At 41.5% G+C, this 72,089-nt stretch overlaps 8 non-coding genes across 8 annotated transcripts; all 8 read right to left on the bottom strand.

Moving 5' to 3' along the window:
- Positions 1–11,628: 11,628 nt before the first annotated feature.
- On the bottom strand, positions 11,629–11,712 carry LOC123163435 (small nucleolar RNA Z102/R77). The gene has a single exon (XR_006481890.1). It is a non-coding gene; the product is annotated as a small nucleolar RNA Z102/R77 (small nucleolar RNA).
- Positions 11,713–11,818: 106 nt separating this feature from the next.
- LOC123163439 (small nucleolar RNA Z102/R77) lies at positions 11,819–11,904 on the bottom strand. Its single transcript, XR_006481894.1, has one exon. It is a non-coding gene; the product is annotated as a small nucleolar RNA Z102/R77 (small nucleolar RNA).
- A 2,002-nt stretch (positions 11,905–13,906) lies between these two features.
- Positions 13,907–13,993, bottom strand: LOC123163438 (small nucleolar RNA Z102/R77). The gene has a single exon (XR_006481893.1). It is a non-coding gene; the product is annotated as a small nucleolar RNA Z102/R77 (small nucleolar RNA).
- Positions 13,994–14,111: 118 nt separating this feature from the next.
- Positions 14,112–14,200, bottom strand: LOC123163436 (small nucleolar RNA Z102/R77). The gene has a single exon (XR_006481891.1). It is a non-coding gene; the product is annotated as a small nucleolar RNA Z102/R77 (small nucleolar RNA).
- A 49,187-nt stretch (positions 14,201–63,387) lies between these two features.
- Positions 63,388–63,471, bottom strand: LOC123163434 (small nucleolar RNA Z102/R77). Its single transcript, XR_006481889.1, has one exon. It is a non-coding gene; the product is annotated as a small nucleolar RNA Z102/R77 (small nucleolar RNA).
- Positions 63,472–63,577: 106 nt separating this feature from the next.
- On the bottom strand, positions 63,578–63,663 carry LOC123163441 (small nucleolar RNA Z102/R77). Its single transcript, XR_006481895.1, has one exon. It is a non-coding gene; the product is annotated as a small nucleolar RNA Z102/R77 (small nucleolar RNA).
- A 1,990-nt stretch (positions 63,664–65,653) lies between these two features.
- LOC123163437 (small nucleolar RNA Z102/R77) lies at positions 65,654–65,738 on the bottom strand. Its single transcript, XR_006481892.1, has one exon. It is a non-coding gene; the product is annotated as a small nucleolar RNA Z102/R77 (small nucleolar RNA).
- A 118-nt stretch (positions 65,739–65,856) lies between these two features.
- Positions 65,857–65,942, bottom strand: LOC123163433 (small nucleolar RNA Z102/R77). Its single transcript, XR_006481887.1, has one exon. It is a non-coding gene; the product is annotated as a small nucleolar RNA Z102/R77 (small nucleolar RNA).
- Between the last annotated feature and the right edge of the window lie 6,147 nt (positions 65,943–72,089).

Here is a 72,089-nt window from a genome sequence, read left to right as displayed (position 1 = left end):
GACATGGCTAGCCAAGATGGATTTAATCCCGATATTCACTTTATCAAAAGGCTCTAATGGGTTGTTTCTGAATCTTGCAAGCTGGGAATCAGTGATATGTGTAGGCATCTTTGTTGTACTTATTATTTGAATCTTACTTATTGGTTCTTAATCTTGCAAGTTGGGAATCAATGAGATGTGTAGGCATCTTTGTTGTACTTATTATTTGGATCTTATTTGTTGGTTCTGAATCTTGCAAGCTGGGAATCAATGAGATGTGTAGGCATCTTTGTTGTACTTATTATCTGGATCTTATTTGTTGGTTCTGAATCTTGCAAGCTGGAAAACATGGCATGATGATGCAGAGGACAACAACCATAACAAACAGTTCAAACTTGGCTAGTATTATCTTTGTGAAAGTGCGACAAATGTGCTGATCGTGTGCTTCCTGAGAATAATAATTCTAATTGTTGTGCATGTTGATCCTGTGGCAGTGATAGAACAAGCGAATGCATTGCTTGTTTTAAGTATAAATTTCTATTAAAGCTAATTAAATTTAAGTAAAGTGACCACTAACTCCTGTTTTTATAGTACCAATACAGACCCGCTCGTAAACCGCCGTGTGGCCGGAGTAGGTTTCTTAATGGAGGTGTTTCGATGCGCCGAGGGTGCATCTTCTGCCGGGCGTGCAGCGGACGAGGGAGGGGTAGTAACTGTTGTCGCTTGTACACACTCAGCTTACTGTTGAATCCAGTTCCCCAAGAGCTGAAAAACGAACTGCTGTCACCGCCTACACACTCGTTCACTCGAAGAGACTCCAATGGCGATCCGAGGGGTGAGCCTGCTGGATATGGACTTCAGCAAGGAGTTCCCCTTTGAGTTCGCCGTTCAGTCCTATAGCTGCACCAAGTTGAATGTGATGTACACCAACGATACGGACTCGGTGAAGCTCTGCCTCGCCTCAGTCCTATGGCTGCACCAGGTTCTGGAGCATTCGCTCGTGTCATCGGCAGCGCCGACTGCACCTTCGCTATGGTGGAGAGAAGGAAGAACGCTACGATTCGGCCATCTGGTGCAACAAGCTTGTTGACATCCAGAAGCAATACAAGATCATCAGCAACGGGCAGGAGAAGGACTCCGTGGTGACCTCGCTGAGACCATCATCGACCCCTGATACGCCAACATGAAAGAAGACGACCTGAACACGTGGGAGGTACCTGTGAATCTAGCCTACATAACCTACGCGGCCAAGGACGCATACGCATGCTATGACATGTACAGGCAGATCTTGGACATGAGGGCGTGTCTGCTTCCCGTAACCGACGAGTACACGGACATCCGCAGCGTCATGATCAAGCGTGCCAGGAAGGTATAGATGTTGTAATTTATCTGTTTATAAGCACCTTTATCATCTGAGTGTTTCGTGCATTAGCCTATTTGTCGTAATTATCTGTTTTCTCCGAAATATTTCTTTTAAGAACCCATTAACCTGATTGCTTTTTTTAGTGACTATTTGCTTATGTATGTAAAGTAGTTCACTTGTCCGTAAAAGAAAAACTAGTTCACTTGGCTGCCGTGCTTTGAATCTCCTTCCTCCCAACATATTCCCCTCCTCAGGTGGACCCAGCAGGTCCCTGAATTTTCTCCTACTTTCTTTTTCTCCTAGTACATCCCCCTAGAACCAACTCAACTATCCCACGTCTAGCCCAAATAATAATAATAATCCACGTACTATTAACTCATCAAATTAAAATGATATTTTATTTCGTAAGTTGAAAGTTCTTACAAAATAATAATAGTTGTTTATATATAACTTGGCAAGTTAACTCCTAGTGATTGCGTACATAAGCTTGCAAAGATTTTACTGACGTGCAATCATGTGTTTATGTTTTTATAACATTTCTCCATCTATCCCAACATTATATTTTCACCCAGCCCAGCAAGTCTGCGGATTTCGAGAAAAATGCAAATGGGATTTAAACAGGTTGCATAGATGCTACATCATTGTTTCACCCAGCCCACCAAATGGACTAAAAAACAAATGGACTGGCTGACATGTGGGCCAATAGGTCGAAGCCTAAGAAGGCGTTGGATTTACATCCAACGGCCGACATTCTTCTTCAATCTCTCGTCTTCTTCCCCCAGCGCTGCCGGAACCGCTTACTCCAGCCTTCGGCGTCCAGCGGCGTTGTTTTGCGCTCCTCAGCGAATAGCTACCCCGCCGACGGCCAGGCCATCCCTCCACTCCGCACCTCCTATTATTCTCTGCCGAGTGTAGGCCCACCCCGCACCAGAACCAGTCAAGTTTCCCACTCCTCTCCGTCTGCGACTCTAGTGCCGCGTCTTCCCCATCTCCGGGTCGTTCCAGTCTAGGGCCTCGCTGTCGTCCATCGCCTCGGTGCGCTCGGTGCGGCGTGGTCAACATACGAGAGTCATCGGAAGAGGACTGTACGTGGAGAGCTTGATGGCTGGGACCCACGAGGTCCATGGTCGCACACAAGGAAAGTTCCTCTTTATTACGCACTGTACGTGCACTGTACGTGGGAAGGGCTTCTGTATTTCGCGAAAAAACGTTCCTCCCGCTGACAGGTCGGACCCACCAGCTATATCTGCGCATGCAACGAAGTGCCTCCTTATTACGCACCAAAAAATGAATACCCCCTGCTAGCTGGGACCCACCATAGTGGCTAGCTAACTTGTGGGCCTACTAAGTTGACGAGGACGGAGGGCTTTGTTAACTTAGTCAATATGAACGTTTCTAACTCCAGTGACCGTACGATGTCCATCCAACGACCATAGTGCTTCTTCAACATCTGGTCTTCTTGCTCCAGCCGCCCAAAGCAGCGCCGGTCGTGTCGCGGGCTCCTGCCTCTCGTGGCTGGCTGTGATGCCGCAGAGGTCTCACCGCCCCCTACTACTCCCACCGCTGGCCCAGGGTATTCCTCTACTCACCCACACCCCCTGTTATTCTGCGGCGACGGCAGCCTCACGCCGCAGCCGAACCAGTGAACCCTCGTACTCCTCTCCGCGTGGGCATCCACTACCGCGTCTTCCCCGGCTCCGCGTCTTCCACCGCCTTGGTGCTCTTGGCGCGGCGTGGTCAATGTGGTCAACGACCGACTTCCATCGGAAGAGTACTGTACATGGAGAGGCTGACAGCTGGGTCCACGGCCACAGTCCAGTTTTTTGTGATTTGCCAAGTAAGTCGCTTTGTCAGGCCTGTTGGGCTGTAAATCTTTCAATACGAGGAGAGCTTCATTCGGCTGGCCGAGAAAATGGTCTATCAGTAATGAGAAATGGGTTGTACATTTTTAAAACACATCAAACCGGCAATTAGTTTCAAATATCTTTTTTTCATTTCGAGATTTTAAATTACATTAATTTTTATGCGTGAAGAATTTGTTGGATTTTATATTGATATACATTTATTTTTAAAATCAGTTTGAATGTGAGTCGAAATTTCGAGATTAAAAACAGTTCGGACCGCACCGAAATATGCAAAATTTCGTATAATTTTTTAACCGTGGCCACAATATGGGCTGTAATGCTAACAAAAAGAATATGGGCTCCAAAACAACCTTAAGAATTAGCAAATGGGCTGTAAATTATTAGAAATAATGGCACATGGGCTGTATGATGTTTTTCATAGATTTGAGGCTTTCATAAAAAATAGGGTTGACGCACAAGCAGTGACTATTGGATGTCCATCGAATGGCCGTCGTGCTTCTTCAATCTCTTCTCTTGCTGCTCCAGCCGCTCAAACAAGCGCCGGTGGGACTGCCTGCTCCCTCCTCGCCGCGGCCGGCTGTGCTGCCGCACAGGCCTCACCGCCCCACGGTACTCCCATCGCTAGCCTAGCCATCCCTCTACTCACCCACACCTGCTGTTATTCTCCGGCGATGGTAGACGAACCAATAAACCCTCGTACGGTGGTACTCCCCTCCGCGTGGGAAACAACTGCCGAGTCTTCCCTGCCTCCGTGTCGTTACCTTCCTAGGCCTCGCCGTCGTCCACCGCCCTGGTGCTCTCGGCGCGGCCTGGTCAACGTGGTCAACAACCGACATGCATCTGAAGTGGACTGTACGTGGAGAGGCCGACAGCTGTGTCCACGACCGCATGCAAGGAAATGCCTCCTTATTACGCACAAAATAATTATTCCTCCACCTGACATCAGGGACCCACCGAAAGGGCCTCTGTATTTCGCGAAAAAACGTTACCGCTGCTGACAGCTCGGACCCACCAGCTATATCTTCGCACGCAAGGAAGTGCCTCCTTATTACGCACAAAAAATGAATACTCCCCCTGTTAGCTGGGACCCTGTATAGTGGCAGGCTGACTTGTGGGCCTACTAAGTTGACGGGGACGGAGGGCTTTGTCAACTTAGTCAATATGCACGATTCTAGCTCCAGTGACCGTACGATGTCCATCCAACAGCCATAGTGCTTCTTCAACCTCTGGTCTTCTTGCTCCAGCCGCGCAAACCAGCGCCGGTCATGCCTCGTGCTTCTGCCTCCCATGGCCGGCTGCGATGCGGCGGAGGCCTCACCGCCGCCTACTACTCCCACAGCTGGCCAGGCCATCCCTCTACTTATCCACACCACCTGTTATTCTGCGGAGACGGCAGCCTCACACCGCAGCGAACCAGTGAACCCTCGTACTCCTCTACGCGTGGGCATCCACTGCCGCGTCTTCCCCGGCTCCGCGTCGTCCCCTTCCTAGGCCTTGCTGTCGTCCACCGCCCTGGTGCTCTCGGCGCGGCGTGGTGAACATGGTCAAGGAACGGCTTCCATTGGACGTGGACTGTACGTGGAGAGGCTGACAGCTGGGTCCACGGCCGCAGCAAGGAAGTGGCTCCTTATTACGTGCAAAATAATTATTCCTCCACCTGATAGCAGTGACCCACCGGACGGGCCACCGTATTTCACGAAAAAAATGTTTCCCCCTGACTGCTGGGACCCACCAGCTATATCTTCGCACGCAAGGAGGTGCCTGACAGTAGGGACCCACCTGGTCGAAGCGTACGTAGCATTGTCATTCTGGTCGCAAACGTGTACGTACAGATATACTGGTCGATGTAGAGGCGTGCACGTGTCATAGTAGAGGCACGCACGTAGCATGTACACGTATGTACAACGGCCAGTGCGCAAGAAAGAAAATATGGCCACGTATGTGTACATACGGGCGGGGTCTCGAACGCCTACTCGCGCATACGTACGGTCAGGGCTCGTGTACATGGATGGGTCGGAACGGAGAAACAATGTCGTCATTGTGTTGATGGGGAGCCAACCGGCTGGGTCGGAACGGAATGCGTCGTCGTGTTCATCGGGAGGGCTTGGATGGAACATGCGATGGAAACGAGGCCTGGCATACCGCAGAACAGAGGAAACAACCTTGTGTTCGACCGGCCACGTTCAAAACGGGATCCTGTTCATCGGAAGGGGTGTGGCGTACCACAAAACAGAGGAAACAGACCTCCTACGGTCGAAACGGGGGTCCTGTTGATCGGGAGGGGTGTGGAGTACCGCAAAACGGAGGAAACAGACCTCCTACGGTCGAAATGGGGGTCCTGTTGATCGGGAGGGGTGTGGCGTACCGCAAAACTGACGAAACGGACTTGTGTTGGAGCGCTACGGTCGAAACGGGGGTCCTGTTCATTGGGAGGGGTGTGGCGTACCGCAAAAAGGGACTCCACGAGATACTGTTCATCTCCACCGTCGACCTCCTCGAGCCTCCACGGGCTACCGTCGACCTCCTCCAGCCTCCACGGGCTCCTCTTCATCCAGCCTCCACCGCGCGGTACTCCACTGGCTACTGTTCAACCACCCCTCCACGGGCACCCCTCCACCGTCTACTGTTCATCCAGCCCTCCAGACCACGGGGTCCTGTTCATCCACCCCTCCAGGGGCACCCCTCCACCGTCTACTGTTCATCCAGCCCTCCACACCACGGGGTCCTGTTCAACCACCCCTCCACGGGCACCCCTCCACCGTCTACTGTTCATCCAGCCCTCCACCACACCACGGGGTCCTGTTCATCCAGAGGCAACGCCACCGCTCACTGTTCATCCAACCCACCCCCTCCCCCCGCAACGCTCACTGTTCATCCAATTGATTGGCTTCAGTTAGCAGTAGTAGCAAAGGAATCACTCGATCAGGTTCAGTTAATAGCCATCGATCGATCGCTCGGGTTTAGTAACGCGTAGCCTGCAGTGCAATTGCTCGGGTTCAGTTAGAGCCCAACGCATCGCTCGGGTTCAGTTAGAGCCAACACCTCGCACACATGCGCGTACGTGTACGAGAGAAACGCGCATCGCTCGGCCCCCGACCTATCACCGTAACCGGGAACTCCTCTAAATTTTCCTCCCCCTCGCTTCTACCATGGTTTTTTCCGTCATGGACGGCCCAAAGAATGTCATGCAGCTGCGGCTCCGGCCCGCCCAGGACGAAAATCCCATTTTCTATCATGATTTTTGTCATAGAAGTAGGAGCCCACCACATCTATGATGATACCGGGTTTTGTCACAAGTAGCGTCATAGAAGTGTCATATGTATGACAGAAAAAAATTTCGTTCGGCCCAAAATGTCACGGATTTGTCTTTTTTTTGTAGTGCAGGCACCTCTGAAGCCAGGGACGGCAATGGCAAGCCACGACGCGACAAGCACAAGCGTCGAAACAATAACAAAGACATGGCGGTCAACGCCGGATTCAGTGGCTCCAAATCCGGTCAACGGAAGAAGCCATTCAAAGGAAACAAAGCTGGTCCATCTAGATTGGACAGAATACTCAATCGACCTTGCTAGATTCATGGCACCCCCGATAGACCTGCCAATCACACCAACAGAAATTGTTGGGTATTTAAATAGGCCGGCAAGATCAACGCCGAACACAAGGGGAAAAGGCCGCCGAACAAGGACGACGATGAAGAGCCTCGCCCAACGAACACACGGGGACAAATGATTCCCCCCCGAGGTCAAAACGGTGAATATGATCTATGTCACCCACATCCCCAAGCGGGAGCGCAAGCACACACTAAGGGACGTGTACGCCGTAGAGCCGGACGCCCTAAAATTCAACCCATGGTCGGCTTGTTCGATCACCTTCGATCAAAAGGACCACCCGACCAGTATCCGTCATGGAGGCTCGACAGCTTTGGTCCTCGACCCAATCATCGACGGATTCCCCTCACGCCAGTCCTCATGGATGGTGCCAGTAGTCTTAACCTGCTTTACTAGGACACTCTCCGCAAAATGGGTATTGATCTGTCAAGAATCAAGCCTACTAAAACTACCTTTAAAGGAGTAATACGTGGTATAGAAGCCCGTTGCTCCGGCTCAATAACATTGGAGGTCGTCTTCGGCTCGCCAGACAACTTCCACAGTGAAGACTTGATCTTCGATGTCGTCCCCTTCCGAAGTGGCTATCACACAGTACTCGGACGGACCGCTTTCGCTCGATTCAACGCGGTCCCACACTACGCGTTTTTAAAGCTGAAGATGCCCAGCCCACGTGGTATCATAACAGTCAATGGAAACAATGATCGCTCCCTCCGTACTGAGGAGCACACCCCGGCCCTCGCGGCCGAAGTACAGAGCGGCTGTATCAAGCCGCACACCTCATCGGCCATCAAACCGCCGGACATGGTTAAACAAGTCCGGTCAGTTCCGCATGATGACAGCTCGGTTATTCCAGAGCTCGACTAGCAATTTTGCCCCCGTCAATTGCCGCACATACCCGTGGGGTTCGTACCACGCATGCATAATTATGCACTCAGAATACCTTGGGCATCAATGGAGGCACAATACGGACATGTCTATAGTACGGTTTGACCCTACATGACCCTCCACCTTTTTTCTTCAATTATTTTTTCTTCTACCACAGGTGCAGTCAAACCTATATATCCTAGGGACTTACAAGGACTCTTTTTTGAGCCCAGTCTCGTACGGATAGCCGAAGACCATTCCTCTTAAGGAACCTCTCTCTACAAGGCGAACCGGCGCAGACGTGTGGCAGGATGTCCAAAGGATTCCTCAGACCAAGCTTTAGTCAAGGACCTGTATCAAGCTTTCCTACTTATTCTCAGACCCCAGCATGTAAAATGGCTTTGGTGCTTATGGTGCCATATGTAAGATCACGTTTTGAGGTATCAATCAGATTCTAGTGAAGACAACTTTTTCGGTCTCGACCTTATTCATAAAATTGTATTCCATCTCCCAAGTTGTCTCACTCACACACCTCGGCACTCATTGCCAGGGGGCTCTATGTGGCCACATGTGTGTCGCCAAGCAAAAGCCCGAATAGCTTTATAGCACACTTCGGCATCCCGAACTTGGCATTATATGCATCGGCTCCGAAACATGCCTCTGGTCAATAGTTGGGTTGCCCGGCTCCTGTGTTTGCTACCTTACATTCCGTCTATTCGGCTAGGGTAGTAAAGGGAGAACTACTGCGATTGTGTTTCCGGTTTATCCGGTCAAGCATCTCAGTAGAGAAAGCCGAAAAATGACTGTCATGATGCGGCGAGAGCTAGCCAGCCACTCGGCGACTTACTAAATATTTAACGATTTTTTCGGTATTACACGAAGGACCATTTTTCCGGTCACATACGTAACGCACCCACATCCGGATAGCCACGTATAGACCAGGGACTACCTTATAGCCCATCGTCAAACTCCTATGGCTAAGTGAGAGTGTTAAAGCCATATAGTCCGATTGCCTGGTTCACCACACTGACACCTCCTATGGCTAAGTGAGAGTGTTAAAGCCATATAGTCCGATTGCCTGGTTCACCACACTGACACCTCCTTTATGGCTAAGTGAGAGTGTTAAAGCCATATAGCCGAAAAATGACTGTCATGATGTGGCTGGCCGCTGGGCATCCCGATCTGCGTGAGGAGGCAGCAGCCGCTGCATCGTACTGAAGGAGGAGGAGGAGCGATAGCAATTAAAGCGATGCGTTGGTTACGGGGTATGATCGATGGAGGGCATAGGACTACATTCTTACCACGCACGATTGATTGATTGGTGCCTTTTCAAGCGTCTTTCTCGTACTCCCTCCGTAAACTAATATAAGAGCGTTTAGAATACTAAAGTAGTTTTTTAAACACTCTTATATTAGTTTACAGAAGGAGTAATAAATAAACTGAGTGATTACGAGGAACTAACTGATTTCTTTGTTAGGTACGTATCTTCAGTCTGACTATAGTTTCAGGACTACATTAAAATCTGTATTTATATTGACAGGAGTAGATTATAAAAGCTACAGATTTTTCGAGGCAGGCGAGATGCCGTATACTGTATGTCGATCGGTACATATGATCCATGCATGGACTTGATCCCCTGATACTGATGCTTGTATTGTACCAGATGAACACACTTGTTTCATTTGATTAGGATCGTGCCGACTCAAAGTTTCCTTCTTTCTTTCATAGATTGTGGCATGGCATGCATGCAGGTAATTAAAACAAGCACATTTTGATTTGACTGGAACAAATTCATTCCAGCAAATTTTGTTTCTTTGATAGATGGTGGCATGCTTATCATCAACTAATTAAAACAACAAAGCAAACTTTGATACATATCTGACTAGAATAACTCATTCCAATAGATATTCCAGTATTTCACCACACTAGATTTTCCAGTATTTCACTATATTCTAGTGAAACAAGTTTCCACCAGACTAGATTTCTAGTATTTCACTAGATTCTAGCGAAACAACTTTTCAGCAGACTAGATTTTGAACAAGTTAACAGCATGACATGAAGCATCCTTCAGCTTGTTCAACAGACATACATGGTAAATCCAATGAGGGACTGCAAATTCCACAACTCCAAACAACCAATTCAATCGGCGACATCAATACCAGTTTTCTTTCTTTACATAGACAAATGGCATATTTTCATTGATTGATGCTTGGTCTGCTAAAAGACCAAAGGGTCCCAACTACAGTACACAAATCACCACATTAACAAGGGAACTAACTACTTTTATAGAGCAAGGATCCACTACTGCAAATAGATCTGCATCTTCCGAAGAAAATCAATCTGAAACCCCGAAAGCATCCATCCATCCTCTATGCTTTCACGAATGGAAGGACATTAACAGGGACCGCCCCCCTTCAGCGGCTGAGCTCCACAAGGCAACTTGTCCAAAAACATCAACTATCTACAGCAAATGGAATGGCCCTACAGCGTACATCTATCATTTCCTCCCAACAAGTAGAACATCATTGGGCATCTTTCATTTCCTCCCAACAAGTAGGACACCCACAAGGCAGCAAAAACAAGTTTAAACTACTCATTGTCGCTTGTACAAATTGAGCATCTACTTGTAGGACGCATGTGTCAGTATCTCTCCCTTTTATGATTTTGTACATGCATGAACATGCCGTACAAGCGCAAAAACCTTCATGGGCATAGCAACAGGAGCATGGGCTGCTCCAACAACATCAGTCACACCATGCTGAAACCCGGACCACCTGCTGCATGACAAGATCATGAACAAGTCAGGCATAGTATCCATGTAGTCTGCAAACAACAGATATAGTATCCATTTAGTTTGAACAAAGTGAAGTTCATAGCTTATCAAGTGATTAGATGAATATACTCATATATCACCGCCACAAACCAAGAAAGGTATATATACTAAGGTGCTTCTGCTAGTTATCACCGGAGGATTTGTAGCACAAAAACTACTGATTCATGGCAGCAAGGAGCTAACAGACTATGGTTATCCATCAATGCAAACAATTAAGAAAATACTATAGATTATCAGCATAGTTCAGTTCCTAGCGAAGATTACAAAGTTTCTTCCATCAATACTACCGGCAACCCAGCAAATAGAAATATATGAAATGTGGCACATGAGCTTTACGGGTCTTGCGGTAGAAAGGGTATTTTTTTATCGGATGACTACGCATACAATGGCATTACAAACATGATATTAGGGAAGGATCGTCGCATTAGCACAATCACCTAACTTCAACGGCAAAATCATCACATTTACAAGATTGTGGTAGCCAGAAGACCACCACCACATGTCGCATGACCACATAAACCCTACCCTAAATCATTGGCTCAATGTCCCGGCCACACCTTGATGGTTGGGCCATCCTCAAGGCGTATTGGGAGAGAAGGCAGACGAGGGACTTACCAGAACCTCAAGTAGTGGTAGCCAAGGAGGCACTTGTTGGAGCCGACCCTGAGGTAATGGGTGACAGCCCCTAAATCTCGTCGGCATAAGAAATAAGGCGGCGCACCACCGCTGCCGGAGAACATGACGACAACCAACAGGTCCCATGACGAGAACTTCCATGTGCATGCAACGCCATCACCAACCTGCTCATAAACATCAAGATTAGTTGCTGCAAACCTCCCATACAATCAGTATGTCATGTCAAACTTCCATGAATTCAATCAATGCCAAACTGCTGCATAAGAGAAAGCAGGTGAGAGCCCTGGAAATAATTTGTTTTAGTCAAGGCCCATTACTTGGTACATTCCGTTATGTGTCTACTTTCAAAGATCTAACATTGCTGGTTTTTTTATATTGCATTAGAATGATTTTACACCATCTTCCAAAATAGAATCCATAACATTCGGAAACTAGAAAAAAGCTTATCAAAGTCAGTTACTTCTCATAGAGAACTAGGGAGGATGATCAGATTTGATTTAGTATTTATGCTATCATGTTGGCCAATCAAACCAATAGAGAAATCAATCATTCGTCATCTCATCATACCGAACCAGAAACTAACCATTCATTGAACAAAATAAAACAAAGCCAGGGAACTACTGACATGAAGTGGCAAGCAAAAACAGATCGGCTTTTTGGGGAAACAATAGGATGATCAGATTCTGTTCAGTATTAGGGTCACCATATCAGCTAATCAAACCAATGGGAAAAGTAATCTCATACATAATCTCATCTCTCGCACATTAAAATCCAAAATGCAAAACGATATCACCGGCGGGGATGCATCAGATCTGCATGTATGCTTCAAACTGCTGTAAAAAAACTGATCCATATATGCAAAACATTGACGTGTAGAATGCTGATTAAATGCCACTCATAAGCTACAAATTTATATATATCATCAGGAACTCAGATTATAGCTTGCTGAATACTCACAGATACAGATAGATAGCTTCACCAGTTTCATCGCAATTTATAGATACCAAAAAGAAAGAACATACTCCCTCCGTACGGAATTACTTGTCGTAGAAATGGAGGTATCTAGATAGATGTTAGTTCTAGATACATCTATTTTAACCATTTCTGCGTCAAGTAATTTGGGACGGAGGGAGTATGTAGCTATAGTGGAAAAGCAAGAAGACATGGTCAGCAGTCTTACCATTATTGTCGGGGGCTCGCAATACAAAGAGCGGCTGTGGTTTCAGATAACCGCACAAGTTGCAGTAGCCACACCGCTTGAGCGCCGTCAAAGGCATCACACCATCGTCATCATGCCTCCATTTCCCAGTTTGTCACGTCGCCATGATACTAGAGGTCGCCACCACCGATGGTACCATCCCTGCACACATTTTCCAAAACCACGAAATACTAATCCACGACAAAACACAAGATGGTGCCGAAGAATAAGAGAGAGATGCACAATGAGATGGCCACAAGAATGTAACCCTTTTAACTTAGGGCAGCCTCATCGAGAGGTTGCCATCAAAAAAATAAATGGCTAACTATAATATATGTTCATGACACTCCTAGTCGACTACGTGAGTGGTGTCTTATACACCACGGTTGGTGATACTGAACGAGTGGACAACCCAGACAAACTGAAAGCATGCTTCGACTTGCGCAGTAGCAGACCCTCTCTTATAGCAGCCTCATCGATCTGGATCACCTTCAAATGACCAAAGTGTATTTGTTACACAAGCCAAATGGACGTAGCAATGATAGGGTGACAAGACAGCTAAACCTTATATACAAACCTGAAAACCACAAGCTTCGGGATCCTCCATAATGGCAAAGAGCAATCTAGTAGCATGTCTCAAACCAGTGGACCAAGAACGACTAGAAGTTAAAAAAAACCTCCATTTAAAGGCTATCAAAAATGATCTAACAAGCTAGGGAGCCGTATCAACCTTGGCTGGTCGTTCCTGACAAAAGACCAGTCAGCAGCCCCTTCATTGGGAGAGGGGCCATGCTCTCAGCCATCTTGGACCAGAGGACTATCATGGGGTTGGGGTGGCTGATCCATAAGATTGCACCCATCTATTGGCAGTAAATGCAAAACTAGATAATTGCTTGCCAAAGCACTCAACCATTCCGTTTCTCTGAAATATACATAGAAATTAATCAAAAAAATCTAGACGCTTAGTTTCAAGAGAACAACATACCACATGTCGCATGATCACGTGACCCCCACCCTAAATCATTGGCTCAATGGCCCGGCCAGACCATCCTCAAGGCGCATGGAGAGAGAAGGGAGACCAGGGACTTACCAGATCCAACGACAACCCTGAGGTAACGGGCTACAACCCCTCCATCTCGTCGGCACAATGAACAAGGCGGCGCTCCACCGTTGCCAGAGGCCACGACGACAACAACCAAGTCCCGTGACAAGAACTTTCGTGTGCAAGCAACGCGAGGACCAACCTGCTCATAAACATCAAGATTAGTTGCTGCAAACATCCCATACATTCAGTATGTCGTGTCAAACTTCTATGAATTCAACCCATGCCAAACTGTTGCATAAGAGGAAGCAGATGAGAGCCCTCCCAATAATTTATTTTAGTCGAGGCCCATTAATTGGCACATTCTGTTATGTGTCCGCTTTCAAGGTTCTAGCATTGTCGGTTTATTTTTATATTGCATTAGAATGATTTTAGAAAATCCTCCGGAATAGAATTCATAACATTCAGAAACTAGAAAAAAGCATCAAACTCAGTTACTTCTCGTAAAGAACCAGGGATTATGATCAGATTCGATTTAGTATTTAGGCTATCATGTTGGCCAATCAAATGAATAGAGAAATTAATCATTAATCATCTCGTCATACGGAACTAGAAAATAACCATTCATTGAACAAATGAAAATAACTCTACCAAAAACAAAGCCGGGGAAATACTAACATGAAGTGGCAAGCAAAAACAGATCGACTTTTTATCGAAACAAGTGGATGATCAGATTCATTTCAGTATTAGGGCCACCATACCAGCCAATCAAACCAATAGGGAAAAGAATACTATTCATAATCTTATCACCCGCACATTAAAATCCAAAACACAAAAAACATTAGCGGCGGGGATCTATCATATCTGCATTTGTGCTTCAAATTGCTGATATGCAAAATTAAAGCAGTTTGAATGGTTCTAGAACAAGTACCATCCATAAAATATTGCATCCATTGTAATGAGTGATTGCTTCGATCTATTTAGAACTTCATAGTTTCGACAGGTCATCTAAATTGCTTCTACAGTCACAACAACCAGAATTGCTCACAAATGTAGGCTTGACAACAGCAAACAGCGACGTAGGGGACAAGCTGACAACGTCATGGAATTTGGTATTTGCATCGATTAAATTTGGACTTTGCTTCCAAAGAATTTGGTATTTGCATCCTAAGAAACGAGAATTTCCTTCCGAAGAATTAGGAACCTCCATCTAAAAAAATGAAGATTTGCTTCCATACAACAAAAAATTGATGCACATGGTCAGGATTTGCTCCAACAATATACATTGTGTTCCTAAATCATTATGATACTATAGTTTCATATCACTAGTAGAAAAAGGACTTAATGTGAAGCACATTAGTCCCGGTTTGTAACAAAACCGGCACTAATGTGATCATTAGTGCCGGTCCAAACGGCTAGGGGGGCGGAGATCATTAGTACCGGTTTATGGAGACCCTTTAGTACCGGTTCGTGCCACGAACTGGTACTAAAGTGGCTATTGCAGGCTGTGGTCAGGCTGGGGGGCCACCCGCACCTTTAGTACCGGTTCGTGCCACAAACCGGTACTAGAGGTTCCTAGTTCACATCGATTTTTTAGTCCCACCTCGCTCCGCTAATAGAGTTTTTACCACCTTAAATATGTTACTTCTCAAACTATCACAACCACTTGGTCTTCATTGAGCTCTATGTGTAGAGTCTGTGTCCGCAATATGAGTCTTCTCCGGTTCCTACCGGAGAGGACTCATATTGACAATTCAGATTGTACACAAAAAGATCATTGATGATCAATGTATTTTTGATGTATTTCTCTATAGCAGTAGCGCATTTTGGCTGAAAGGCGGTACTGACCAATGTATTTTATTTATATTTTTACATGTTTACACAAGAGCCGGTTCGAACTGGACAATATCTTAGGAAGTCTATCAGAGTTTCGGACAAAAACTCATCTGTTACACCGGCTATTCAATATTTTAATAACTTAGTACAAGTCCGGACTTTTTTGCGTTCAGATGCACAATTCAAATCCACGTCATCAACTTTCAACCCTTTCTGACATAATTTGCTATTTTCGATGCATTTACTGATTTGTTTTTAGAGCTAAATCACCGTGAAAGTGAAAAGCAGTACAAAATGAACTCTGAAAAGGTTGTAACTTGGCAAGGTATCATCATTTGACCCGCATAGCATGTGCAAAAAAGTAGAGAGGGTTACGGTAAAAACTGGATGCACGTCGTGTACAAGCTGGACAATCTTTTAGGAAGTATCAGTGTTTCCGACGAGAAATCATCTGTTACACCGAATATTCATTATTTTAATAACTTAGTACAACTCTAGAGTTTTTTTGTGTTCAGATGCACAATTCAAATCCACGGCATCAACTTTCAACCCTTTCTAACATAATTTGCTATTTTCGATGCATTTACTGATTTGTTTTCAGAGCTAAATCACCGTGAAAGTGAAAAGCAGTACAAAATGAATCCTGAAAATGTTGAAACTTGGCAAGGTATCATCATTTCACCCACATAGCATGTGCAAAAAAGTAGAGAGGGTTACGGCAAAAACTAGATTCACTTCGTGTACAATCTGGACAATTTCGTAGGAAGTATCACGGTTTCGGACGAAAACTCATCTGTTACACCGGCTATTCAATATTTTAATAACTTAGTACAACTCTGGACTTTTTTTTGCGATCAGATGCACAATTCAAATCCACGTCATCAACTTTCAACCCTTTCTGACATAATTTGATATTTTCGATGCATTTACTGATTTGTTTTCAGAGCTAAATCACCGTGAAAGTGAAAAGAAGTACAAAATGAACTCTGAAAAGGTTGAAAGTTGGCAAGGTATCATCATTTCACCCGCATAGCATGTGCAAAAAAGTAGAGAGGGTTACTGCAAAAACTGGATGCACGTCGTGTACAAACTGGACAATCTCTTAGGAAGTATCAGGGTTTCGGACGAAAACTCATCTGTTGCACCGGCTATTCAACATTTTAATAACTTTGTACAACTCCGGACTTTTTCTGCGTTCAGATGCACAATTCAAATCCACTTCATCAACTTTCAACCCTTTCTGACATAATTTGCTATTTTGGATGCATTTACTAATTTGTTTTCAGAGCTAAATCATCGTGAAAGTGAAAAGCAGTACAAAATGAACTCGGAAAATGCTGAAACTTGGCAAGGTATCATCATTTCACCCGCATAGCATGTGCAAAAAAGTAGAGAGGGTTACGGCAAAAACTGAATCCACGTCGTGTACAAACTGGATAATCTCTTAGGAAGTATCAGGGTTTCGGACGAAAACACATCTATTACACCGGCTATCCAATATTTTAATAACTTAGTACAACTCCGGACTTTTTTTGCGTTCAGATGCACAATTCAAATCCATGTCATCAACTTTCAAACCTTTCTGACATAATTTGCTACTTTCGATGCATTTACTGATTCGTTTTCAGAGCTAAATCACCATGAAAGTAAAAAGCAGTACAAAATGAACTCTGAAAATGTTGAAACTTGGCAAGTATCATCATTTCACCCGCATAGCATGTGCAAAAAAGTAGATAGGGCTACTGCAAAAACTGGATGCACTTCGTGTACAAACAGGACAATCTCTTAGGAAGTATCAGGGTTTCGGACAAAAACTCATCTGTTAGACCGGCTATTCAATATTTTAATAACTTCGTACAACTCCGGACTTTTTTTGCGTTTAAATGCACAATTCAAATCCACGTCATCAACTTTTAACCCTTCCTAACATAATTTGCTATTTTTTATGCATTTACTGATTTGCTTTCAGAGCTAAATCACCGTGAAAGTGAAAAGCAGTACAAAATAAACTCTGAAAAGGTTGAAACTTGGCAAGGTATCATCATTTCACCCGCATAACATGTGCAAAAAAGTAGAGAGGGTTACGGTAAAAACTGGATGCACTTTGTGTATAAACTGGACAATCTCTTCGGAAGTATTAGGGCTTCGGACAAAAACTCATCTGTTACACGGGCTATTCAATATTTTAATAACTTAGTACAACTCTGGACTTTTTTGCGTTCAGATGCACAATTTAAATCTACGTCATCAACTTTCAACCCTTTCTGATATAATTTGCTATTTTCGATGCATTTACTAATTTGTTTTCAGAGCTAAATCAACGTGAAAGTGAAAAGCAGTACAAAATGAACTCTGAAAAGGTTGAAACTTGGCAAGGTATCATCATTTCACCCGCATAGCATGCATTGGTTTTCCTTGAAGAGGAAAGGGTGATGTAGCAATAGTAGCATAAGTATTTCCCTCAGTTTTTGAGAACCAAGGTATCAATCCAGTAGGAGGCTCCTCACAAGTCCCACACACCTACACAAACAAACAAAGAACTCGCAACCAACACAATAAAGGGGTTGTCAATCCGTTCATGGCCACTTCCGAAAGTGAGACCTGATAGAGATAATATGATAAGATAAATATTTTTGGTATTTTATAATATAGATTGGAAAATTAAAGATGCAAATAAAAGTAGATTGAAAGCTTATATGATAAAAGATAGACCCGGGGGCCATAGGTTTCACTAGTGGCTTCTCTCGAGATAGCATAAGTATTACGATGGGTGAAAAAATTACTGTCGAGCAATTGATAGAAAAGCGAATAATTATGAGATTATCTAGGCATGATTATGTATATAGGCATCACGTCCGTGACAAGTAGACCGACTCCTTCCTGCATCTACTACTATTACTCCACACATCGACTACTATCCAGCATGCATCTAGAGTGTTAAGTTCATAAGAACAGAGTAACACATTAAGAAAGATGACATGATGTAGAGGGATAAAATCATGCAATATGATATAAACCCCATGGTTTTATCCTCGATGGCAACAACACAATACGTGCCTTGCTGCCCCTGCTGTCACTTGGAAAGGACACCGCAAGATTGAACCCAAAGCTAAGCACTTCTCCCATTGCAAGAAAGATCAATCTAGTAGGCCAAACCAAACTGATACTTCGAACAGACTTGCAAAGATAACTCAATCATACATAAAAGAATTCAGAGGAGATTCAAATATTTCTCATAGATAAACTTGATCATAAACCCACAATTCATCGGATCTCGACAAACACACCACAAAAACAGTTACATCGAATAGATCTCCAAGAAGATCAAGGAGAACATGGTATTGAGATCCAAAGAGAGAGAAGAAGCCATCTAGCTAATAACTATGGACCCGAAGGTCTGTGGTAAACCACTCACAACTCATCGAAAGGGCTATGGTGTTGATGTAGAAGCCCTCCATGGTCGATTCCCCCTCCGGTGGAGCGCCGGTGAAGGCTCCAAGAAGGGATCTCACGGATACAGAAGGTTACGGTGGTGGAAATAGCTTTTCATGGTCGCCCCTCATGTTTTCGGGGTACATAGGTATATATAGGAGGAAGGAGTACGTCGGTTGGCACCTAAGGGCCCCACGAGATAGGGGGCGCGCCCTCCACCCTCGTGGCCGCCTCGAGGACTTCTTGACTTGCACTCCAAGTCCTCTGGATCACGTTCGTTCCAAAAATCACGCTCCCGAAGGTTTCATTCGGTTTGGACTCCGTTTCATTATCCTTTTCTTCGAAACACTGAAATAGCAAAAACACAGCAATACGGGCTGGGCCTCCGGTTAGTAGGTTAGCCCCAAAAATGATATAAAAGTGTAAAGTAAAGCCCAAAAACATCAAAAATGGGTAATATAATAGCATGGAACAATCAAAAATTATAGATACGTTGGAGACGTATCAAGCATCCCCAAGCTTAATTCCTGCTCGTCCTCGAGTAGGTAAATGAAAAAAACAGAATTTTTGATGTGGAATGCTACCTAGCATAATTCTCAATGTAATTTTCTTTATTGTGACATGAATGTTCAGATCCAAATGATTCAAAATAAAAGTTCATATTGACATAAGAAATAGTAATACTTCAAGCATACTAATCAAAGCAATCATGTCTTCTCAAAACAACATGGCTAAAGAAAGTTATCCCTACAAAATCATATAGTCTGGCTGTTGCTCTATCTTGTTCACAAAAAAGTATTTAATCATGCACAACCCCGATGACAAGCCAAGAAATTGTTTCATACTTTAGTAATCTCAAACTTCTTCAATTGTCACGCAATACATGAGCGTGAGCCATGGACATAACACTATATGTGGAATAGAATGGTGCTTCTGGAGAAGAAAAAAAAGGAGAAGATAGTCTCACATCAACTAGGCATATCAACAGGCTATGGAGATGCCCATTAATAGATATCAATGTGAGTGAGTAGGCATTGACATGCAACGGATGCACTAGATCTATAAATGTATGAAAGCTCAACAAAAGAAACTAAGTGTGTGTGCATCCAACTCGCTTGCTCACGAAGACCTAGGGCATTTTGAGGTAGCCCATCATTGGAATATACAAGCCAAGTTCTATAATTAAAAATTCCCACTAGTATATGAAAGTGACAACATAGGAGACTCTCTATCATGAATATCATGGTGCTACTTTGAAGCACAAGTGTGGTAAAAATGATAGCAGCATTGTCCCTTCTCTCTTTTTCTCTCATTTTTTTCTTTTTTTCTTTTTTTAGTTTCCTTTTTTTTCTTTGGCCTTTCTCCCCCCCTTTTTTTTTCCTTTTTGGCCTTTCTCTTTTTTTATAAAGTCTAAAGTCTCATCCCGACTTGTGCGGGAATCATAGTCTCCATCATCCTTTCCTTACTGGGACAATGCTCTAATAATGAAGATCATCACACTTTTATTTACTTATAACTCAAGAATTACAACTCAAAACAAGATATGACTCTATATGAATGCCTCTGGCGGTGTACCGGGATATGCAATGAATCAAGAGCGACATGTATGAAAATTATGAAGGTGGCTTTGCCACAAATACGATGTCAACTACATGATCATGCAAAGAGAAATATGACAATGATGATGCGTGTCATATAAACGGAACGGTGGAAAGTTGCATGGCAATATATCTTGGAATGGATATGGAAATGCCATAATAGGTAGGTATGGTGGCTGTTTTGAGGAAGGTATATGGTTTGTGGCACCGGCGAAAGTTGCACGGCAAAAGAGAGGCTAGCAATGGTGGAAGGGTGAGAGTGCGTATAATCCATGGACTCAACATTAGTCAAAAGAACTCGTATACTTATTGCAAAAATCTACAAGTCATCAAAAACAAAGTATTACACACATGCTCCTAGGGGGATAGATTGGTAGGAAAATACCATCGCTCGTCCCCGACCTCCAATCATAAGGAAGACAATCAATAAATAAAATTGTGCTCCAACTTCATCACAAAGCGGTTCACCATACGTGCATGCTACGCAAATCACAAACTTCAACACAAGCATTCTTTAAATTCATAATCACCCAACTAGCATGACTTTAATATTACCACCTCTAATATCTCAAAACAATTATCAAGTATCAAATTGATCATAGCATCCAATTCACTTTCTATGATAGTTTTTATTATATCCAACTTGGATGCCTACCATTTTAGGACCAATTTTATAACCATAGCAAATACCATGCTGTTCTAAGAGACTCTCAAAATAATATAAGTGAAGCATGAGAGATCAACAATTTCTTCAAAATTAAGCCACCACCGTGCTCTAAAAGATATAAGTGAAGCACTAGAGCAAAAACTATCTAGCTCAAAAGATATAAGTGAAGCACATAGAGAATTCTAATAAATTCCAATCAAGTAGTCTTCTCCCAAAAGGTGTGTACAGCAAGGATGATTGTGGTAAACTAAAAAGCAAAGACTAATATCATACAAGACGCTCCAAGCAAAACACATATCATGTGGCGAATAAAAAAATAGCTCCAAGTAAAGTTACCAATGAACGAAGACGAAAGAGGGGATGCCTTCCCGGGGCATCCCCAAGCTTAGGCTTTTGACTATTCTTGAATATCTTGGGGTGCCATGGGCATCCCCAAGCTTAGGCTCTTGCCACTCCTTATTCCATAGTCCATCAAATCTTTACCCAAACCTTGATAACTTCACAACACAAAACTCAACATGAAATCTCATAAGCTTCGTTAGTGAAAGAAAGAAAAACCACCACATGAGGTACTGTAATGAACTCATTATTTATTTATATTGGTGTTAAACCTACTGTATTCCAAGTTCTCTATGGTTCATACCCTTACATAATCTGTCAAAAACAGAACAGTCTGTAGAAATATGCAACTTTCGAATACTTCTTGAACTCTAAAAATCCTACCAAAATAGGACGTCCTGGAAAATTTACCTATTGATCTACAGAAAAAGAATCAATGCAAAATCACGTTTCTGTGCTTTATTGAATTTTTTATCATGAGCGCAAAGTTTCTGTTTTCCAGCATAATCAAATTAACTATCATCATAGGTTATCCTATAGGTTTTTCTTGGCACAAACACTAAATAAAACATGAAAACACATCTAAACAGAAGGTAGATGCAAAATTTATTACTAAACAGGAACAAAAACAAAAAACACAAATCAAATTGGGTTGCCTCCCAACTAGCGCTATCGTTTAACGCCCCTAGCTAGGCATAAAAGCGAGGATAGATCTAAGTAGTGCCATAATAATAAGATAGATCACGAAAACTCATCTCATATTCTCTAAGTTCAGCAGCAAGTTTTCTTTGAGGCAAGCAAAAGTAATCAAAAGGGCTAAATTGAATGGGACAAAAGTCCCCAAGATCAATCTCAGGAGGTATGGGTTCCTCCTTTGGCCCTTTATATTGCACAACTAATTCATCATTATAAGCATTCTTTTGGCAGAACTTCGTGAGCCTATACTCAAGGGAGTATCCTAGATCATTGTTCCGAAGAGCAAAATCATTATTAAGTTCTGAAATTCTATCAACTAGGACATTGGTAGGAACATTTTTTCTAAGGTTTTCGTTCAAAGCAACATAGTCCAAAGATTGAAAACGCCTAATTTCCTCTTGATCAAAGAGGATCGCTTCTATGGGAGGACGGCCGGCGTCCACCCTATAGTGCGCAAAGATTTCTTTGGCCTCTTTTATTATAAATCTAAACTCATGTCCCAAAAAGATAGTAGCGGCGCGCTTAACAGAAGAATGCTCAATATTAGAAAATTCCAGAAAAATCCTTTGTATGCAAGGATGCATATGCATAAATTGTCTTTCAAGCTCAACTACAAGCATGGATATAGCATCCGCAAGACTACTAGTTCTATGAAGAATAGAACCACCCATAAAAGGTAAAGAACCGACACAAGTAAAGAAGTCTTGAATAACCCCTTTTCCAATAATATTACCACTACCGATTCAAAAAAATTTAGTATGCAAGATAGGGGGTTCTTCAGCAAGAGCATCAGAATTTTCCATGTTATCATTATTGTCCATATCGATGATAATCTCCCCAATTTCAGACATAACGACAAACGAAAGAGAGAGAGAAGGAGATTGAGAAAGAGAGGGCGAATAAAATGGCAAGGGTGAAGTGGGGGAGAGGAAAACAAGAGGCAAATGGAAAATAATGTAAATGCGAGGGAGATGAGTTTTTGATGGGTACTTGATATGTCTTGACTTGAGCGAAAACCTCCCCGGCAACCGCGCCAGAAATCCTTCTTGCTACGTCTTGAGCTTGCGTTGGTTTTCCTTGAAGAGGAAAGGGTGATGCAGCAATAGTAGCGTAAGTATTTCCCTCAGTTTTTGAGAACCAATGTATCAATCCAGTAGGATGCTCCTCACAAGTCCCATGCACCTACACAAACAAACAAAGAACTCGCAACCAACACAATAAAGGGGTTGTCAATCTGTTCACGGCCACTTGCGAAAGTGAGATCACTACAAGAAATATGTCAACTTGTGACCTTGAATATTGGTCACTGAAAGGTCATTGTTTTTCATTTGTGACCTTTTTGTGACCAAAAACAGAAGGTCAAAAGCTGGCGGTCGTAAACTGAAATTAACGACCTTCTCTGTGAGAAGGTCGTAGACGTTTGTGACCAAAATAGAAGGTCGTTGAACCCATGACCTTTTGTTTTGGTCACTGGTTGTCTGCCCAGGCCACGCCGGATCCGACGTGGCAAAACTACTACCAATTTAAAAGGTCACTAACAAGAATTAGCCCGGTCCGATTGAGTGTTTTATATCGGCCTAGACCAACAATTCAAGTTTTTTTCCCAGTCAATTCTTGTGGGCTACATGGGCCAAGCCCAATATTTCAGCGTCTTTATTTTTGGGCCTTGGCCTTCTTACAATCATTTATTTTCTATTTACAATCATTATATTTTAGCGATTGTCCCACTAGTCATAATGCCATACATCGGTCCCACATGTCAGAAATTTCAAAAATGCTCATATTTTATTCATAAGTGGTTCCCACTGGTCAAGTTTCCATTTCACATCTTTTCAACATACATAATCACTATTTGAAACATACACTAGTCTTTTACAATTTGTTACAATATTACAAAGGTGCATCTTAAAGTGTTCTCACTGGTCATATTGATCATGCTCAACAAACTACAGAACCAAAAAACTCTTTGATAAGTAGGGATTCACTCCTTCGCACTTGGCTTCACAGCTTCACAGTTCAAAAAAATTAAGCCTAGAGCTCCTGTAAAAGAGTGAACATAAAGTGCCTTAGAGTGTACTGCTGCTGAGACCAGAACCAAATAACTTCAATGGCAACACTAAATGTAAGCGGTAGAAAAGATCTAAAAAGGTAAACAAAATATGCATTATGCTACACTTAAGAAGATGTGATAAATGTTTAGCAAAATTGTTCATGAGAGTAACCTTAATCGTTCAAAATGAGAGTTTAAAATGCAAGGAAATTAAGTTACAAAAGACAATCAGGTATTCTATTTACACAGCATTGTCAACAATAAATACAATTCTCTACGAGCGATAAAATTAGTGTTCTTTACATCCTTAATCCTTGCAGGTTGAAAAAAGACAAGGTAGCATCAAATCAGGTTATAGTTCATGGGAATCAATGCACACACCATTAACAAACAAAATGGTTAAAATGGTTAAAACACCAATCAAGTAGGCCTCATCCTCTTTCTCATTACAGATTTGGTGTTTATTGGCTTAGTAGCTGGGGCAGAAACAGAAGCATTCGAGGAGGAAAGCTACATACATGTGCACTTGCGACGGCACATATTCTGGGTCGTCCACCACACCAGCCAACATCACATACCCATCGCCATCAGCAAGGTTGCTCCTACAGCAGCAACAGATAACCATTTATAAATCAAACGGACCAGCTATGCGTACAAGGTTATCTAAGCATGTAAGTACAATCCAGCAATAAAGTGGATGGAAAAGCATGGCTGTTGTTCTTGCTACTTTAGCCAACTGAGCTAATTAATCTCATCAAGCTAATATAGTTCTTTCAAAAAAGAAAAAAACAACTTAAAATTTTGAGTACGGCAGCAACATCCACTAGTTACTTGAGTTCCAATTCAAGATGGCCAGAGGCCACTTGGCACCATGGAACCTGCACAATTTCTACCATATATATGAATGAGTTGGAAAGAAAACTAGAGTTGAGCTACCCAGCCTTATAGATATATATGTACATACATACATCAACAAATTTGATTACACAAGAGAAATGAAAATCGACGGCCACGGCTCAGCGAGGAGAGGAGCTCAACATTTAAGTTTCGCAAAACAGGAATTCATTAATTTGAGAGTGGGTTTTAGTAGCTCAAGCTTAGTTACGTTAAGCACTTAGTACTAAACAGCAGCAACACTTAAACCGTAACCTGTCCAGAAAGGAAACAAAACAAGAGACTAGTATTGATAGCAAGTCCACGAAGGCCATCCAATGGTTTCAACCACATCCTAGTAAATATGTAGCATTCTTTAGCACCTAATTATCAGCAAGAAATCAATGGCCAGATGAGCACCACCACAACAAATCGGCAATAACACTTGGTCATCCACGCGATGCCCGAGCAAGGAACCAGCTTGCACACGCAAGATGATGATTGCATACATACAAATCATGTGCTGGCAGAAAAAATCCAAGCAGGAGCTCATCTTCTCTCTCTGTTTGATAACTAACAACCTAAATAAAATAAAATAAAAACATGACTTGTTCATATAGATCCCTCTAAAATTCCTTGGGACAAGTGCATCACATATTCGTCAACTTTGCAAATGAAGTAGTGAGCAGAGGAAGAGGGGGAGGGAGGTGGAGGAGCTACCTGCCGTGGTCGCAATGGAAGCAGGGGAGCAGACCCCTCCTTCCCCCCTCCCCCCACGAGCAGGACAGGGCTGCCAGCTGGGCACGCCCCTACTCTACCTCCTCGAGCAGGAGACCCCCTTCCCTTACTGCTTCTTGGCGCGCCGCATCACTAGTCACATCCTCATGCAAGAAGTACACAATAAATAGACAAACGGTCAGTGCGGTACATTTTCAGAGCAACAGAAGCTTAAAATTAAAAGAAATACACACATCAAATGAAGTCACTAAGATACTTAAGTCCACCACATGGTGTAGAATTATGTGGTATATAATTGCAACACATGAACCAAAAGAGGAATAACATCATCGCCAAGAGTTTCTTATGATAAGCATAGCTCCCTACAAAAAAAGAACTAAGGGCATAGTGACTAAAGCATGCAGACCACAATATTCAAAGCAGAAGCAAGCGGGCAGTATAAGCTACCTACTGGCAAAGTATAAAACATGAATCATATAGTATAAATGAATAAAGAAAACAAGAATTGACAATGAGAACTGCATACTAATGCACCAGATGATCAACATTAAGCGTAGTATATTCACATAAGTTTGCTTATTTGGTAAATTATTGTATACACATAGCTTCAGTCGAAACTGTAGAAAGATTAAGCACTTTCAACTTCCAGATCTAGACCCATAGTCTGCATGTTGCAATGTGACATTCGTAGAAGCATACGATTACAGAACAGAAGCAAATTTAGTTACCCAGGTACACACGACACAACCCCACTACATCTGAACGCCTGCTGCTAATCAATTAGCCAAGACAAGAATTAAAGCAATAGACAAGCCGACAAACCCCTTTGAACACCTGAAACCCCGCGAGATGCGCCTTGCACTATCCATAATTCAAAGTACACCTGGCTATAGGAACGGGCCAGCATAAATCCCCTTTCCCCTCCCAAAATAACCACGAACAAGCAGATCAGAGCAAGCAGATCAACCCGGAACAGAATTCCACAATCACACGGCACAACTCAAGACAACAACACCGGCAGTAAACCATAAATGCTTCTTTAGACATGAAAACGGAGAAATGTTGTGTAAGGCTATGCATCAGTTACAAATTCCACATTGTATGAAAACAAGGAGAGGAATATCTAGCCTAACTGATCCCGACGAATCTAACATCACCATCTCCAGTCCTCAACCAGCACAAATTCCAAAATGTTTGTTCCTTCTCTTGATATGAATAGAAATGAAAAGAACAACAAGATGAATTACACACTAATTCAGAACGAGATTGATTGTGTAAGTAGTACTGCTGATGCAAGCTCAACATAGTTGCATTCTCGCATACCCTTGTAAACACACTACAAGGTGATTTATGTGCATTCAATCAACCAAGCTAAAAAAACCATGGAGCTTGGAAGTGATGTAGATGTAAAAAAATGTGTCCTGGCATTCATGTACTATGATATGTTGTTTACGATTAAAATCATTTATGTATGCAACGAAAGCAACAATAAAGGTTGAGTTTTAACAGGTCCTTGGCATTTCAACCTGGTGTCCTGATAACACATATGACAAGCTTAGAGTCACAGACACATTGCTTGCTACAAAGTCTCAATTAACCTACTGATTGTGCAGAAACTAAACAACCTATTAATGATCTTGCTATATACTCCTACTACCTCAATTTACTAGTACTACCTTATCCCGTAAATACACCAATCATGGCCAGATCAAGGAACCCAAGAGAAACCCCAGGCTGCAGCCAAATACAGCCAAAAGCACCCTCCCACCGACCAACTTGTGGCAAACTCGCGAGTTGCAGCACAACCTCAATCAGCATTAAGCAGTAGCACCATCAAAAATCCTAAAAACATCATGGGTGTTACTCCTCAAGAGGAGAAGCTGGCAGCAGCCTCCGCAAAAAATGATCTAGGGCGCCAGATCTCAACTGGCTCATGGAAATCAAACCGCCTAATGAATAAGCCGCCAGATCCCGCGCGGATCGACAAACGAAGGAGGGGAAGGGAACAGGAGGGCTCACCGCTGTCACCGATGAGGAGGAGCTTGATGAGGTAGTCGTAGTCGGCCCGAGCCCTGGCCGGCGACGCTGCCATCGCGCCCTAACTCCTGGCCCTGGCCGGCGACGCAGCCATCGCGCCCTAACTCCCGGCCCTGTCAAAAAACCATGGCGAAATTAAAATCAGATCAACACGGCGAATGGGAGGCGAGGAGAACGGCGTGACGGACCGAGCGAGGCGGGGACAGTGTCGCGCGCGCGCGTGCTCTGATGCGGCGGTGGCGGCGGCGTTCGCCCGATCAATCTCCATTCCGTCCGTGTCTCTCTCCCCGCATGAGAAGCGGTGGACGAATCGCGAATCGGAGGAGATGGGTTCTCTTGCCAGAGTAGGGTTGCAGGGAGAGTGAGGGAGGCGGTGGAGGTGGGTGGCGGGGCGGTTCTGAGGGGTGGGTGGCGGCGACGAGGGGGCCGAGGGGGATCTGCATCGGGGGAGAGGGGGTAGGGAGAGAAAGAAAGAAAGAAAGGAGGGGGCGGTGGATGGAAAATGGGGGAGAACAGGGCTAGGGTTTCGCCTCATGTGGGGTTGGTGGGGGAGGCGAGGGGTGAGGGCTGCCGTTGGAACCGGGAGGATCAAACGGTGTTTCGTTCATGATCCATGTGTCTGGTCCACGGACCAATTAAAACACAATACAACATTATGACCAATTATATTGCTCGTGATAGATTTAAAAATAAGATGTTAAAATCATGTAAGCTATTTCATGATCACAAAAATTCAAAAAATAAAAAACCTTCTCATTGTGTCACCAATTGTGAACTAGCTTTGAGGAAAATAACAAACATGGAATGGCAAACAATGTTGCCTAAGAAACTTTTGATTTTCTTTGCATGAAAAAAAATCATTTTTCATTTTTCAAGTGCCCAAAATGATTTTTTTTGTGAAGAACCTACCAAATAATTGTTGCAAAATGGACCAAATCAATTTTCTAAAATACTACCAAATGGTTGGGTGTCAAAACTTGTATCCACCTCTCGTGAAAAAGACAATTTTTTGCCGATTCAGCTGGAAGCGGGTCAAATTTGAACTGCGGCTGCCTCATAGTTTGCTATTTATTTTTCCAAAAAACCATTTTAGGTACAAAAGTATCTATTTAATCATAGAAACCTCAAAAGTTTTCCAAGATTCAACCACTAGCTAGGAACGGTCAAGCCCGCCGTTTTGACCGCATTTTGAAACGGGCATAAAAATTCAAAAAAATCATAAAATTGGAAAACCTTCGCATTGTGTCATTATATGCGACCAGGTTTACAGGAAAAATAATAAACTTGTAATATGGTAATTATTTTTAAAAAAATCTTCTCAGAAACGAGTTATCATGCATGAAGATTCATGGCTTTCAAGCCAAATGATCAATCTTACGGCCACATTCATGGAATAGTTTGTTCAAATGATCTCATATCGTGCACAAAGGTGCATCTCGGAATTCCAAACAATGTTGCCTAAGGGAGTTTTCATTTTCTTTGCACGGAAAATTCATTTTCCATTTTCCGAGTGCCCGAAATGAGTTTTTTTTGTGAAGGACCTACCATATATTTTTTGCAAAATTGAACCAAATCTATTTTCTAAAATACTAGGCCATATTTAATGCACAATTGAGCAAATGGTTGGGTGTCAAAAGTTTTGATCCACCTCTCGTGGAAAAGACAAATTCCCGCCGACTTAGTTGGAAGCCGGTCAAATTTGAACTGTGTCTACCTCATAGTTTGCTCTTTATTTTTTCCAAAAATCATTTCTAGGTACATAAGTATCTATTTAATCAGAGAAACATCAAAAGTTTTCCAAGATTAAACCACTAGCTAGGAACTGTCAAGCCCGTCGTTTTGACCGCATTTTGAAATGGGCATAAAAAATTAAAAAAATTAAAAAATTGGAAAACCTTCGCATTGTGTCATTATGCGTGACCCAGTTTTACAGAAAAATAATAAACTTGTAATATGGTAATTATTTTAAAAAAGTGTTCTCAGAAACGAGCTATCATGCGTGAAGATTCATGGCTTTCAAGCCAAATGATCAATCTTATGGCCACATTCATGGCATAGTTTGTTCAAATGATATCATATTATGCACAAGGGTGCATCTTGGAATTCCAAACAATGTTGCCTAAGGGAGTTTTCATTTTCTTTCCACGGAAAATTCATTTTCCATTTTCCGAGTGCCCGAAATGAGTTTTTTTGTGAAGGACCTACAATATATTTATTGCAAAATTGGACGAAATGAATTTTATAAAATACTAGGCCATATTTAATGCACGATTGACCAAATGGTTGGGTGTCAAAAGTTTTGATCCACCTCTCGTGAAAAAGACAAATTCCCGTCGATTTAGGTGGAAGTGGGTCAAATTTGAACTGTGTCTACCTCATAGTTTGCTATTTGTTTTTTCCAAAAATCATTTCTAGGTACATAAGTATCTATTTAATCAGAGAAACATCAAAAGTTTTCGAAGATTCAACCACTAGCTAGGAACTGTCAAGCCCGTCATTTTGACCGCATTTTGAAACGGGCATAAAAAATTAAAAAAAAGTTGGAAAACCTTCGCATTGTGTCATTATATGTGACCAAGTTTACAGGAAAAATAATAAACTTGTCATATGGTAATTATTTTAAGAAAGTGTTCTCAGAACGGGCTATCATGCGTGAAGATTCACGGCTTCCAAGCCAAATGATCAATCTTATGGCCACATTAATGGCATAGTTTGTTCCAATGATCTCATATTGTGCACAAGGGTGCATATTGGAATTCCAAACATTGTTGCCTAAGGGAGTTTTCATTTTCTTTGCACGGAAAATTCATTTTCCATTTTCCGAGTGCGCGAAATGAGTCTTTTTGAAGGACCTACAATATATTTATTGCAAAATTGGACCAAATCAATTTTATAAAATACTAGGCCATATTTAATGCACAATTGGCCAAATGGTTGGGTGTCAAAAGTTGTGATCCACCTCTCGTGAAAAAGACAAATTCCCGCCGATTCAGTTGGAAGTGGGTCAAGTTTGAACTGTGTCTACCTCATAGTTTGCTATTTATCTTTTCCAAAAATCATTTCTAGGTACATAAGTATCTATTTAATCAGAGAAACATCAAAAGTTTTCCAAGATTCAACCACTAGCTAGGAACTGTCAAGCCCGTCATTTTGACCGCATTTTGGAACGGGCATAAAAAATTCAAAAAAAACAAAAAATTAGAAAACCTTCACATTTTGTAATTATATGTGACCAAGCTTACAGGAAAAATAATAAACTTGTAATATGGTAATTATTTTAGAAAAGTGTTCTCAGAAACGAGCTATCATGCGTGAAGATTCATGGCTTTCAAGCCAAATGATCAATCGTATGGCCACATTCATGGCATTGTTTGTTCAAATGATCTCATATTGTGCATAAGGGTGCATCTTGGAATTACAAACAATGTTGCCTAAGGTAGTTTTCATTTTCTTTGCATGGAAAATTCATTTTCCATTTTCCGAGTGCCCGAAATGTGTATTTTTTTGTGAAGGACCTACCATATATTTGTTGCAAAATTGGACCAAATAAATTTTCTAAAATACTAGGCCATATTTAATGCACAATTGACAAAATGGTTGGGTGTCAAAAGTTTTGATCCACCTCTGGTGAAAAAGACAAATTCCCGCCGATTCAGTAGGAAGCGGGTCAAATTTGAACTGCAGCTGCCTCATAGTTTGCTATTTATTTTTTCCAAAAATCATTTCTAGTTATATAAGTACCTATTTAATCATAAATACATGGTTTGGTGGCGATACGTCGAGGTTTGGACGGTGTCCAAGGGCCCCAACTCTAGAGCGCGTAAACTCGCATGCCCGCCGCATGGTCATCGCGTGACCGTGGCGTTGCCATGTGTTTTGGGCGGCCTAGGAATGTCTAGTGGGTTGGGCACTCCTCAGGTAGGTGCTAGGAAGAAAATCACAACGTAAGATTCTCACGAGGAGACCGATCGATGCTCAAACATGAATAAGAAGCCAAGTGTTTGATTAGAGGTACAGGAAATGCACATGGCCAATGGGCGTAAATTTTGGCCGAGGATGATCAGTTACTAAGAAGACCTTCTTCACAAATTTTCAGCTCAAAAGGTGGAGCCTAGGTGGTACTTGCTTTGCAAACTACCACATTGGACATAAATACGAATGTTGAAGCTGGGCTCAAAATAATGAATGGATTGAGCTGGCATTTGGTGGAGGATTGTTATTTGGGCATAGGAAAGCACCGTAGAAAATGGATACCATTAGGACATGCCAAAGTGGTACTTCCTTCACAAAGTGTTTTTCTGAACAGAATAGGAAAATGAATATTTTTGAATTATTTTTGAACTAGGAAAGGTAGGTTTTTTTTACGAAGATATGACCCAAAGAATTTATGAGATTTTTTTGGGAATTTTGGGAATGACAGAAATATAGGTTGCTTGACAACCTAGGGCAAAAACTACCACATGGACATGACACATAGGCAAAATTGATGAGGTGGCGCCTAGTCATAGCAACCCACCACAATTTACAAGGTTATAACCATCTATATTGGACATGATCAGTTAGAAATAAGGTAACGGACCAGTGCTATCTGCTTTATGACCATTTCATGTAAGGAAATTACGACCTTTCTGACCAAAATGGTCGTTATAGATTAGGGTTTGGAGCCCCCCGAACAGCTTTTGACCAATTGGTCTAAAATGGTCATAGATCTATCACCAATTCTTCCAGGGTCACTGATAGAAGGTCACTAGTTGACATAATTCTTGTAGTGGATCTGATAGAGATAATATGATAAGATAAATATTCTTGGTATTTTATAATATAGATTGGAAAAGTAAAGATGCAAATAAAAGTAGATTGAAAGCTTCTATGATAAAAGATAGACCCGGGGTCCATAGGTTTCACTAGTGGCTTCTCTCGAGATAACAAAAGTATTATGATGGGTGAACAAATTACTGTCGAGCAATTGATAGAAAAGCGAATAATTATGAGATTATCTAGGCATGATCATGTATATAGGCATCATGTCCGTGACAAGTAGACCGACTCCTGCCTGCATCTACTACTATTACTCCACACATCGACCGCTATCCAGCATGCGTCTAGAGTATTAAGTTCATAAGAACAGAGTAACGCATTAAGAAAGATGACATAATGCAGAGGGATAAAGTCATGCAATATGATATAAACCCCATCTTTTTATCCTCGATGGCAACAATACAATACATGCCTTGCTGCCTTGCTGTCACTGGGAAAGGACACCGCAAGATTGAACCCAAAGCTAAGCACTTCTCCCATTGCAAGAAAGATCAATCTAGTAGGCCAAATTAACTGATACTTCGAAGAGACTTGCAACGATAACTCAGTCATACATAAAAGAATTCAGAGGAGATTCAAATATTTCTCATAGATAAACTTGATCATAAACCCACAATTCATTGGATCTCGACAAACACACCGTGAAAACAGTTACATCGAATAGATCTCCAAGAAGATCAAGGAGAACATGGTATTGAGATCCAAAGAGAGAGAAGAAGCCACCTAGCTAATAACTATGGACCCGAAGGTCTATGGTAAACTACTCACAACTCATCGGAAGGGCTATGGTTTTGATCTAGAAGCCCTCCATGGTCGATTCCCCCTCCGGTGGAGCGCCGAGGAAGGCTCCAAGATGGGATCTCGCGGATACAAAAGGTTACGGTGGTGGAAATAGCTTTTCTTGGTCGCCCCTGATGTTTTCAGGGTACGTAGGTATATATAGGAGGAAGAAGTACGTTAGTGGACGCCCGAGGGGCCACGAGATAGGGGGCACGCCCAGTAGGGGGGGCGCACCCTACACTCTCGTGGCCGCCTCGGCAGCTTCTTGACTTGCACTCCAAGTCCTCTTGATCATGTTCGTTCCAAAAATCATGCTCCCAAAGGTTTCATTCCGTTTGGACTCCGTTTGATATTCCTTTTCTTGGAAACACTGAAATAGGCAAAAAAAACAGCAATATGGGCTGGGCCTCCGGTTAGTAGGTTAGTCCCAAAAATGATATAAAAGTGTAAAGTAAAGCCCATAAACATCCAAAATGGGTAATATAATAGCATGGAACAATAAAAAATTATAGATACGTTGGAGACATATCAGCATCGTGTACAAACTGGACAATCTCTTAGGAAGTATCAGGGTTTCGGACGAAAACTCATCTGTTACACCGGCAAGTCAATATTTTAATAACTTAGTACAACTCCGGAATTTTTTTGCGTTCAGATGCACAATTCAAATCCACGTCATCAACTTTCAACCCTTTCTTACATAATTTGCTAGTTTCGATGTATTTACTGATTTGTTTTCAGAGCTAAATCACCGTGAAAGTGAAAAGCAGTACAAAATGAACTCTGAGAAGGATGAAACTTGGCAAGGTATCATCATTTCACCCACATAGCATGTGCAAAAAAGTAGAGAGGGTTACGGCAAAAACTGGATGCACGTCGTGTACAAACTAGACAATCTCTTAGGAAGTATCAGGGTTTCGGACGAAAACTCATCTGTTATACTGGCTATTCAATATTTTAATGTATAACTCCGGACTTTTTTGCGTTCAGATTCACAATTCAAATCCACGTCATCAACTTTCAACCCTTTCGAATATAAGTTCCTATTTTCGATGCATTTACTGATTTCTTTTCAAAGCTAAATCACCGTGAAAGTGAAAAGCAGTACAAAATGAACTCTGAAAAGGCTGTAACATGGCAAGGTATCATCATTTAACCCGCATAGCATGTGAAAAAAAGTAGAGAGGGTTACGGCAAAAACTGGAAGCACGTCGTGTACGAGCTGGACAATCTTTTAGGAAGTATCAGTGTTTCGGATGAAAAATCATCTGTTACACCGGCTATTCAATATTTTAATAACTTAGTACAACTCCAGACTTTTTTTGCGTTCAGATGCACAATTCAAATCCACGTCATCAACTTTCAACCCTTTCTAACATAATTTGCTATTTTCGATGCATTTACTGATTTGTTTTCAGAGCTAAATCACCGTGAAAGTGAAAAGCAGTACAAAATGAACCCTGAAAAGGTTGAAACTTGGCAAGGTATCATCATTTCACCCACATAGCATGTGCAAAAAAGTTGAGAGGGTTACGGCAAAAACTAGATGCACTTCGTGTACAATCTGGACAATTTCGTAGGAAGTATCAGGGTTTCGGACGAAAACTCATCTGTTACACCGACTATTCAATATTTTAATAACTTAGTACAACTCTGGACTTTTTTTGCGATCATATACACAATTCAAATCCACGTCATCAACTTTCAACCCTTTCTGATATAATTTGCTATTTTCGAAGCATTTACTGATTTGTTTTCAAAGCTAAATCACCGTGAAAGTGAAAAGCAGTACAAAATGAACTCTGAAAAGGTTGTAACATGGCAAGGTATCATCATTTGACCCGCATAGCATGTGAAAAAAAGTAGAGAGGGTTACGGCAAAAACTGGATGCACGTCGTGTACGAGCTGGACAATCTCTTAGGAAGTATCAGGGTTTCGGACGAAAACTCATCTGTTACACCGGCAAGTCAATATTTTAATAACTTAGTACAACTCAAGAATTTTTTTGCGTTCAGATGCACAATTCAAATCCACGTCATCAACTTTCAACCCTTTCTAAATAATTTGCTATTTTTGATGCATTTACTGATTTGTTTTCAGAGCTAAATCACCGTGAAAGTGAAAAGCAGTACAAAATGAACCCTGAAAAGGTTGAAACTCATCTGTTACACCAACTATTCAATATTTTAATAACTTAGTACAACTCTAGACTTTTTTTGCGATCAGATGCACAATTGAAATCCACGACATCAACTTTCAACCCTTTCTGACATAATTTGCTATTTTCGATGCATTTACTGATTTGTTTTCAGAGCTAAATCACCGTGAAAGTGAAAAGCAGTACAAAATGAACTCTGAAAAGGTTGTAACTTGGCAAGGTATCATCATTTGACCCGCATAGCACGTGCAAAGAAGTAGAGAGGGTTACGGTAAAAACTGGATGCACGTCGTGTACAAGCTGCACAATCTTTTAGGAAGTATCAGTGTTTCGGACGAAAAATCATCTGTTACACCGGCTATTCAATATTTTAATAACTTAGTACAACTCTAGAGTTTTTTTGTGTTCAGATGCACAATTCAAATCCATGTCATCAACTTTCAACCCTTTCTAACATAATTTGCTATTTTCGATGCATTTACTGATTTGTTTTCAGAGCTAAATCACCGTGAAAGTGAAAAGCAGTACAAAATGAATCCTGAAAACGTTGAAACTTGGCAAGGTATCATCATTTCACCCACATAGCATGTGCAAAAAAGTAGACAGGGTTACGGCAAAAACTAGATTCACTTCGTGTACAATCTGGACAATTTCGTAGGAAGTATCACGGTTTCGGACGAAAACTCATCTGTTAGACCGGCTATTCAATATTTTAATAACTTAGTACAACTCTGGACTTTTTTTGCGATCAGATGCACAATTCAAATCCACGTCATCAACTTTCAACCCTTTCTGACATAATTTGCTATTTTCGATGCATTTACTAATTTGTTTTCAGAGCTAAATCACGGTGAAAGTGAAAAGCAGTACAAAATGAACTCTGAAAAGGTTGTAACTTGGCAAGGTATCATCATTTGACCCGCATAGCATGTGCAAAAAAGTAGAGAGGGTTACGGCAAAAACTAGATTCACTTTGTGTACAAGCTGGACAATCTTTTAGGAAGTATCAGTGTTTCGGACGAAAAATCATCTGTTACACCGGCTATTCAATATTTTAATAACTTAGTACAACTCTAGAGTTTTTTTGTGTTCAGATGCACAATTCAAATCCACGTCATCAACTTTCAACCCTCTCTAACATAATTTTCTATTTTCGATGCATTTACTGATTTGTTTTCAGAGCTAAATCACCGTGAAAGTGAAAAGCAGTACAAAATGAACCCTGAAAAGGTTGAAACTTGGCAAGGTATCATCATTTCACCCACATAGCATGTCCAAAAAAGTAGATAGGGTTACGGCAAAAACTAGATTCACTTCGTGTACAATCTGGACAATTTCGTAGGAAGTATCACGGTTTCGGACGAAAACTCATCTGTTACACCGGCTATTCAGTATTTTAATAACTTAGTACAACTCTGGACTTTTTTTGCTATCAGATGCACAATTCAAATCCACGTCATCAACTTTCAACCCTTTCTGACATAATTTGCTATTTTCGATGCATTTACTGATTTGTTTTTAGAGCTAAATCACCGTGAAAGTGAAAAGCAGTACAAAATGAACTCTGAAAAGGTTGTAACTTGGCAAGGTATCATCATTTGACCCGCATAGCATGTGCAAAAAAGTAGAGAGGGTTACGGTAAAAACTGGATGCACGTCGTGTACAAGCTGGACAATCTTTTAGGAAGTATCAGTGTTTCGAACGAAAAATCATCTGTTACACCGGCTATTCAATATTTTAATAACTTAGTACAACTCTAGAGTTTTTTTGTGTTCAGATGCACAATTCAAATCCATGGCATCAACTTTTAACCCTTTCTAACATAATTTGCTATTTTCGATGCATTTACTGATTTGTTTTCAGACCTAAATCACCGTGAAAGTGAAAAGCAGTACAAAATGAATCCTGAAAACGTTGAAACTTGGCAAGGTATCATCATTTCACCCACATAGCATGTGCAAAAAAGTAGAGAGGGTTACGGCAAAAACTAGATTCACTTCGTGTACAATCTGGACAATTTCGTAGGAAGTATCACGGTTTCGGACGAAAACTCATCTGTTACACCGGCTATTCAATATTTTAATAACTTAGTACAACTCAGGACTTTTTTTGCGATCAGATGCACAATTCAAATCCACGTCATCAACTTTCAACCCTTTCTGACATAATTTTCTATTTTCGATGCATTTACTAATTTGTTTTCAGAGCTAAATCACCGTGAAAGTGAAAAGCAGTACAAAATGAACTCTGAAAAGGTTGTAACTTGGCAAGGTATCATCATTTGACCCACATAGCATGTGCAAAAAAGTAGAGAGGGTTACGGCAAAAACTAGATTCACTTTGTGTACAATCTGGACAATTTCGTAGGAAGTATCACGGTTTCAGACGAAAACTCATCTGTTACACCGGCTATTCAATATTTTAATAACTTAGTACAACTCCAGACTTTTTTTGCATTCAGATGCACAATTCAAATCCACGTCATCAACTTTCAACCCTTTCTAACATAATTTTCTATTTTCGATGCATTTACTAATTTGTTTTCAGAGCTAAATCACCGTGAAAGTGAAAAGCAGTACAAAATGAACCCTGAAAAGGTTGAAACTTGGCAAGGTATCATCATTTCACCCACATAGCATGTCCAAAAAAGTAGATAGGGTTACGGCAAAAACTAGATTCACTTTGTGTACAATCTGGACAATTTCGTAGGAAGTATCACAGTTTCGGACAAAAACTCATCTGTTACACCGGCTATTCAATATTTTAATAACTTAGTACAACTCTGGACTTTTTTTGCGATCAGATGCACAATTCAAATCCACGTCATCAACTTTCAACCCTTTCTGACATAATTTGCTATTTTCGATGCATTTACTGATTTGTTTTTAGAGCTAAATCACCGTGAAAGTGAAAAGCAGTACAAAATGAACTCTGAAAAGGTTGTAACTTGGCAAGGTATCATCATTTGACCCGCATAGCATGTGCAAAAAAGTAGAGAGGGTTACGGCAACTGGATGCACGTCGTGTACAAGCTGGACAATCTTTTAGGAAGTATCAGTGTTTCAGCGGAAAACTCATCTGTTACACCGGCTATTCAATATTTTAGTAATTTAGTACAACTCTGGTCTTATTTTGCGTTCAGATGCCCAATTCAAATCCACGTCATCAACTTTCAACCCTTTCTGACATAATTTGCTATTTTCGATGCATTTACTAATTTGTTTTCAGAGCTAAATCACCGTGAAAGTGAAAAGCAGTACAAAATGAACTGAAAAATCACTACAAATATGAATATAATTATAAAACACACTAATATTAAATATAAGAAAATCTAAATACAGCAAAAAACTACTCACAAATAAGTAGAAGAATATATATAAACCACAAAAGAAAAAACCATATGAAAAAAATTATTTCCGCGCTGCCCAGTGGGCCTGCCCGGCCTTGGGCGTGAATATGTAGGCCCATAAGGCCCAGCAGGCTCACAGGGCAGCGCGGCAAAGTTAGGCCCAGAGGCCTGCATTATAGAGGAGCTCAAAGGAGCAGCCGCGGCTGGGTTTCTAAACCAGTGCGTCTGCCCTTCGCTCAGCGAGGTGGGACTAAACAATGAGCACCACGGAACGGGAGCGCACCCCCTTTAGTACCGGTTTGTGGCACAAACCGGTACTAAAGGGTGGCCTTTAGTACCGGGTGGAGCCACGAACCGGTACTAAAGGGGGTCGCTTCCCGCCGCTTCGCCTGGCCAAATTTAACCTTTAGTACCGGTTCCTGTCTCGAATCGATACTAAAGGCCTCCCCTATATAACCTGCAGTTATAAACTAACTAGTGATAAAACAAGAAATAAAAAGATTCAATTGCAAGATCTAAAGATATACCTTCACTTACCTAGCCTCCCCGGCAACGGCGCCAGAAAAGAGCTTAGTTGACGGGGTGTGAGTAAGTGCCCTTTACCAAGCCTCCCCGGCAACGGCGCCAGAAAAGATCTTGATGTCTACTACACAGCCTTCTTCTTGTAGACGTTGTTGGGCCTGCAAGTGCACAGGTTTGTAGGACAGTAGCAAATTTCCCTCAAGTGGATGACCTAAGGTTTATCAATCCGTTTGAGGCGTAGGATGAAGATGGTCTCTCTCAAACAACTCTGCAACCAAATAACAAAGAGTCTCTTGTGTCCCCAACACACCCAATACAATGGTAAATTGTATAGGTGCACTAGTTCGGCAAAGAGATGAAGATACAAGTGCAAAATAGATAGTAGATAAAGGTTTTTGTAATCTGAAATAATAAAAACAGCAAGGTAAAAAGTCGTAAAAGTGAGCGTAAACGGTATTGCAATGATAGGAAACAAGGCCTAGAGTTCATACTTTCACTAGTGCGAGTTCTCTCAACAATAATAACATAGATAAATCGTATAACAAGCCCTCAACATGCAACAAAGAGTCACTCCAAAGCCACTAATAGCAGAGAACAAACATAGAGATTATGGTCGGGTACAAAACCACCACAAAGCTATTCTTTCGGATCGATCTATAAAAGAGTTCGTACTAGAATAACACCTTAAGACACAAATCAACCAAAACCCTAATGTCACCTAGATACTCCATTGTCACCTCAAGTATCTGTGGGCATGATTATACGATATGCATCACACAATCTCAGATTCATCCATCCAACATAAAAGTACTTCAAAGAGTGCCCCAAAGCTACTACCGGAGAGTCAAGAACGTGTGCCAACCCCTATGCATAGGTTCCCAATGTCACGAAACCCGCAAGTTGATCACAAAAACATACATCAAGTGGCACATGATATCCCGTTGTCACCACAGATAATCAAGGCAAGACATACATCAAGTGTTCTCATAAAGACTCAATCCGATAAAATAACTTCAAAGGGGAAACTCAATTCATCACAAGAGAGTAGAGGGGGAGAAACATCATAAGATCCAACTACAGTAGTAAAGATCGGGATACATCAAGATCGTATCACCTCAAGAACACGAGAGAGAGAGAGATCAAACACATAGCTACTGGTACATACCCTCAGCCCCGAGGGTGAACTACTCCCTCCTAGTCATGGATAGCACCGGGATGATGAAGATCCCCCTCAGCCCCGAGGGTGAACTACTCCCTCCTCGTGATGGGATCCCCCTCCGGCAGGGTGCCGAAACAGGGTCCCGATTGGTTTTTGGTGGCTACAGAGGCTTGCGGCGGCAGAACTCCTGATCTAGGTTCTGTTCTGGAAGTTTTAGGGTACGTAGGTATATATGGGTGCAGGGAGAATGTCGGTGGAGCTACGGGGGCCCCACGAGGCAGGGGGGCGCGCCCAGGGGGGAGGGCGCGCCCCCCACACTCGTGAGCACCTCCTGTATCTTCTTACGTGGGGTCCAAGTCCATCAGGTGGGTTTCCTTCCAAAAATAACTTCTCCAGTTGATTTCGTTCCATTTTGACTCCGTCTGATATTCCTTTTCCTCGAAACACTGAAATAGGCATAAGCCAGCAAATGTGGGCTGGGCCTCCGGTTAATAGGTTAGTACAAAAAATAATATAAAAGTGGATAGTAAAGCCCAATATTGCCTAAAATAGTAGATAAAGTAGCATGGAGCAATCAAAATTTATAGATAAGTTGGAGACGTATCAAGCATCCCCAAGCTTAATTCCTGCTCATCCTCGAGTAGGTAAATGATAAAAAAAATTGATGCGGAGTGATACTTTGGCATAATTCCAATGTAAATATTCTTAATTGTGGTATGAATATTCAGATCTGAAAGATTCAAGACAAAAGTTCATATTGACATAAAAGTAATAATACTTCAAGCATACTAATCAAGTCAATCATGTCTTCTCAAAATAGCATGGCAAAAGAAAGTTCATCCCTACAAAATCATATAGTTAGGCTATGCTTCATTTTTGTCACACAAAGATGTTCCCAACTTCTATACCACCGATGAAAAGCCAAGCAATTGTTTCATACTTAAATAATCTCAAACTTTTTCAACCTTCACACAATACATGAGCGTGAGCCATGGATATAGCACTGTGGGTGGAATAGAATATGATGATGGGGATTGTGTAGAGAAGACAAAAAAGGAGAAAGTCTCACATTGACGAGGATAATCAACGGGCTATGGAGATGCCCATCAATTGATGTCAACATGAGGAGTAGGGATTTCCATGCAATGTATGCACTAGAGCTATGAATGCTCAACAAAAGAAAACTAGTGGGTGTGCATCCAACTTGCTTGCTCACGAAGACCTAGGGCATTTGAGGAAGCCCATCGTAGGAATATACAAGCCAAGTTCTATAATGAAAAATTCCCACTAGTATGAAAAAGACAACTTATGAGACTCACTATATGAAAAACATGGTGCTACTTTGAAGCACAATATATGAGACTCACTACATGAAGAACGAGGTGCCACTTTGAAGCACAAAATATGAGACTCACTACATGAAGAACATGGTGCTACTTTGAAGCACAAGTGTGGAAAAAGAGATAGTAGCATTGCCCTTTTCTTTTCTTTTTTTTGGGCCTTTTTTTTGGCCTTTCTCTTTTTGTGGGGGGCAATGCTCTAATCATGATGATCGTCACACTTCTATTGATTACAACATGAGGATTACAACTCGAAACTAGAACAAGGTATGACTCTATATGAGTGCCTCCGGCGGTGTACCGGGATGGTGCAATGAATCAAGAGTGAGATGTATGAAAAATAATGCATGGTGGCTTTGCCACAAATACGATGTCAACTACATGATCATGCAATGGCAATATGACAAAAGTAATGTATGTCATAATAATGATGAACGGAACGGTGGAAAGTTGCATGGCAATATATCTCGGAATGGCTATGGAAATGCCATAATAGGTAGGTATGGTGGCTGTTTTGAGTAAGATATAAGGAGGTTTATGTGTGATAGAGCGTATCGTATCACGGGGTTTGGATGCACTGGTGAAGTTTGCACCAACTCTCAAGGTGAGAAAGGGAAATGCCCTGTACCGAAGAGGCTAGCAAAGGCGGAAAGGTGAGAGTGCGTATAATCCATGGACTCAACATTAGTCAAAAGAACTCATATACTTATTGCAAAAATTTAGAAGTCATCAAAAATCAAGTACTACACGCATGCTCCTAGGGGGATAGATTGGTAGGAAAAGACCATCGCTCGTCCCCGACCGCCACTCATAAGGATGCCCAAGCCAGGTACGCTTCATGTTTCAAATTTGTTACACAACTTTAACCATACGTGCATGCTACGGAACTTGCAAACTTCAACACAAGAATTTCTCAAATTCATAATCACCCAACTAGCACGACTTTGATATTATCACCTCCATATCTCAAAACAATTATCAAGCATCAAACTTATCTTAGTATTCAACACACTCATAAGAAAGTTTCACATATCTTGAATACCAAGTATATTAATTTTAAGCAAATTACCATGCTATTAACGACTCTCAAAATAATATAATTGAAGCATGAGAGTTCAACAGTTTCTTTAAAACAAATCCACCATCGTGCTCTAAAAGATATAAGTGAAGCACCAGAGCAAAAATTATCACGCTCAAAAGATATAAGTGAAGCACATAGAGTATTCTAACAAATTCCAATTTGTGTAAGGCTCTCTCTCATTAAAGAATTTCAGATCTTGATACTTTATTCAAACAGCAAGCAAAGCTAAAGAAAACTACAATGCAAGGATAGAACAACTCATGTGAAGAAGCAAAAACTTAGGCTCAACCGATACTAAACGATAGTTGTTGAAGAAGAAAGGTGGGATGCCTACCGGGGCATCCCCAAGCTTAGATGCTTGAGACTTCTTGAAATATTATCTTGGGGTGCCTTGGGCATCCCCAAGCTTGAACTTTTGTGTCTCCTTAATTCCTCTCATATCATGGTTTCTCTTTGTATCAAAAGCTTCATTCACAACAAACTCAACAAGAACTCGTGAGATAGGTTAGTATAAACCAATGCAAAACCTTATCATATTCTACTGTAACAAATAACTAACATTATTATTCAACATTGAATACTAAATGCCTCTGCATATTTAATATTCCTATCATCAAATAGAATCATTAAACAAGCAAACATATGCAAACAATGCAACCATAACAGCAATCTGCCAAAACAGTACAGTCTGTAAAGAACACAAGAGTATCAATAATTCCCTGACTCCAAAAATTATGAACTAAAATTCCCACTGTAATAAATTTATCAGAGCTCAATATGCAAAAAGATTCAACGTTATACCATGCTCTGACTTTTCTAGGGAATTTTTGCAACAGTGGTAAACTTTCTGTTTGCAAACAGCAACATGCATACAAGCAAAATAAGCATGGCAAAGGCTATCCTTGACTTTTTTATTGAAACTAAAGATGAAAAACATTATTCTAACTACATCAAGCAAAAACTAACAAAATAAAATGATGCTCCAAGAAAAACACATATCATGTGGTGAATAAAAATATAGCTCCAAGTAAAGTTACCGATGAACGAAGACGAAAGAGGGGATGCCTTCCGGGGCATCCCCAAGCTTAGGATCTTGGTTTTCCTTGAATATTACCTTGGGGTGCCTTGGGCATCCCCAAACTTAGGCTCTTGCCACTCCTTATTCCATACTCCATCGAATCTTTACCCAAAACTTGAAAACTTCAACCACACAAAACTCAAAACAAAACTCGTAAGCTCTGTTAGTATAAGAAAATAAACCATCACTTAGGTACTGTAATGAACTCATTCTAAATTCATATTGGTGTAATATCTACTGTATTATAACTTATCTATGGTTCATACCACTTAATACTAGCCATAGATGCATCAAAATAAGCAAAAAAACACAATGAAAACAGAATCTGTCAAAAACAGAACAGTCTGTAGTAATCTGTATCAAACGTATACTTCTCGAACCCCACAAATTATGAAATAAATTGCTGGACCTGAGAAATTTGTCTATTAATCATCTGCCAAAAGAATAAACCTGAAATCACTCTTCAGTAAAAAATGGCAGCTAATCTCGTGAGCGCTAAAGTTTCTGTTTTTCACAGCAAGATCATATAAACTTCACCCAAGTCTTCCCAAAGGTTCTACTTGGTACTTTATTGAAACAAAAGCTATAAAACATGATTACTACAGTAGCATAATCATGTGGACACACAAAAATAGTAAGGATAAATATTGGGTTGTCTCCCAACAAGCGCTTTTCTTTAATGCCTTCTAGCTAGGCATGATGATGACAATGATGCTCACATAAAAGATAAGGATTGAAACATAACGGGAGCATCATGAAGCATATGACTGGCACATTTAAGTCTAACCCACTTCCTATGCATAGGGATTTTGTTAGCAAACAACTTATGGGAACAATAATCAACTAGCATAGGATGGCACAACAAGCATAGCTTCAAAACTTTAAGCACATGGAGAGGAAACTTGATATTATTGCAATTCCTACAAGCATATATTCCTCCATCATAATAATTTTCAGTAGCATCATGAATGAATTCAACAATATAACCAGCACCTAAAGCATTATTTTCTTGATCTACAAGCAAAGAAAAATTAATACTCTCCACATAAGGAAACTTCTTCTTTATAGCATACGTATTATCACGATAATCATCATAGATAGGAGGCATGCTTTCATCATATATAGTAAATTTGCTCATCAAAGCTTGGGGGACAAAATATATCATCTCCATAAAACATAGCTTCCCCAAACTTGTGGCTTTGCATAACATTAGCATCATGGATATTCAAAGAATTCATACTAACAACATTGCAATCATGCTCATCATTCAAAGATTTAGTACCAAACATTCTAAAGATTTCTTCTTCTAGCACTTGAGCACAATTATCCTTTCCATCATACTCACGAAAGATATTGAAAAGGTGAAGCATATGAGACAAACTCAATTCCATTTTTTTGTAATTTTCTTTTATAAACTAACTAGTGCTAAAACAAGAAACAAAAAGATTCAATTGCAAGATCTAAAGATATACCTTCACTTACCTAGCCTCCCCGGCAACGGCACCAGAAAAGAGCTTAGTTGATGGGGTGTGAGTAAGTGCCCTTTACCTAGCCTCCCCGGCAACGGCGCCAGAAAAGATCTTGATGTCTACTACACAACCTTCTTCTTGTAGACGTTGTTGGGCCTGCAAGTGCACAAGTTTGTAGGACAGTAGCAAATTTCCCTCAAGTGGATGACCTAAGGTTTATCAATCCGTAGGAGACGTAGGATGAAGATGGTCTCTCTCAAACAACTCTGCAACCAAATAAAAAAGAGTCTCTTGTGTCCCCAACACACCCAATACAATGGTAAATTGTATAGGTGCACTAGTTCGGCGAAGAGATGAAGATACAAGTGCAAAATAGATAGTAGATAAAGGTTTTTGTAATCTGAAATAATAAAAACAGCAAGGTAACAAGTCGTAAAAGTTAGCGTAAACGATATTGCAATGATAGGAAACAAGGCATAGGGTTCATACTTTCACTAGTGCAAGTTCTCTCAACAATAATAACATAGATAAATCATATAACAAGCCCTCAACATGCAACAAAGAGTCACTCCATAGCCACTAATAGCAGAGAACAAACGTAGAGATTGTGGTCGGGTACGAAACCACCACAAAGCTATTCTTTCGGATCGATTTATAAAAGAGTTCGTACTAGAATAACACCTTAAGACACAAATCAACCAAAACCATAATGTCACCTAGATACTCCATTGTCACCTCAAGTATCCGTGGGCATGATTATACGATATGCATCACACAATCTCAGATTCATCCATCCAACATAAAAGTACTTCAAAGAGTGCCCCAAAGCTACTACCGGAGAGTCAAGAACATGTGCCAACCCCTATGCATAGGTTCCCAATGTCACGAAACCCGCAAGTTGATCACCAAAACATACATCAAGTGGCACATGATATCCCATTGTCACCACAGATAATCAAGGCAAGACATACATCAAGTGTTCTCATAAAGACTCAATCCGATAAAATAACTTCAAAGGGGAAACTCAATTCAAACACATAGCTACTAGTACATACCCTTAGCCCCGAGGGTGAACTACTCCCTCCTCGTCATGGATAGCGCCGGGATGATGAATATGGCCTCTGGTGATGCGATCCCCTCCGGCATGGTGCCGGAACAGGGTCCCGGTTGGTTTTTGGTGGCTATAGAGGCTTGCGGCGGCGGAACTCCCGATCTAGGTTCTGTTCTGGAAGTTTTAGGGTACGTAGGTATATATGGGTGCAGGGAGAACGTCGGTGGAGCTACGGGGGCCCATGAGGCAGGGGGGCGAGGGGGGAGGGCGCACCCCCCACCCTCGTGAGCACCTCCCGTATCTTCTGACGTGGGGTCCAAGTCCATCAGGTGGGTTTCCTTCCAAAAATAACTTCTCCAGTTGATTTCGTTCCGTTTTGACTCCGTCTAATATTCCTTTTCCTCGAAACACTGAAATAGGCATAAAACGCAAATCTGGGTTGGGCCTCCGGTTAATAGGTTAGTACCAAAAATAATATAAAAGTGGATAGTAAAGCCCAATATTGCCTAAAACAGTAGATAAAGTAGCATGGAGCAATCAAAAATTATAGATACGTAGGAGACGTATCAAATGTCAAAATGTTAGATTATATAAATGTTAGATTATATATGGATTAGATAATGTTTGATGAAAGTTAGTTTTTTATACTTTTAGTTATAGATGAATTTATATTAATGTTTGATGAATTAATATATGCTAAATTTAGGTATATGAGATTTGATCATCTAATTAAAATTGGTGTATATAGAACTAGCTACTTTATTTTTAGTAAGAAAATTAATAGAACTAGTTTAGTTGAATTAGTTGAACTAGTTAATTAGTTGAATTAGTTGAATTAGGAGCTATATATACTTCATTTAGGTATATTTTTAGTAAGTGCTTAGTTGAATTAATAGAACTAGTCAAATTAGTTGAATTAATATATAACTAATAAGTGTTTAATATATACTTAATTTAGGTATATGAGATTTGATCATCTAATTAAAATTTTAGTATATAGAACTAGCTACTTTATTTTTAGTAAGAAAATTAATAGAACTAGTTTAGTTGAATTAGTTGAATTAGCTAGTTGAATTAATAGAACTAGTCTAATTAGTTAAATTAATATATAACTAATAAGTGTTTAATGTTTCACCTGTGAACATAGGAAATGTCGTCTGACGATGAAAACGATTTTATTATGTGCGAAGACTGCGAAGACCAACGCGGCATGTGCAACAGAAATTTCCTAGTTGATGATAGGCGCTTCAGCATCAAGATGGATGAGACCTTCGAAGTGGATACAGTAAGTCACAATGACACGTCTTTTTTCGTAATTAAGCATGACTTATATATGCTTCATTTGCTTTAACTTATTATTTTAAATTTTCACTATTCTACTAGCGTATCCCCTTCCATGCAAGAATTTTTGTCTTGGATAAGATAGGTTTCAGTCGTGACAAAATTATGGAGGTAAAGAGAGTTTAATTGAAGACCGAGCATGGTTATACCTTCAACGTCAAATTATACAATCAAGAAACATACACCCATTTTGAATGCAAAACTTGGCAAGCACTATGCAAGGCTTATGCATTTGAGCCTGATATGTTTATCACCTTTGATATTCGTCCCGAAGATGATATTGAAGGTAATAGAGATATTTGGGTTGATGTGCAGACGCCTCCAGTTCTACCATTATGTGAGTTTCTCATGCCATATTTATGCTGATATTGTTTTTTTTAAAATAGTTGACAACTATAATTTCAATTGACAACTTATTTCCATTCAAGCAAACATGTCCAGTGCTCGGTAGACAGGACCGTCCACTGTCCGGGGCTGAACAAAACTGCGAGGAGATAAGTCAATATGTTTCATGGCTTGAGGATCTTGATGCTGTCAAGAGAAATTATTTTCCTAGACTTGCAAATCTTAGTACTCAAAATGTGTGAACAATAGTGTTCGTATTGAACTATGGTCACATGTATTTAGGAAATATGGTAAGGTTTTTACTATTTCTCCTCAGTGCATATTTTGCATACATTATTTATTAAGCTAAACTTCATGTTGCTAAGAATGATACTATATGATGTTCTCTTCAACAGGGACTCCCGATGATAGTTCTGCCTCAGTGGATCTCGACTACCGGTCGCATGTCAATTGTTAGCTTACGGCCAAGACATACTACATTGCACACAAGTGCATTCAAGATTTATAGAACCGAGGAATGCTTAATACTGAAAGACTGGAGAAAAATTGTGAATGATCGCAGAGAAGTACTAGGAGTCAACAAGCAGAAGCGCAACCCACGATTAGGAGAGAGGTTCATCTGCATGCTCCAATATGATGAATCAGAACAGCTACACATGATCTATGCCATCTTACCTTAGAGAGAGAAGCAGGAGTGATTAGCATGCTCTTAGTACTTTTCCCCTCATGTCCGTGTTCTTCATCCTGAACTTCATCTCAAAGAGTGATCATGTTGAACTCGATGATATCTTTCCTTCTGGTACAAAGTGAATGTTTCTTCTTTAAGCTGGTATTGGTGATGATTAGAGAGTGGTAATCACTATGATGATTAAATAGTGGTAATGACGACTATAATGATTTTTAGCTAGCTAGTATACCGTTATAACTTGTTGGTGATGATATATATGATGCAATAGTTTTTATATTAATATGATGATGATGAGTTATTATATCATTTATGAAAGAAACCGCAGATTAGTTTCAACTAGATGGATCCTAGCTAGCTAAGTGATCAAGTATATATATGCCATATCCATATTAATTACTTGCTCACATAATATAGGTGATCAAGTAATATATATGGATATGGCATATATACTTTGATCACTTAGCTAGGATCCATTCGTGCATCCAGTTGAAACTAATCTGCGGCTACTTTCACCTAATGATTTAACAACTCATTATAATGTAAAAACAATCTCTAAATTAAATTGAAAACACAAAACTAAAGGAAAAATAAAAAAACAAAACCACCCGAACATTTAGTACCGGTTGGTGTTACCAACCGGTACTATAGGTCTCCCCACACCCGGCCCTGCCTCGTGCAACATGGTGGCACTTTAGTGGCGGTTCGTGACGAACCGGTACTAAAGGGTGGGGACTAAAAAAGAACTAATAGCTCATACGAACCGGTGCTATTGCCCGGTTCTGCACTAGTGTATATCAGAGAACTGCTTCCATACAAGCATATATTTGTTTACATCAAAATCATAAAAAAAATAGACTGCATGGGATATGTTTTCACGATGGTGAAACATTTGTCTCAGTTAAGCGGACAATTTGCTTTCATGGTGATATTTAAGCACTGCACCATCTACCGCAGTGACACGAACTGCACGGAAAAGTGCCAAGACCTTGTCTCTCGCCCCGTGGCCTATGGAAAGACGTGCTACATATTACTACCTTCTTCTGTGCTTCCTGCAATCCGAGACATATTTATGCAACGGTGTTAACATAGTTCGATGAAGAAATCCAAGAAAGATGGAGAAGAACTTTTGAAATGAAAATATCCTGATGGAGAAAAGAACAATACATACTATAATCCTCCATTCATTCATGATGAATGAAGGATACATGCAAACCAGATTCAATCTAATGCGTCATTCGAGACTCACATATGCTTCACCCTCGTCACCTACTTGCGCATGTGATGCTGACTTGATGAGATACAACATCGCATGATAAGTCACCCTCATGTATGTCGTGAGAGCCTATCCTTGCTGGCCTCGTTCCGAAACTAGATGGCCCTCTAGCAAGGTGGTGCAGACGATCTTGGTGGAGTTCTCAGCGGCGTGGAAGTTTACAAGCTCGTTCCTAAGCAGGTGGTCGGTCAGTCCCCGCACCGACTACGGACAAGATGACGCACCAACGAGATGGAATGGAGGCAATAGATGGGATAGCCAAGAATTCATGCCTGGGAAAGAGAGAGAGAGATAGATAGATAGAGAGAGAGAGAGCAGGGGCAGCGCAGGGCATGGCGAGCTCAGCAATGGGGCTGGCAGGAGATATGTGGAGAGTTATTTCAGGCAACTAATCAGGGAGAGATTACCGGGGTGGGCCAGAAAATCAGGAGATTAGTATCTGGCGCATGATTTGAGTACATCTCTCAGCCGTGAGATAAAATACTAACCAACGGCTTCTAACTGGTCTGATGAGTGCCTCTCCTCAGACGACTGTAGGGAAGTGTTTCCCAAATTTTTAACATCCTCAGCTTTAATACCTTTTTCCTTTATAGATTTCTTTCCCTCTTGTGTATCTTCAGGACTGAGATATAATATACCCCTCTTCTTCGGAGTGGGTTTAGGAAGTGGTTCAGGAAGAGTCCAATCATCATAATTTTTCAATATGTTATAATAATTCTTCAGCTTGAGCAATAGTCCGTTCCCTGAAAACACAACCAGCACAACTATCTAGGAAGTCGCTAGAAGAATCGGTTAGTCCATTATAGAAGATATCAAGTATTTCATTTTTATTAAGAGGATGATCAGGCAAAGCATTAAGTAACTAGCAAAGCCTCCCCCAAGCTTGTGGGAGACTCTCTTCTTTAGTTTGAACAAAGTTAAATATTTCCTGTAAGGCAGCTTGTTTCTTATGAGCAGGAAAATATTTCTCAGAGAAGTAGTAAATCATATACTGGGGACTACGCAAACAACCAGGAGGAAGAGTATTGTACCAAGCTTTAGCATCACCCTTTAATGAGAAAGGAAATAATTTGAGAATAAAGCAGTATCGAGTTTTCTCATCATGAGTAAAAAGGGTGGCCATATCATTCAACTTAGTAAGATGTGCCACAATAGTTTCAGTTTCATAACCATGGAAAGGATCAGATTCAACCAAAGTAATTAATTCTGGGTCGACAGAGAATTCATAGTCCTTATCAACAATAACAATAGGTGAAGTACCAAACTTAGGATCACATTCATTCTAGCATTCCGAGATTTTTCTTTATACTTGTGTAATAATTTCTCTAGATCATCTCTATCCTTACAAGCAAAAATATCTCTAGTTGCCTCTTCACTCATAACATAGCCTTCTGGTACCTTTGGTAATTCATATCTAGAAGGACTAGTTCTAGGAGGTGTTTCAGTAGTTTCAGTTTGAAGTTCATCATCAGATTCAACATCATGTTGTATTACTCTAGCAATTTGTTCATCAAGAAATTCACCAAGTGGCACATCATCATTATCGAGCATGGTACTAGCATCATCATAAGCTTCATTTATAGTATAAGTAGCATCATCAATAACTTGCGACATATCATAATTAATAGCATATGGTGATGGTGTTTTAAGTTTACTCATAACAGAAGTTGAATCTAAAGCAGAACTGGATGGCAGTTCGTTACCTCCCCTTGTCTTTGAGGGAAATATCTTAGTCTTAGCATCGTTCATATTTTTCGTAGTGATAATATCATAATAATCCCAAGTGACTCAACAAATATAGCTATGCTCCCCGGGAACGGCGTCAGAAAAAGGTCTTTATAACCCACAAGTATAGGGGATCGCAATAGTTTTAGAGGGTAGAGTATTGAACCCAAATTTATAGATTCAACACAAGGGGAGCCAAAGAATATTTGAAGGTATTAGCAGCTGAGTTGTCAAGTCAACCACACCTGGAGATTAATTATCTGCAGCAAAGTGATTAGTGGCATAGTAGTATGATAGTTTTGATGATAGCAGCAGTATTAACGGTAACAGTAACAGTGACAGTAGTGATATTGTAGTAGTAACAATAGCAGTAGCAATAGTAATAACTTAGCAAGAACAATATACGATAAATTCATAGGCATTGGATCGGTGACTTGTTGGATGATATTCATCATGTGACAGTTATAACCTAGGGCGATACGGCACTAGCTCCAGTTCATCGATATAATGTAGGCATGTATTCCGTAAATAGTCATACGTGCTTTATTAAAAGAACTTGTATGGCATCTTTTGTCCTACCCTCCGGTGGCAGCGGGGTCCATATTGGAAACTACGGGATATTAAGGCCTCATTTTAATAGAGAACCGGAACAAAGCATTAACACATAGTGAATACATGAAGTCCTCAAACTACGATCATCACCAAGAGTGGGCCCAGTTGTTGTCACTCCGGGGTTGTCGGATCATAACCGTAGTAGGTGACTATAACTTGCAAGATTGGATCTAAAACATGGATATAATAATGAATTCATAAACGGTTCAGATCTAAGTTCATGGAACCCGAGCCCAAAGTGACAAGCATTAAGCATAGCAAAGTAATAGCAACATCAATCAAGGAACATAGTGGATACTAGGGATCAGGCCCTAACAAAACTAACTCGATTACATGATGAATCTCATCCAAATCCTTACCGACCAGCGAGCCTATGAAGGAAATACTAACTCCCGGTGTGGAGCATCATGAAATTGGTGATGGATATGGGTTGGTGATGACAAAGAACGAAGATCCCCTCTCCGGAGCCCCAAACGGACTCCAGATCTGCCCTCCCGAGGAAGAACAGGGCTTGGCGGCGGCTCCATCTCGTGGACCGTGATAATTCTTTCTCCTTGATTTTTTTCTGAAAATATGTGATTTTATAGTATCAGGCGATCGTCTGCGGGGCCACCGGGTGGGTATAACCGACCTGGGCACGCCAGGACTGGCGGGCGCGCCCTGGTGGGTTGTGCCCACCCAGGTTCCCCTCTCCTATAGGTCTTGGCTCCAAGAATTCTTATTATTGATATAAAAAATCCTCGCAAAGTTTCGTTCCATTCTGAGAACTTTTATTTCTGCACAAAAACAACACCATGTAGTTCTGCTAAAAATAGCGTCAGTCTGGGGTTAGTTTCATTCAAATCATGCAAATTAGAGTACAAAACAAGAGAAAAAGCGTGAGAAAAAGTAGATACGTTGGAGACGTATCAGGTACACTGACAGATACAAGTATCTCTGTCAATGAAGAAGGAAAACAAGATACAACGTCGATATAGTTTCAGGACACAGCAATCGAACTTTGTTTTAGGACAAAAATAGAGTCGAGTTCAACTGTATGTACAAGCTACTTACTAGTCGATGGAGGAGAATTCACACATAGATGATGTCTTGTGCTCATTACGTACAGAGCAGTTCTAAAAATATACTCCCTCCGTTCGAAATTACTTGTCATCAAAATGGATGAAAATGAAAGTATCTAGAACTAAAATACATCTAGATACATCTATTTCAATGACAAGTATTTCCGGATGGAGGGAGTATCAAACTACAAAAACTAAGCTTCTGTAGTGTAACATCCCAAATTTTCAATTTGGAATGTTATACACTAGATCATCATTGCATATCATATTTTATTGCTTTTGGCTTGATCCTAGAAATTCTACGCAACTCAAGGACCCTCGGAGAGAATTGGGGATTTCGTTATTTTCATATTTGAGTTTTCTCAAATTTTGAAAATAGGATCATTTGATTTTATTTAATTTATCTTCAATTATTTCTATTATAAAAATATGAGAGAGGGAATAAAATGAATTTCCCAAAATAAAGAAATATTGAGGATTTAATAAAAAATCAAATAAGTTTTATTTCGGAGTTTTTCGCTATTTTATTTGAATTTAGGAAAATTGCACGTTTTTCAAAACTGCATTTTAGGGCCAAGAAAATGTTCATCTCGTTCTAAATATTTTATTTAGACGGTGAAAATTTGTTTTGGCATTTTTAGATTTTTATTTATTAGGATTTATTTTTTGTTCGGCGGAATTGTTTTAAAAAAAACTTCCAGCGCCCGACTGGGCCGAGGCCCAGCCGAGCCAGCGCCACCGCCAGCCCCGTCGTGTCGCCGCCGGACTCGGGGAGTCCGACCCCGAGCCGATCCCGCCATCGCCCCTTCCCCAAGCCGGTCGAGGCCCCCTCTCTTCAAATACTGTCGCCGCCCCTCCCCACCCCGCCACCCGTCCCGCCCCACCACCGACACCAGCAGCAGCAGCCGCCGCCGCCGCCGCCCATCGCCGCCGCTGGAGCCCCGCCGCTCCACCAAGACCCGCCGGATCCCGCAGGTTTCCGACGAGGTAGCCACCGCCGCCGCCGTCCCGGTTTCCTAATAAAATCGGTCCGGTTTTTTTAGAAAATCCCAGGTTTTATTTTTTTAGATTGGTTTTTTTTAGTTTTTCCCGGTTCATTTATTTTGCGAGCGTTCGCTCATTCGTCCATTTTAACGGATGAGTTCGCCATTTAGTTTCATTTAACGAACGTCCGTTCGTTAAACTGTTCGTCGTTTTTTTCTTTTTCTCGGATTTTCCGCGATTATTCCAGATCGTGATTTCTGATCCGATTTTCCTTTTAATTTACCTTTTCGCTCGTTTATCGGAATCAGGCGATTCAAGCGCCTAGAGTTTCGTCTCGAAACCATCTTTCCGTTTAACCAACTCAAACAAGTTTTTGCTACTGTAAAATTTGACTTAGATCCAGATTAGTAAACGAAGCTCTTTACTTTCGCCGTTTGATTTTCGTTGCTTCGTTTGTTTTGATTCTTTTTGCAAACCGGAGTTCTTAAGTTGAACTTTCTAGTTAATTTTCTTATTTGAGCTTTACCTGTGCATTAGATGAGTACTTATTGTATGCTCGTTTGCTTGTTTGTTTGCGATAGAGTATCCGGAGTGCGCCGATTGCTACTTCGAATCTCTAGGTTTCACGGATCATCAGCAAGGCAAGTAACACTTTGATCATACCTATTTACTACCCAGTTTTATTGCATTAGATTAATCCTCAAACATTGCATGATTAGGATCTAATTTAATATGTGGGTTTTGGGAAGTAGATGAGGTAGTGCCTATTACATGTTTTATTATCACACCCTTGGGAGTTACTTCTACGTTGCTTATTGCCATGCTATGCTAGTAGATGTGGATTGGGTGAGTGTATCCATGACAGATGTGAGATTTTTATTTAATGGTTTATTTAAGGTGGCAACTTTAACACACATCTGGGTGGATTGAGGCACCTGGGTATTCCAGCATTTGCCTGTTTTTCTTTATGGACCGCCACCCAGGCTCAAAGGGATCATGAGATTATTCATGCTAGAAACTTCCGTGTGTAGCCACAAGGTACTATGGGCTCTAGCATAGTTGATTAAGTTGTGTGACCTCTTACAGTGGTAGACTAGCAGATGTAGGGGATGTAGGTTGGTACTGTCTACCCGATCGTAAGGTGCAAACGCTTCTGAAAGATTGTCACGGTCATCCGTTTCTCAAACACCATGTAGTGCGAGAAATCCAACGGAGGAGATCGAGTCTTGTGGGGAAAAGTGCGGAAACCTCTACAGAGTGTATAAACTAATCATGGTTAGCCGTGTCCCCAGTTATGGACGTTTTAAGTATCTAGTACTCGGATTATCATGTGAATCTCATCATGTTACTTTAATTTAATTTTGTTGGGTTTAATGATGATGCTTAATTGGGATTGAGAGGATGTCTATCTTCTCAATGTTTAACAACCACCATGATAGTTAAATAAAATTTATTCCTTTGTAGTAGGGAAAAATTGGCTTTATGCAAAACTGTAACCATAGAGCTTTCCACCAGCCATATATGCATGTAGTATAGCATATTTCTGTTCATTACTCTCTATGTGTTACATTGCAAGCATATTCCATGTGCTGACCCGTTTTCGGCTGCAACATTCATGTTGCAGACTTTTCAGACGATGAGTAAGGTGCCTTTTAGGTCGTGGTTCTATACTCAGTGATGTTGTTGGAGTTGATGGACTCACTTATCTTCCAAGCCTTCCGCTATTATCGTTATTAGATGGCCTTAAGCCATATTTATTATAATAAGTTCTCTTTTGGGACATTCGATGTAATAAGTGTGTTATTGCTACTCTATTATAAATCCTTGGAGTATTGTGCGTGTCAGCATTACTGATCCAGGGATGACACTAATGCATAGAGATCAGACTGTTTGAGGTCTGGTCGCTACAAGATGGTATCAGAGCCAGGGTGACTGTAGGACACGACCACTAAGATAAAAGCCCTAGATCACTACTCTCTCTTCTCATTTATGACTCCTCACCTTTTCTACTCTTTTAGGATGGCGGATGCAAGGAACAAGTTCACGCAACCGGATATAGATACACCCTTTGGACGCCACTTGAAGGAAGTCACTAGATACCTGAACATCAGAGTACCAAGCTTCACCGGGACCTACATCGCCACTTTACCCGAAGAGGAGCATTGGATGATTCAAGTTCAAGTTCCAGGAAGGACGTTTATGCCCATCACTGAGCCCATAGAGTTTTCCTTTGATGCACCAACCTGCAGTCTAGGAAAGAGCATGGCAGCCCACATCACCATGGGATGCATTGGAGAAGTTTACCAAAAGGATCTCAAGGATACTATTTACCAGATTTGTAGGCGCCGAGATGAGAAATGGGAGATGATCAGTACCAGGAAGGATAGATCAATTGCAGCTTTCATCCAGGAGTTAAACTAGCACATACGTCGCCAGGAGAACCAGATGTGCGCCGATATGATAGATCTGAAGAAGACTATGACCAAGATAATGGAACTGGAGGAAGAACTAAAGTCTAAACGCGATGGATATGAGGAGGAAATAGCAACACTCGTAGAGAAGAACGATGATCTGAAGAAGGAGCTGAAGGTATTCATAGGATTCCCCGCGACTGGAGGTGAAGATTGTGATTGCACTTGTCCAGAGAACTACATCATCATCGATGACAGCGACTCGGACCCAGACGATAGCGATGATGACTATGTTGATGAAGCTGGAGTAGATATAATGGAGTCTTCAACGGAACAGTTTTTCTAGTCAACCACCATAACAGTAGTAGTATTCCCCCATGAATATAGTATAGTCCGAGCACTTTGTAACGATAGTTAGATCGATTGTATGCCCTTGTTTGAATTGAATGAAGTGATTTTGTTTGCCTTTGTCTCATGTGCATATGGCTAGTGTTTTCTCTCTAGACCTCATTCTATTCTGTATTCTCATCTTTTTCTAAACCCTCAGATGCCTCCGAGACATGACAATGGATTTGCTTTCCCACCGGAGCTCACTCAGTTGATCCAGCAGCAGAATGCATTGATGTAGTTACTAGTCCAGAATCAGAATCAGGGGAACAACAACAACAACAACCCACCACCACCACCACCTGTGGATCACTTAACCCATTTCTTTAGACTGAATCCCTTTCCATACTGCCCATCATCAATAGGAGCTATGGCCATGAAGAAGCGTGAGTCTCGCAACTTACGCCAAGGAGGACGTACTGTAGGCCAGTATGTGGACGACTTTAGTAAGCTAGCATGTTATGCCCCAGATGACGTTGCTACAGATGCAGCTAAGCAGGAGAAGTTTCTGGAAGGACTGAATGATGAGCTGAGCATGCAGTTGATGGTAGCAACCTTCATCAACTACCAGGAATTGGCAGATAGAGCTCTCATCACTACTAGGGAAAACCTTATACGCGGAAATTTAGCAACATCACGGGTCAAAAAAGGGCGCTAGTGCTAGATAGCCATAACGATTCAGAAAAAACCGCACTACAGATACAATCTTAGCAGTAGCACGTGTATCGGCAAAGGCGCTACTACTAATATTCCCGTTGGTAGAATGATAGGCTACGCTAGCAGTAGCGGGCTTGGAAGAAGCGCGCTACCGCTAGGGCATAAGCAGTAGCACGCTTCCTACGAAGAGTGCTACTACTAATGGAAATAAAATAAGATGAAAAACAAATAGAAAAGTAAATGAAAATGAAAGAAATAGAAAAAGGAGAAAGGAAATAATAAAATGTAAAGCAAAATAAATGAAAAAGCAGAAAAATGGAGGAAAGCATAGTAGTAGCGTGTATTTGTAAGAGGCGCTATAGCTAACGTAGCTGCAGCGCGTGTCCTAGACCCCCGCTATAGAAACAGAAAAGGAAATTAAAAAATGGAAGAAAATTACATAACTATAGCAGCAGTGCATTTTGTAAAAACCGCTATAGCTATCTTAGCTATAGCGTGTTTTACCAAACGCGCTACCGCTAAGTTTGACTTAACCAAAAAACCGTTTCCCCCCGGCCACCACTTCTCCCCCAAATCCCTCGACCCACCCCGCCGCCGTCTCCCCGATTCACCGTCGCCCCACTTCGCCGCCGTCTCTTGCCGACGTTGACGCCACCAGAGCCGTGCGCCGTCGACGCCACCGGAGCCGCCCCCAACGCCACGGAGCCGCGCGGCCTCATCAACGCCACCGAAGCCACCGTCAACGCCACCGGATCCTCCCTCGCCACAACTGCCTCCCTCGCTGTCACCGGAGACGCCCCTGCCTTCCTCGCCACCACTGCCTCCCTCGCCACCACCGGAGCCATCCTCTGTAAGCCCCACCCCTCCTCTCTCTCATGCATAGGTTAGCTAGTTTAATTAGGTTAATTATCTAGGTTAACTAGTTAGGGCTTTGACAGAGAAGTAGTTAGGTTAACTAGTTTAATTAGGTTAATTATCTAGGATAGTGCAAAAATTTAGTTAGGGCTTTGATAGAGAACTAGTCAGGTTAACTATTTTAATTAGGTTAATTATCTAGGTAAACTAGATTAACTAACTAGGTTAAATAGGTAGGTTAATTAGGTTCCTTGGATTAACAAGCTAGGTTAAGTATGTTGGCTAGGTTAGAGGAAAATTTTATTTTAGAGCATTAGGTCAGAAGGGTTAGAGAAAAGGAGTTCCTTTGCAATTTAATTGGGTTCTGTCCTAGGCTGAGAAGGGTTAGAGATAATAACGTGTGTTTGTGTGAGAGAGAGGAATAGCTAGATCAACATAATTTGGGTTTTGTCCTAGGCAGAGAAGTGTTTAGTGAGGTCATTTTGCAAAGGTTTTTGATTTTTGAAAAGACCACTATTTTTGAAGGAAAAGAAATTAGGCAAATTTTATTTTAAAGATGATCCCTTCCTAGACTTTTATTGTTGGTTATATCTTTTCATTGAAGTGGTCATGTTATATCTTTTCATTGAAGTGGTTCGATTGTGCCCAAGTGGCTTTGTTGTTTCTAGGGAGTGATGTTGAGTGGCCTATGTTTTGCCGAAATGTTGATTCATTTCTGTTCCAGCAAATTTCAGGTTCTCCATTTTTCCACTTTTTAGCAATGGTCATGCCGAAATTTTCCGTGAATTTCGGCATGACTTGTGCTACAAACTAGAACATATCGAGTGCCCGGGATTTGCCGCACCAGGAAGGAGTCAACATTCCTGCAAAACAATAGGCCTTTTTATGTCATTATTCATTTTATTAGGTCTAGAATTAATGGACCAGATTTAATCATAGGAAACATGGCTAGCAACGATGAAGGACAGGGTTCTGGTGATTGCGTCGACGTCTACCGGGTGGCAAACAAATTTTTTAGGCTTACCGACGATCAACCGATGTTGTTGTTGGGCCCATCGGTGGCATCGGGGACTGAGACTGACACGCAGACCGATGCTGAGACTGAGACCGTTGCTGAGACTCAGACCGGCATCGGGACCGGCGCTGAGACTGAGACCGTGCTGCCTCGGGGAGCGGAGCTGGTGTAGAACCGAAAGCAAAGAGGCAACGACTTCCTAACAAACTCAGGACTACTAGGCTCGTGGTCACGGAGGTGTACGACGGCATTTTTGAGCCAAAGGCGCCCGAGGAAGCGCGCTCGTGCTATGGCAATCAAATAGGCTGCACCGTACGGACAACCACCACCATCAACGATGAGAAACTACATAAGATAGAAAATATGAGGAGCTCCCTCCTAAAGAAGTTTCACCAGATATTCTTGTTCCCGGGCCGGAATGAGAAAGATTATGAAGATCCAGATGAGGACCCGGCAATGAAAAAGATAAACAAACATGCCATGACCAAGTTTAGCGACGAGTTGGCCGCCTGGAAAACTCGAGTGAAAGCAAGGATCATCGACAAGAAGGAACCCTACTCCGAGATTGTAAAGGATAATCCGACAATCACGGAAGACCAGTTTCAAATATTCAAGGAGGCTTGCAAGGCCGAAGCTGCCAAAAACAAGTCTAAGTACAAGAAGGGGCTTCAAGAGAGGAACATTGGGAGCCACCACCTCGGAAGCTGTGGTTACGGCGGAAAGAGGTCCAAATGGGCCAAGGAGGATGCGGAAGCCGTGAGTCTGGGCATTCCAGACCCCTTGGCGGATTTCACCGTCCCGCAGGAGCGTGACGTCTTGAGGGCCCGGCACCGTTGGGACCCAGTGAAGAAGGTTTACGAGACAACACCGGTCATTACGGAGTTCATGAGACTGCTGGTAATTTTAGTTTCTAATCAATTCAACTGCACACGTTAGTTATATTTGTGAACGATCCTTGTGCCTTTTGCAGAGAGAGCAGCACCGGATTGCGGCCGAAAGCGACTCGTCGTCTGAGGCATTGGCGAGGCTCAAGTGGGACACTCCATTCAACCGGGCGGTGAACATATTGAAACAACAACCGGTGGATACTCGACCGTCGTATGGACGCGTGCACGGTGTCGGAGACGGCGCCACGTGGAAGAAGTACTACCGTGAGACCATGGAGGAGAGAAAGGAAAGACGAAGGTTAACTGAAGAAAACATCGACAGGAAGGTTGAGATTGCGGTTGAGAAGAAATCATCTCAGACAGTCGCAACAGCGGTAGCTGCCAGAAAACAGGTGGTTGTAGATTTGTCTACTTCCTTGGTGACGGGCGTTTTCACTTGGACAAGGCAAAATCCAGAAAAAAAATGCAGAGGACTTTCCCCTTGCTGACTTCTTGGGAGCACCTGCTCCCGCACCGGAAGTGCTCGGCGGTGCTTCATCTTTGGCTGAGCTCGACGCCCTCACGGTATCTGTCACACCGGCCCCCTTCAATATAAATGTATAATCTCCCGTTTTCGTTGCCTTTCGGATGTCTCACGTCGCAGACTTTTCTTTGCAGGCCGACGAAACCCCGTGCACCATATTGTACACCATCGGCGACCAGAATGTGCACGTGGGGAAGGGGACGATAATGGAGCCGAAGGAACCATTGTTCCACAGCCGTCGATCCCCCCGAACGTCTTCAAGGTTTCCGTGGCCAGTGTCGAACCGGTCCACGAGAATTTGCCTCCTCCAACACTACTGGTGGGTGACGACGAGACACCGCGGCGGCTTGGTGATTGTTGCAATGGGTGGGTCCTATTGTGGCTAAAGAGGCTGCTTCATCTGGAGGCGGTCGGGAGCACACCCACGAGCACGCAGCCTCAGCAAGGTATGAAAATCAACACCCCACCTACCTAATTAGCGTCGGGTGTCGGGTTGGGTGATAGCGGACGGGTAAGGAGGAGGCTCCATTACTTGCTAATGACGTCGCCATGGATGAGGATGAGGACGACGGTGGCGCTGAATAGTATGTCTATACTGGCGCCTCCTCAGGGTTTGAGCGTCATGAGTCGGTGCCTGAATTGCCGTCTCAACATATTATGGACGACCTTCCGGTAGTAAAGAAGTCTAGGAAGAGAGCGAGGAAAGGCAAAAAAGCTGATTCTATGATCCAGCCGCCTCAGCAGGCTCGGCTTCAGGACCGTATAGATATCCCCGATGCGGATAAATGGCATATCCTGGGTCAACCAATCCTACCTGCAACAGCGCTACAGGCCAGATTCGGCGATCTAAGGAGACTTCATGACGATGTGCTGCGGGTAGAGAAAGGCCTCATAGCCTCGACAGATCCAGGATACCCACTCTACGTGGTTAACATTCCGCGGCAAATGTCGTACGTCGACAGCTTCCCCGTGGATAAGTTCTTCCTCCGATTCGATTACATATTCGACATGTTTCACGTGAAGAAGCTGGATTTTACGTTTGTCCGCCTTTATGCCTTGCACAGGAACTACATCATCGGGGTTGAGCAGATATCTCATATCTGTGTCGCTGACCCGTACATGCACGAGGGCTTCTTGGGAGTCTGTGTAGAGCACCGTGTATACGCGAGGGAATACATCGTCAATTTCATGCTCGCCAATAAGGACAAGGGGGCGATTCTCAAGCCTTATCATCCCGTGTAAGTCATCCGCTCTCCTATCCTTCCTTCGATTTCAATCATTCATTTGCACGGTGGAGGGGGGAGATTACAAAGTTTCTTCCGTCAATACTACCGGCAACCCAGCAAATAGAAATATATCAAATGTGGCACATGAGCTTTAAGGGTCTTGCGGTAGAAAGGGTATTTTTTTATCGGATGACTACGCATACAATGGCATTACAAACATGATATTAGGGAAGGATCCTCCCATTAGCACAATCACCTAACTTCAACGGCAAAATCATCACGTTTACAAGATTGTGGTAGCCAGAAGACCACCACCACATGTCGCATGACCACATAAACCCCACCCTAAATCATTGGCTCAATGTCCCGGCCACACCTTGATGGTTCGGCCATCCTCAAGGCGCATTGGGAGAGAAGGCAGACGAGGGACTTACCAGAACCTCAAGTAGTGGTAGCCAAGGAGGCACTTGTTGGAGCCGACCCTGAGGTAATGGGTGACAGCCCCTAAATCTCGTCGGCATAAGAAATAAGGCGGCGTACCACCGTTGCCGGAGAACACGACGACAACCAACAGGTCCCATGATGAGAACTTCCATGTGCATGCAACACCATCACCAACCTGCTCATAAACATCAAGATTAGTTGCTGCAAACCTCCCATACAATCAGTATGTCATGTCAAACTTCCATGAATTCAATCAATGCCAAACTGCTGCATAAGAGTAAGCAGATGAGAGCCCTGGAAATAATTTGTTTTAGTCAAGGCCCATTACTTGGTATATTCTGTTATATGTCTACTTTCAAAGATCTAGCATTGCTGGGGTTTTTTTTATTGCATTAGAATGATTTTACACCATCTTCCAAAATAGAATCTGTAACATTCGGAAACTAGAAAAAAGCTTATCAAAGTCAGTTACTTCTCATAGAGAACTAGGGAGGATGATCAGATTTGATTTAGTATTTATGCTATCATGTTGGCCAATCAAACCAATAGAGAAATCAATCATTCGTCATCTCATCATACCGAACCAGAAAATAACCATTCATTGGACAAAATAAAACAAAGCCAGGGAACTACTGACATGAAGTGGCAAGCAAAAACAGATCGGCTTTTTGGGGAAACAATAGGATGATCAGATTCTGTTCAGTATTAGGGTCACCATATCAGCTAATCAAACCAATGGGAAAAGTAATCTCATACATAATCTCATCTGTCGCACATTAAAATCCAAAATGCAAAAGGATATCAGCGGCGGGGATGCATCAGATCTGCATGTATGCTTCAAACTGCTGTAAAAAAACTGATCCATATATGCAAAACATTCACGTGTAGAATGCTGATTAAATGCCACTCATAAGCTACAAATTTATATATATCATCAAGAACTCAGATTATAGCTTGCTGAATACTCACAGATACAGATAGATAGATTCACCAGTTTCATCGCAATTTATAGATACCAAAAAGAAAGAACATACTCCCTCCGTACGGAATTACTTGTCGTAGAAATGGAGGTATCTAGATAGATGTTAGTTCTAGATACATCTATTTTTAACCATTTCTGCGGCAAGTAATTTGGGACGGAGGGAGTATGTAGCTATAGTGGAAAAGCAAGAAGACGTGGTCAGCAGTCTTACCATTATTGTCGGGGGCTCGCAACTATAAAGAGCGGATGTGGTTTCAGATAACCGCACAAGTTGCAGCAGCCACACCGCTTGAGCGTCGTCAAAGGCATCACACCATCGTCATCATGCCTCCATTTCCCAGTTTGTCACGTCGCCATGATACTAGAGGTCGCCACCACCGATGGTACCATCCCTGCACACATTTTCCAAAACCACGAAAAACTAATCCACGACAAAACACAAGATGGTGCCGAAGAATAAGAGAGAGATGCACAAGGAGATGGCCACAAGAATGTAACCCTTTTAACTTAGGGCAGCCTCGTCGAGAGGTTGCCATCAAAAATATAAATGGCTAACTATAATATATGTTCATGACACTCCTAGTCGACTACGTGAGTGGTGTCTTATACACCATGGTTGGTGATACTGAACGAGTGGACAACCCAGACAAACTGAAAGCATGCTTCGACTTGCGCAATAGTAGACCCTCTCTTATAGCAGCCTCATCGATCTGGATCACCTTCAAATGACCAAAGTGTATTTGTTACACAAGCCAAATGGACGTAGCAATGATAGGGTGACAAGACAGCTAAACCTTATATACAAACCTAAAAACCACAAGCTTCGGGATCCTCCATAATGGCAAAGAGCAATCTAGTAGCATGTCTCAAACCAGTGGACCAAGAACGACTAGAAGTTAAAAAAAACCTCCATCTAAAGGCTATCAAAAATGATCTAACAAGCTAGGGAGCCGTATCTACCTTGGCTGGTCGTTCCTGACAAAAGACCAGTCAGCAGCCCCTTCATTGGGAGAGGGGCCATGCTCTCAGCCATCTTGGACCAGAGGACTATCATGGGGTTGGGGTGGCTGGTCCATAAGATTGCACCCATCTATTGGCAGTAAATGCAAAACTAGATAATTTCTTGCCAAAGTACTCAACCATTCCGTTTCTCTGAAATATACATAGAAATTAATCAAAAAAATCTAGACACTTAGTTTCAAGAGAACAACATACCACATGTCGCATGATCACATGACCCCCACCCAATGGCCCGGCCAGACCATCCTCAAGGCGCATGGAGAGAGAAGGGAGACCAGGGACTTACCAGATGCAACGACAACCTTGAGGTAATGGGCTACAACCCCTCCATCTCGTCGGCACAATAAACAAGGCGGCACTCCACCGTTGCCAGAGGCCACGACGACAACAACCAAGTCCCACGACAAGAACTTTCGTGTGCAAGCAACGCGAGGACCAACCTGCTCATAAACATCAAGATTAGTTGCTGCAAACATCCCATACATTCAGTATGTCGTGTCAAACTTCTATGAATTCAACCCATGCCAAACTGTTGCATAAGAGGAAGCAGATGAGAGCCCTCCCAATAATTTATTTTAGTCGAGGCCCATTAATTGGCACATTCTGTTATGTGTCCGCTTTCAAGGTTCTAGCATTGTCGGTTTATTTTTATATTGCATTAGAATGATTTTAGAAAATCCTCCAGAATAGAATTCATAACATTCAGAAACTAGAAAAAAGCATCAAACTCAGTTACTTCTCGTAAAGAACCAGGGATTATGATCAGATTATTCAGTATTTAGGCTATCATGTTGGCCAATCAAATCAATAGAGAAATTAATCATTAATCATCTCATCATATGGAACTAGAAAATAACCATTCATTGAACAAATGAAAATAACTCTACCAAAAACAAAGCCGGGGAAATACTAACATGAAGTGGCAAGCAAAAACAGATCGACTTTTTATCGAAACAAGTGGATGATCAGATTCATTTCAGTATTAGGGCCACCATATCAGCCAATCAAACCAATAGGGAAACGAATATCATTCATAATCTTATCTCCCGCACATTAAAATCCAAAACGCAAAAAACATTAGCGGCGGGGATCTATCATATCTGCATTTGTGCTTCAAATTGCTGATATGCAAAATTAAAGCAGTTTGAATGGTTCTAGAACAAGTACCATCCACAAAATATTGCATCCATTGTAATGAGTGATTGCTTCGATCTATTTAGAACTTCATAGTTTCGACAGGTCATCTAAATTGCTTCTACAGTCACAACAACCAGAATTGCTCACAAATGTAGGCTTGACAATAGCAAACAACGACGTAGGGGACAAGCTGGCAATGTCATGGAATTTGGTATTTGCATCGATTAAATTGGGACTTTGCTTCCAAAGAATTTGGTATTTGCATCCTAAGAAACGAGAATTTCCTTCCGGAGAATTAGGAACCTCCATCTAATAAAAATGAAGATTTGCTTCCATACAACAAAAAATGATGCATATGGTCAGGATTTGCTCCAACAATATACATTGTGTTCCTAAATCATTATGATACTATAGTTTCATATCACTAGTAGAAAAAGGACTTAATGTGAAGCACATTAGTCCCGGTTTGTAACAAAACTGGCACTAATGTGATCATTAGTGTCGGTCCAAACGGCTAGGGAGCGGAGATCATTAGTACCGGTTTATGGCAACCCTTTAGTACCGCTTCGTGCCACGAACCGGTACTAAAGTGGCTGTTGCAGGCTGTGGTCAGGCTGGGGGCCCACCCGCACCTTTAGTACCGGTTTGTGCCACAAACCGGTACTAGAGGTTCCTAGTTCACATCGATTTTTTAGTCCCACCTCGCTCCGCTAACATTGTTTTTACCACCTTAAATATGTTACTTCTCAATCTATCACAACCACTTGGTCTTCATTGAGCTCTATGTGTAGAGTTTGTGTCCGCAATATGAGTCTTCTCCGGTTTCTACCGGAGAGGACTCATGTTGACAATTCAGATTGTACACAAAAAGATCATTGATGATCAATGTATTTTTGATGTATTTCTCTATAGCAGTAGCGCATTTTGGCTGAAAGGCGGTACTGATCAATGTATTTTATTTATATTTTTACATGTTTACACAAGAGCCGGTTCGAACTTGACAATCTCTTAGGAAGTCTATCAGAGTTTCAGACAAAAACTCATCTGTTACACCGGCTATTCAATATTTTAATAACTTAGTACAACTCCGGACTTGTTTGCGTTCAGATTCACAATTCAAATCCACGTCATCAACTTTCAACCCTTTCTGATATAATTTGATATTTCCGATGCATTTACTGATTTGTTTTCAGAGCTAAATCACCGTGAAAGTGAAAAGCAGTACAAAATGAACTCTGAAAAGGTTGAAACTTCGAAAGGTATCATCATTTCACCCACATAGCATGTGCAAAAAAGTAGAGAGAGTTACGGCAAAAACTGGATGCACGTCGTGTACAAACTGGACAATCTCTTAGGAAGTATCAGGGTTTCGAACGAAAACTCATCTGTTGCACCGGCTATTCAACATTTTAATAACTTAGTACAGCTCTGGACTTTTTCTGTGTTCAGATGCACAATTCAAATCCACGTCATCAACTTTCAACCCTTTCTGACATAATTTGCTATTTTGGATGCATTTACTGATTTGTTTTCAGAGCTAAATCACCGTGAAAGTGAAAAGCAGTACAAAATGAACTCTGAAAATGTTGAAACTTGGCAAGGTATCATCATTTCACCCGCATAGCATGTGCAAAAAAGTAGAGAGGGTTACGGCAAAAACTGGATGCACGTCATGTACAAACTGGATAATCTCTTAGGAAGTATCAGGCTTTCGGACGAAAACACATCTATTACACCGGCTATCCAATATTTCAATAACTTAGTACAACTCCGGACTTTTTTTGCGTTCAGATGCACAATTCAAATCCATGTCATCAACTTTCAAACCTTTCTGACATAATTTGCTACTTTCGATGCATTTACTGATTTGTTTCCAGAGCTAAATCACCATGAAAGTAAAAAGCAGTACAAAATGAACTCTGAAAATGTTGAAACTTGGCAAGTATCATCATTTCACCCGCATAGCATGTGCAAAAAAGTAGATAGGGCTACTGCAAAAACTGGATGCACTTCGTGTACAAACAGGACAATCTCTTAGGAAGTATCAGGGTTTCGGACAAAAACTCATCTGTTAGACCGGCTATTCAATATTTTAATAACTTAGTACAACTCCTGACTTCTTTGCGTTCAGATGCACAATACAAATCCACGTCATCAACTTTCAACCCTTCCTAACATAATTTGCTATTTTTTATGCATTTACTGATTTGCTTTCAGAGCTAAATCACAGTGAAAGTGAAAAGCAGTACAAAATGAACTCTGAAAAGGTTGAAACTTGGCAAGGTTTCATCATTTCACCCGCATAACATGTGCAAAAAAGTAGAGAGGGTTACGGTAAAAACTGGATGCACTTTGTGTAGAAACTGGACAATCTCTTAGGAAGTATCACGGTTTCGGACAAAATCTCATCTGTTACACCGGCTATTCAATATTTTAATAACTTAGTACAACTCTGGACTTTTTTGCATTCAGATGCACAATTTAAATCTACGTCATCAACTTTCAACCCTTTCTGACATAATTTGCTATTTTCGATGCATTTACTAATTTGTTTTCAGAGCTAAATCAACATGAAAGTGAAAAGCAGTACAAAATGAACTCTGAAAAGGTTGAAACTTGGCAAGGTATCATCATTTCACCCGCATAGCATGTGCAAAAAAGTAGAGAGGGTTACGGGAAAAACTGGATGCACGTCTGCTACGTCTTGAGCTTGCGTTGGTTTTCCTTGAAGAGGAAAGGGTGATGTAGCAATAGTAGCATAAGTATTTCCCTCAGTTTTTGAGAACCAAGGTATCAATCCAGTAGGAGGCTCCTCACAAGTCCCATACACCTACACAAACAAACAAAGAACTCGCAACCAACGCAATAAAGGGGTTGTCAATCCCTTCACGGCCACTACCGAAAGTGAGATTTGATAGAGATAATATGATAGGATAAATATTTTTGGTATTTTATAATATAGATTGGAAAATTAAAGATGCAAATAAAAGTAGATTGAAAGCTTATATGATAAAAGATAGACCCGGGGGCCATAGGTTTCACTAGTGGCTTCTCTCGAGATAGCATAAGTAATACGATGGGTGAAAAAATTACTTCGAGCAATTGATAGAAAAGCGAATAATTATGAGATTATCTAGGCATGATCATGTATATAGGCATCACGTCCGTGACAAGTAGACCGACTCCTGCGTGCATCTACTACTATTACTCCACACATCGACTACTATCTAGCATGCATCTAGAGTATTAAGTTCATAAGAACAGAGTAACACATTAAGAAAGATGACATGATGTAGAGGGATAAAATCATGCAATATGATATAAACCCCATCTTTTTATCCTCGATGGCAACAATACAATACGTGCCTTGCTGCCCCTGCTATCACTGGGGAAGCACACCGCAAGATTGAACCCAAAGCTAAGCACTTCTCCCATTGCAAGAAAGATCAATCTAGTAGGCCAAACCAAACTGATACTTCGAAGAGACTTGCAAAGATAACTCAATCATACATAAAAGAATTCAGAGCAGATTCAAATATTTCTCATAGATAAACTTGATCATAAACCCACAATTCATAGGATCTCGACAAACACACCGCAAAAACAGTTTCATCGAATAGATCTCCAAGAAGATCAAGGAGAACATGGTATTGAGATCCAAAGAGAGAGAAGAAGCCATCTAGCTAATAACTATGGACCCGAAGGTCTATGGTAAACCACTCACAACTCATCAGAAGGGCTATGGTGTTGATGTAGAAGCCCTCCGTGGTCGATTCCCCATCCGGTGGAGCGCCGGTGAAGGCTCCAAGAAGGGATCTCGTGGATACAGAAGGTTACAGTGGTGGAAATAGCTTTTCATGGTCGCCCCTCATGTTTTCGGGGTACATAGGTATATATAGGAGGAAGGAGTACGTCGGTGGACACCTGAGGGGCCCACGAGATAGGGGGGCGCCCTCCACCCTCGTGGCCACCTCGAAAACTTCTTGACTTGCACTCCAAGTCCTCTGGATCACGTTTGTTCCAAAAATCACGCTCCCGAAGGTTTCATTCCGTTTGGACTCCGTTTGATATTCCTTTTCTTCGAAACACTGAAATAGCAAAAACACAGCAATACGGGCTGGGCCTCCGGTTAGTAGGTTAGCCCCAAAAATGATATAAAAGTGTAAAGTAAAGCCCATAAATATCCAAAATTGCTAATATAATAGCATGGAACAATCAAAAATTATAGATACGTTGGAGATGTATCAAGCATCCCCAAGCTTAATTCCTGCTCGTCCTCGAGTAGGTAAATGAAAAAAACAGAATTTTTGATGTGGAATGCTACCTAGCATAATTCTCAATGTAATTTTCTTTATTGTGGCATGAATGTTCAGATCCAAATTATTCAAAATAAAAGTTCATATTGACATAAGAAATAGTAATACTTCAAGCATACTAATCAAAGCAATCATGTCTTCTCAAAATAACATGGCTAAATAAAGTTATCCCTACAAAATTATATAGTTTGGCTGTTGCTCTATCTTATTCAACAAAAGTATTTAATCATGCACAACCCCGATGACAAGCCAAGAATTTTTTTTCATACTTTAGTAATCTCAAACTTCATCAATTGTCACACAATACATGAGCGTGAGCCATGGACATAGCACTATATGTGGAATAGAATGGTGGTTCTGGAGAAGACAAAAAAGGAGAAGATAGTCTCACATCAACTAGGCATATCAACAGGCTATGGAGATGCCCATTAATAGATATCAATGTGAGTGAGTAGGGATTGCCATGCAACGGATGCACTAGAGCTATAAATGTATGAAAGCTCAACAAAAGAAACTAAGTGCGTGTGCATCCAACTCGCTTGCTCACGAAGACCTAGGGCATTTTGAGGTAGCCCATCATTGGAATATACAAGCCAAGTTCTATAATTAAAAATTCCCACTAGTATATGAAAGTGACAACATAGGAGACTCTCTATCATGAAGATCATGGTGCTACTTTGAAGCACAAGTGTGGTAAAAATGATAGTAGCATTGTCCCTTCTCTCTTTTTCTCTCATTTTTTTTCTTTTTTTCTATTTTTAGTTTCCTTTTTTTTCTTTGGCCTTTCTCCCCCCATTTTTTTTATAAAGTCCGAAGTCTCATCCCGACTTGTGGGGGAATAATAGTCTCCATCATCCTTTCCTCACTGGGACAATGCTCTAATAATGAAGATCATCACACTTTTATTTACTTATAACTCAAGAATTACAACTCAAAACAAGATATGACTCTATATGAATGACTCCGGCGGTGTACCGGGATATGCAATGAATCAAGAGCGACATGTATGAAAATTATGAAGGTGGCTTTGCCACAAATACGATGTCAACTACATGATCATGCAAAGAGAAATATGACAATGATGATGCGTGTCATATAAACGGAACGGTGGAAAGTTGCATGGCAATATATCTTGGAATGGCTATGGAAATGCCATAATAGGTAGGTATGGTGGCTGTTTTGAGGAAGGTATATGGTGTGTGGCACCAGCGAAAGTTGCGCGGCACAAGAGAGGCTAGCAATGGTGGAAGGGTGAGAGTGCGTATAATCCATGGACTCAACATTAGTCAAAAGAACTCGTATACTTATTGCAAAAATCTACAAGTCATCAGAAACAAAGTATTACACACATGCTCCTAGGGGGTAGATTGGTAGGAAAATACCATCGCTGGTCCCCGACCGCCAATCATAAGGAAGACAATTAATAAATAAAATTGTGCTCCAACTTCATCACAAAGTGGTACACCATACGTGCATGCTACGGAAATCACAAACTTCAACACAAGCATTCTTTAAATTCATAATCACCCAACTAGCATGACTTTAATATTACCACCTCTAATATCTCAAAACAATTATCAAGTATCAAATTAATCATAGCATCCAATTCACTTTCTATGATAGTTTTTATTATACCCAACTTGGATGCCTACCATTTTAGGACCAATTTTATAACCATAGCAAATTCCATGTTGTTCTAAGAGACTATCAAAATAATATAAATGAAGCATGAGAGATCA

The sequence above is a fragment of the Triticum aestivum genome, chromosome 7B, assembly GCF_018294505.1.
Source record: "Triticum aestivum cultivar Chinese Spring chromosome 7B, IWGSC CS RefSeq v2.1, whole genome shotgun sequence".
Taxonomy (NCBI): Eukaryota; Viridiplantae; Streptophyta; class Magnoliopsida; order Poales; family Poaceae; genus Triticum; species Triticum aestivum.
This window is presented reverse-complemented; position numbering and strand designations above follow the sequence as displayed.